General features: G+C 44.0%; 4 protein-coding genes across 4 annotated transcripts; 2 read left to right on the top strand and 2 right to left on the bottom strand.

Moving 5' to 3' along the window:
• Positions 1–26,827: 26,827 nt before the first annotated feature.
• LOC124687001 (protein FERTILITY RESTORER RF2, mitochondrial-like) lies at positions 26,828–30,023 on the bottom strand. The gene is made up of 5 exons (XM_047220857.1): positions 29,888–30,023; positions 29,251–29,348; positions 28,059–28,132; positions 27,594–27,675; positions 26,828–27,493 (listed from the first exon to the last, which is right to left on the bottom strand). Exons 2-5 carry the CDS (start codon positions 29,318–29,320, stop codon positions 27,246–27,248), a joined length of 474 nt encoding a protein of 157 aa, XP_047076813.1. The 5' UTR covers positions 29,321–29,348; positions 29,888–30,023; the 3' UTR covers positions 26,828–27,245.
• A 209-nt stretch (positions 30,024–30,232) lies between these two features.
• On the top strand, positions 30,233–31,777 carry LOC124687002. Its single transcript, XM_047220858.1, has 3 exons — positions 30,233–30,358; positions 30,446–30,564; positions 31,497–31,777. Exons 1-3 carry the CDS (start codon positions 30,243–30,245, stop codon positions 31,514–31,516), a joined length of 255 nt encoding a protein of 84 aa, XP_047076814.1. The 5' UTR covers positions 30,233–30,242; the 3' UTR covers positions 31,517–31,777.
• Positions 31,778–46,833: 15,056 nt separating this feature from the next.
• On the top strand, positions 46,834–51,240 carry LOC124692137 (proteinaceous RNase P 1, chloroplastic/mitochondrial-like). Its single transcript, XM_047225440.1, has 6 exons — positions 46,834–48,453; positions 49,274–49,360; positions 49,437–49,618; positions 50,017–50,137; positions 50,612–50,680; positions 50,802–51,240. Exons 1-6 carry the CDS (start codon positions 46,876–46,878, stop codon positions 50,868–50,870), a joined length of 2,106 nt encoding a protein of 701 aa, XP_047081396.1. The 5' UTR covers positions 46,834–46,875; the 3' UTR covers positions 50,871–51,240.
• Positions 51,241–52,424: 1,184 nt separating this feature from the next.
• Positions 52,425–57,612, bottom strand: LOC124692138 (TOM1-like protein 9). The gene is made up of 10 exons (XM_047225441.1): positions 57,264–57,612; positions 56,609–56,687; positions 56,333–56,431; positions 56,138–56,251; positions 55,754–55,905; positions 55,151–55,232; positions 54,962–55,047; positions 54,333–54,497; positions 53,648–54,132; positions 52,425–53,295 (listed from the first exon to the last, which is right to left on the bottom strand). Exons 1-10 carry the CDS (start codon positions 57,368–57,370, stop codon positions 52,658–52,660), a joined length of 2,007 nt encoding a protein of 668 aa, XP_047081397.1. The 5' UTR covers positions 57,371–57,612; the 3' UTR covers positions 52,425–52,657.
• Positions 57,613–71,807: the final 14,195 nt, after the last annotated feature.

Below are 71,807 nucleotides of genomic sequence, written 5' to 3' on the forward strand. Positions count from 1 at the left end.
CCCATTGCTTTAGATTGTAATGATTTAGATTTTGATGATTGCCACATCTCTGAAGTTATAAAGTTCTTGCAAAAACTTTCTAAGAGTCCCAATGCTAGTGCTATAAATTTGGCTTTCACAAAACATATTACAAATGCTCTCATAAAAGCTAGAGAAGAGAAACTAAAACTTGAAACTTCTATTCCTAGAAAGCTAGAGGATGGTTGGGAGCCCATCATTAAAATGAGAGTCAAAGATTTTGATTGTAATGCTTTATGTGATCTTGGTGCAAGTATTTCGTTATGCCTAAAAAAGTCTATGATATGCTTGACTTGCCACCATTGAAAAATTGTTATTTGGATGTTAATCTCGCTGATAATGCTAAAAAGAAACCTTTGGGGAAAGTTGATAATGTTCATATTATGGTTAACAATAACCTTGTCCCCGTTGATTTTGTTGTCTTGGATATTGAATGCAATGCATCTTGCCCCATTATATTGGGAAGACCTTTTCTTCGAACCGTTGGTGCTACTATTGATATGAAGGAAGGTAATATTAAATATCAATTTCCTCTCAAGAAAGGTATGGAACACTTCCCTAGAAAGAAAATGAAGTTACCTTATGATTCTATTATTAGAACAAATTATGATGTTGATGCTTCGTCTCTCGATGTTACTTGAGTTACACTTTCGCGCCTAGCCGAAAGGCGTTAAAGAAAAGCGCTTATGGGAGACAACCCATGTTTTTACTCCAGTATTTTTGTTTTATATTTGTGTCTTGGAAGTTGTTTACTACTGTAGCAACCTCTCCTTATCTTAGTTTTAAGTTTTGTTGTGCCAAGTAAAGTCTTTGATAGTAAAGTAAGTACTAGATTTGGATTACTGCGCAGTTCCAGATTTCTTTGCTGTCACGAATCTGGGTCTACCACCCTGTAGGTAGCTCAGAAAATTAAGCCAATTTACGTGCATGATCCTCAGATATGTACGCAACTTTCATTCAATTTGAGAATTTTCATTTGAGCAAGTCTGGTGGCCTAATAAAATCCATCTTTACGGATCTGTTCTGTTTTGACAGATTCTGCCTTTTATTTTGCATTGCCTCTTTTGCTATGTTGGATGAATTTCTTTGATCCATTAATGTCCGAGTAGCTTTATGCAATGTCCAGAAGTGTTAAGAATGATTGTGTCACCTCTGAACATGTGAATTTTTATTATGCACTAACCCTCTAATGAGTTGTTTCGAGTTTGGTGTGGAGGAAGTTTTCAAGGATCAAGAGAGGAGTATGATGCAATATGATCAAGGAGAGTGAAAGCTCTAAGCTTGGGGATGCCCCGGTGGTTCACCCCTGCATATTATAAGAAGACTCAAGCGTCTAAGCTTGGGGATGCCCAAGGCATCCCCTTCTTCATCGACAACATTATCAGGTTCCTCCCCTGAAACTATATTTTTATTCCGTCACATCTTATGTACTTTGCTTGGAGCGTCGGTTTGTTTTTGTTTTTTTTGCTTTGTTTGAATAAAATGGATCCTAGCATTCACTTTATGGGAGAGAGACACGCTCCTCTGTAGCATATGGACAAATATGTCCTTAGGCTCTACTCATAGTATTCATGGCGAAGTTTCTTCTTCGTTAAATTGTTATATGGTTGGAATTGGAAAATGCTACATGTAGTAACTCTAAAATGTCTTGGATAATTTGATACTTGGCAATTGTTGTGCTCATGTTTAAGCTCTTGCATCATATACTTTGCACCCATTAATGAAGAAATACTTAGAGCTTGCTAATTTGGTTTGCATATTTGGTTTCTCTAGAGTCTAGATAACATCTAGTATTGAGTTTTGAACAACAAGGAAGACGGTATGGAGTCTTATAATGTTTACAATATGTCTTTTATGTAAGTTTTGTTGTACCGTTCATCCTTGTGTTTGTTTCAAATAACCTTGCTAGCCTAAACCTTGTATCGAGAGGGAATACTTCTCATGCATCCAAAATCCTTGAGCCAACCACTATGCCATTTGTGTCCACCATACCTACCTACTACATGGTATTTATCCGCCATTCCAAAGTAAATTGCTTGAGTGCTACCTTTAAAATTCCATCATTCACCTTTGCAATATATAGCTCATGGGACAAATAGCTTAAAAACTATTGTGGTATTGAATATGTACTTATGCACTTTATCTCTTATTAAGTTGTTTGTTGTGCGATAACCATGTTTCGGGGACGCCATCAACTATTCTTTGTTGAATATCATGTGAGTTGCTATGCATGTCCGTCTTGTCCGAAGTAAGAGAGATCTACCACCTTTATGGTTGGAGCATGCATATTGTTAGAGAAGAGCATTGGGCCGCTAACTAAAGCCATGATTCATGGTGGAAGTTTCAGTTTTGGACATATATCCTCAATCTCATATGAGAATAATAATTGTTGCCACATGCTTTCATTAAAGAGGAGTCCATTATCTGTTGTCCATGTTGTCCCGGTATGGATGTCTAAGTTGAGAATAATCAAAAGCGAGAAATCCAAAATGCGAGCTTTCTCCTTAGACCTTTGTACAGGCGGCATGGAGGTACCCCATTGTGACACTTGGTTAAAACATGTGCATTGCAAAGATCCGGTAGTCCAAGCTAATTAGGACAAGGTGCGGGCACTATTAGTATACTATGCATGAGGCTTGCAACTTGTAAGATATAATTTACATAACTCATATGCTTTATTACTACCGTTGACAAAATTGTTTCATGTTTTCAAAATAAAAGCTCTAGCACAAATATAGCAATCGATGCTGTCCTCTTTGAAGGACCATTCTCTTTACTTTTATGTTGAGTCAGTTCACCTATCTCTCTCCACCTCAAGAAGCAAACACTTGTGTGAACTGTGCATTGATTCCTACATACTTGCATATTGTACTTGTTATATTACTCTATGTTGACAATTATCCATGAGATATACATGTTACAAGTTGAAAGCAACCGCTGAAACTTAATCTTCCTTTGTGTTGCTTCAATACCTTTACTTTGATTTATTGCTTTATGAGTTAACTCTTATGCAAGACTTATTAATACTTGTCTTTAAGTACTATTCATGAAAAGTCTTTGCTTTATGATTCACTTGTTTACTCATGTCATTACCATTGTTTTGATCGCTGCATTCACTACATATGTTTACAAATAGTATGATCAAGGTTATGATGGCATATCACTTCAGAAATTATCTTTGTTATCGTTTTACTGCTCGGGACGAGCGAGAACTAAGCTTGGGGATGCTTGATACGTCTTCGACGTATCGATAATTTCTTATGTTCTATGCCATATTATTGATGATACCTACATGTTTTATGCACACTTTATGTCATATTCGTGCATTTTCCGGAACTAACCTATTAACAAGATGCCGAAGTGCCGGTTCTCGTTTTCTCGCTGTTTTTGGTTTCGAAATCCTAGTAACGAAATATTCTCGGAATTGGACGAAACGAAGACCCAGGGGCCTATTTCGCCACGAACCTTCCGGAAGACCGAAGAGCATACGAAGTGGGGCCACGAGGTGGCGACACCACATGGCGGCGCGGCCAAGGGGGGCCCGCGCCGCCCTATGGTGTGGGCCCCTCGTCGGGCCCCGACTGCTGCCCTTCCGCCTACTTAAAGCCTCCGTCGCGAAACCCCCGAGGCGAAAAACCACGATACGGAAAACCTTCCGGAGACGCCGCCGCCGCCGATCCCATCTCGGGGGATTCCGGAGATCTCCTCCGGCACCCTGCCGGAGAGGGGATTCATCTCCCGGAGGACTCTACACCGCCATGGTCGCCTCCGGAGTGATGAGTGAGTAGTTCACCCCTGGACTATGGGTCCATAGCGGTAGCTAGATGGTTGTCTTCTCCTCATTGTGCTTCATTGTTGGATCTTGTGAGCTGCCTAACATGATCAAGATCATCTATCTCGTAATACTCTATGTTGTGTTTGTCGGGATCCGATGGATAGAGAATACCATGTTATGTTAATTATCAAGTTATTACATATGTGTTGTTTATGATCTTGCATGCTCTCCGTTACTAGTAGAGGCTCGGCCAAGTTTTTGCTTTTAACTCCAAGAGGGAGTATTTATGCTCGATAGTGGGTTCATGCCCGCATTGACACACGGGACAAGTGACGGAAAGTTCTAAGGTTGTGTTGTGCTTGTTGCCACTAGGGATAAAACATTGGCGCTATGTCCGAGGATGTAGTTGTTGATTACATTACGCACCATACTTAATGCAATTGTCTCGTTGCTTAGCAACTTAATACCTGGAAGGGGTTCGGACGATAACCCGAAGGTGGACTTTTTAGGCATAGATGCGATTGGATGGCGGTCTATGTACTTTGTCGTAATGCCCAATTAAATCTCACTATACTTATCATGCCATGTATGTGCATTGTTATGCCCTCTCTATTTGTCAATTGCCCGACTGTAATTTGTTCACCCAACATGCTTTTATCTTATGGGAGAGACACCTCTAGTGAACTGTGGACCCCGGTCCATTATTTTAATACTGAAATACAAATTTGCTCGCAATACTTGTTTTACTGTTTTCTCTGCAAACAATCATCTTCCACACAATACGGTTAACCCTTTGTTACTGAGCAAGCCGGTGAGATTGACAACCTCACCTGTTTCGTTGGGGCAAAGTACTTTGGTTGTGTTGTGCGGGTTCCACGTTGGCGCCGGAATCTCTGGTGTTGCGCCGCACTACATCCCGCCGCCATCAACCTTCAACGTGCTTCTTGACTCCTACTGGTTCGATTAAACCTTGGTTTCTTACTGAGGGAAACTTGCCGCTGTGCGCATCACACCTTCCTCTTGGGGTTCCCAACGGACGTGTCAACTACACGCATCAGGGAGCACGGAGGCGACCGGGGCACGGCGGCGGCCATGGCGGCGACGCCATCGCCACGCGCGTCGCCAGAAGGGTTAGGGTTAGGTCGAGTGAGAGAGAAGAGCGAGTGAGTGAGTGAGGTGGGCCTCGATGGTGCCACCGACCCGTTATGGGACAAGCCTTAGTGGGTTGTCCCAATGGGCCTAGTTTAGTGGGCTGGCCCAATAGGGGCCAGGGGTATTTTAGTCTTTTCATATTTTGGAAAATAGCCAGAATTTCACCAAATTTTAGTAAATAAAATACACCTCTAAAAATCCATTAAAAACTGGATTTGTGAATGAAAAATTATTCTTAACAAGAATAAAATATTAAATAGAATTTAGGGAACAAATTCAAATTTGTGAATTTGATGAATTTAAGATAAAAACTTGGAATTTCAAACTATTATTTCCTTGTATTTAAAAATCAAGGAAAAATCTCAAATAAGTTCAAATACTTATTTTCAAACATTTCAAAATAAAATTCTATTATTCCAAGTCATTTTTATTTAAGAAAGATATTTTCCAAAGGAAAATACTCTATTCTTTTTATTCCAAAAATATAGAGGCAACTCTATTATTTCAAATCATTTTGGAATGAATAATGAATCACCAAGGTAAAGTAGTTTTACTTTGAACCATTTTATTTTATGAGAATTAAAAAGTGTTTTTACACATAAAAACAATTGCAAATTACTGCCAAAGGCATAAATCTTAATTCAACCTTAAATTGTAACAACTCATTGGGGTAAAGGGGATTCCACATAAAATAATACATTCATGACTGCATTATTTGGATTTACATTGTCCTTACCGGACAATGATGCTTCTTACAGAACCCGAGGTCCAGGTTCCATCCACTGCATTGAACTGCACTATCTCGCAGTCCACAGGCAAGTTCACCCTTTCTCATACCAAATTGAGTATTTTCTATTTCTTTAACGCAAAGCTATATACTTATCATTCCTGCATGGCAAATAAAATGTTACTTTTCCAACTATGAATATGACTATGTGGCTGGCAATGGAACCATGGTATGTATTGATATGGTGGAGGTTCCATTGCATGGGTTATATTAACCTAGGAGTAATTACCAATGCCGTCCAGTGTTTCTAGCGCTGTACATACCGTGTTAACCATGAGATCTATAATGGCTCTAGGGAAGCCAGCCGTATCTTTTCCCTCCTGCACGCCAACGGACTGGTAGAGCTGCGGGGTGTTGGAGGCACTGCCGTAGGTTGGGATATCCTTTTAAATCCCCATTCGTGTGCGATGACGGGCTCTACGGTCTATGATGGATTGTCCAAAGTACACCGTGAGTAAAGCCGTATTATCGGAAGATGTCTACTGGGGGTGTGTGGTTGGACAAAAGGGTGGGTTTGCAGGGTCGCGGAGAAGGCGGTGTGGGCTTGGATTTTCATACCTGGCCTCACACCAAAGGAAGTGTGAACGGGGGCAAGTCCCTGCGGATGGCAAAAAGGGTGGGATCTCTTATGGGAAAAGTAACGCACCTCGCAGAGTGTATTAAATTGTGGCTGTCACTCCTTGTTCGGGAAGGAAGCTGCGAACGCGGCGAGGAAAGGAACTCCACGAAGTTCTGGTCAACCTGTGAAGACTGACGGGCATAGTTTTCATAATAAAAGCAACCTTTTGAAGAAATGATTTCAAAACATGCATTGACCTGCGATTTCCTGATCAATGGTCATAGCTAGTGCATCAAACACCTTTTACTCTTTTGGAACTTGCTGAGTACCCCTGTACTCACTTTCTTTCGACACTCTTGCTAGACTGTGATCCGGAAGTGGAGGCTATCGCCGATGGAGCACCAGAAGGAAGCTATCAGCTGGTCTACGAGGAACCTGATCTTACCGGAGGAGTTGAAGGAGTAGACTATGGGATAGTCTACGGACCCGATGACACGGAGGTGTGATTGCGCGTAATTAACACGTCCGTTGGGAACCCCAAGAGGAAGGTATGATGCGCACAGCAGCAAGTTTTCCCTCAGTAAGAAACCAAGGTTATCGAACCAGTAGGAGCCAAGAAGCATGTTGAAGGTTGATGGCGGAGGAGTGTAGTGCGGCGCAACACCAGGGATTCCGGCGCCAACGTGGAACCTGCACAACACAATCACGAGAACTTTGCCCCAACGTAACAACGAGGTTGTCAATCTCACCGGCTTGCTTCGTAAACAAAGGATTAGATGTATAGTGTGGATGATGATGGTTGTTTGCGAAGAACGAGTAAAGAACAATTGCGGCGAGATTGTATTTCGGATGTAAAGAATAGGACCGGGGTCCACGAGTTCACTAGCGGTGTCTCTCCCATAAGATAGCGAGATGTTGGGTGAACAAATTACAGTTGGGCAATTGACAAATAAAGAAGGCATAACAATTCACATACATATATCATGATGTGTACTATGAGATTTAATCAGGGCATTACGATAAAGTACATAGACCGCTATCCAGCATGCATCTATGCCTAAAAAGTCTACCTTCAGGTTATCATCCGAACCCCTTCCATTATTAAGTTGCAAACAACAGACAATGGCATTAAGTATGGTGCGTAATGTAATCAACACAAATATCCTTAGACAAAGCATCGATGTTTTATCCCTAGTGGCAACAACACATCCACAACCTTAGAACTTTCTCGTCATCGTCCCAGATTTAATGGAGGCATGAACCCACTATCGAGCATAAATACTCCCTCTTGGAGTCACAAGTATCAACTTGGCCGGAGCCTCTACTAGCAACGGAGAGCATGCAAGAACATAAATAACATATATGATAGATTGATAATCAACTTGACATAGTATTCAATATTCATCGGATCCCAACAAACACAACATGAAGGATTACAAATAGATGATCTCGATCATGATAGGCAGCTCACAAGATCTGACATGATAGCACAATGAGGAGAAGACAACCATCTAGCTACTGCTATGGACCCATAGTCCAGGGGTGAACTACTCACACATCGATCCGGAGGCGATCATGGCGATGAAGAGACCTCCGGGAGATGATTCCCCTCTCCGGCAGGGTGCCGGAGGCGATCTCCTGAATCCCCCGAGATGGGATTGGCGGCGGCGGCGTCTCGGAAGGTTTTCCGTATCGTGGCTCTCGGTGCGGGGGTTTCGCGACGAAGACTATATGTAGGCGGAAGGGCAGGTCGGGGGCCACACGAGGGCCCCACACAACAGGCCGGCGCGGCCAAGGCTTGGGCCGCGCCGCCTAGTGTGGCTGCGCCTCGTGGCCCCACTTCGTAAGTCCTCCGGTCTTCCGGAAGCTTCGTGGAAAAATAGGCCCCCGGGCGTTGATTTCGTCCAATTCCGAGAATATTTCCTTACTAGGATTTCCGAAACCAAAAACAGCGAGAAAACGACAGAATCGGCTCTTCGGCATCTCGTCAATAGGTTAGTGCCGGAAAATGCATAAATATGACATATAATGTGTATAAAACATGTGAGTATCATCATAAAAGTAGCATGGAACATAAGAAATTATAGATACGTTTGGGACGTATCAAGCATCCCCAAGCTTAGTTCCTACTCGCCCTCGAGTAGGTAAACGATAACAAAAATAATTTACGAAGTGACATGCTATCATAATCTTGATCATACTATTGTAAAGCATATGAGATGAATGCAGCGATTCGAAGCAATGATGAAGATAATGAGTAAACTAATGAATCATATAGCAAAGACTTTTCATGAATAATACTTTCAAGACAAGCATCAATAAGACTTGCATAAGAGTTACTCATAAAGCAATAAATTCAAAGTAAAAGCATTGAAGGAACACAAAGGAGATATAAGTTTCAGCGGTTGCTTTCAACTTCAACATGTATATCTCATGGATAATTGTCAACACAAAGCAATATAACAAGTGCAATAAGTAAACATGTAAGAATCAATGCACACAGTTGATACAAGTGTTTGCTTCTAGATAGAAAGAATAGGCAAACCGACTCAACAATAAAGTAGAAGATAGGCCCTTCGCAGAGGGAAGCATTGATTACTATATTTGTGCTAGAGCTTTTCATTTTGAAAACAAGAAACAATTTTGTCAACGGTAGTAATAAAGCATATGAGTTATGTATAAGACATCTTATAAGTTGCAAGCCTCATGCATAGTATACTAATAGTGCTCGCACCTTGTCCTAATTAGCTTGGGTTAACACGGATTATCATTGCATAGCATATGTTTCAACCAAGTGTCACAAAGGGGTACCTCTATGCCGCCTGTACAAAGGTCTAAGGAGAAAGTTCGCATTGGATTTCTCGCTTTTGATTATTCTCAACTTAGACATCCATACCGGGACAACATAGACAACAGATAATGGACTCCTCTTTAATGCATAAGCATTCAACAACAATTAATATTCTCATAAGAGATTGAGGATTGATTGTCCACACTGAAACTTCCACCATGAATCATGGCTTTAGTTAGCGGCCCAATGTTCTTCTCTAACAGTATGCATACTCAAACCATTTGATTGTGAAAACCGCTCTTACTTTTTTTTTGACACCTTAACCGTAGGGAAAAATCCCTACGGTGTAATTTTCTATATATAAGGGATGATATGTACAGAGGGGATTACATGTTTGCCTTAAAGAAAAGGCTTATTACATCATGGGGGGAAGAGAGATCTAATGAAAAGAAGAAAAATCAAAGAAAAGTAGAGGTGAGCCATTCAACTAGAGGTTGAACCTTGGAGGACTTAACTCGGAATCGATGTAACAAAAGATCACTTTGGAAGCCTATCTTCCACCTAGCCAGCGTAGCCGGAATATGTTTGAATATCATCTCATTTCTAGCCTTCCAAATGTTCCAAGAGGCACAAGCAAACACTTCGAAGAAGCAAGGTCCCTGGAAGGTTGCCTTGGCAGCAGCAAAAGCCTGAGAAAATTGTGCATTGCCATCCCATTGGATGCCCAAGAAGTCCCAGCATTGTGTGGCAAAATCACATATGAAGAAAAGGTGCTGAGAGGTTTCAAGAATTCCATTTGGAAAAAGACTGCACTCATAGCCCGACCCGACATACCAGTGTTTCCTTTGCATGATATCCAAGGTATTCAAACGGTCCATAAAAAGCAGCCAAGTAAAAACTTTGAGCTTAGGAAGAGCCTTGGATTTCCAGATTGCATTTAAGACCTCATCTCTGGGCAGACGAGCAAAGAGGAAATTATAGAACTTTGAAGGAGTGTACTTAGTGCCCCACGGAAAGGATCTTATATCAGTGAGGTGATCAACGATGGGTGTCGCATCTATCAAGAGAGAAACCTCCTGCCATTCTTGGAAGGCTTCTACTGACAATGGGAGAGCAAATACTGAACCCAGGGTATCCATACGGACCATATCTGCCATTGACAGGTCCTCATCAAGGGCATATGAGAAAAGACGGGGGAATTTCTGGCACAGTACATTACCTTGAACCCAGAAGTCCTTCCAGAACAAAACGGAAGTACCACTCTGTATATTGCAATTGGTAATACTTCGGTATTCTCCAACCAGACTGAAGATATCTTTCCACCAGAACGAGCCTCTCTTCGTCATTGCATGTGGAACTCCCTCTCCATATAAAGACCAAACTAAGGAAACCCAAGGGGTATCATCCCTAGAATAAAATTTGTGTAGCTGTTTCATGAGAAGTGCTTTGTTTTGCAACTCAAGATTACGAACCCCTAGACCACCATGCTGCTTGGGTATGCAGACTAACGACCATGCTGCAAGTGCATTGATAGAGGAGGATTCCTCATCCTTAGCCCAAAGGCAGTGTCTCTGTGCACCGTTACATATATTGATGATTGCTTTCTGTAATTTTAGCGAGCTCATATAAAAGGTGGGGAGCGTAGAGAGAACTGAGCGAACAAATTCCAGCCTTCCACCATAGTTTAGAAATCTCGCACTAGCATTGAGACGACGCTCCACCAGCCCCACTAGAGGGGAGAGGTCCTGGATAGTGGGTTTAGTCGTGCCCATTGGAAGCCCTAGGTAAGTAAAGGGAAGGGAGCCAATCTGGCAACCAAAAGAGGCAGCAAGAGAAGTGATAAGCTCATCTGAGATGTTGATGGACATCATAGCGGATTTAGAGTAATTAACTCGCAGTCCCGTAGCTTGGGCAAAATCTTCTAGCACCACTTTGAGAGCCGCTAATTGGACAGGGCAAGCTTGCATGATGAGCAGGGTGTCATCCGCATATTGGATGATCGGAAAATCCGTATTAGGGATATTTAGAGGAGCTTTAAGAATACCTTCCGAGAAAAGCAGGTTTACCATGGATTGTAATAGCTCCGAGACTGCCACAAATAAAAGAGGGGAAAGAGGATCACCCTGACGAACTCCTCTTCTACATGGGAATTTTTTCCCAGGCACTCCATTAAGCAGGATTTCAGATGTACCAGAGGACATCAGCATGTGTAGCCATTTCAACCATCTCGGATCAAAACCCAGGTTTTCAAATATTTTTATGACTTCCTCATGTTCCACAGTGTCAAAGGCCTTAGCAAAGTCAAGCTTAAGAATGATAGATGGGGAACCGGCTTGTTTGCATTGATGAATGTATTCATATGCCCAGCCAACACAGTCTTGGATATTTCTGGATGGTAAAAAACCATATTGATTAACATGAACAATATCCAATATTCTATTCATCAATCTGTTGGCCATCAATTTGGTTAATAACTTCAAGCAGATGTTAAGCAAAGAAATGGGTCGAAAATCACTTGGTCCCAGGGGTGACAGTATCTTGGGAACTAGAGTGATGAAAGAGTCATTAATACTTTGAAAATTAACAGAGCCTTCCCAGAACTCTTGGCAAAGATTATAGAAATCATACTTAATTATTGGCCAACACACTTTGAGAAATAAACCAGAAAAACAGTCTGGACCCGGAGCTTTGTCTGAGGGCATTTGAGCAACCACCTTATCAATTTCCTCATGAGTGAAAGGTGAAGAGAGAGTTTCTAGACCTTCAAGTCGCACAAAGAAACGGGAGAAATCAAATGTCGGAGATATAGGGACAGACACACCCAATCTGCTACGAAAAGAATTCCAAAGGAGCCCTGCTTTTTCCTCATGATAAATAGCTACTGAGCCATCATCACGTGCCAGAGAAGAGATAAGATTTTTCCGATAGCGAATAGTTGCCATGGAGTGGAAGAAGGAGGTATTCTCGTCACCAAGCCGAGCCCAACGAGCCGTGCATCGTTTCTTCCAGTAATCCTGCTTGCACAACAGAAGATACTGTAGCTTATCCTTGACAATATTGCGAAAGTTCCATTCCGAGATATGTAAGACTCTGTGTTCCTCAAAACTGTCCAATCTGAGAATAACCGCATTGCAATTGGCAATGAGAGTATCAATGGCACTGAAATTGCTGCTCCATTGCTTCAGACCTTTGCGTAACCTTTTGAATTTTGCTGAAAGCCTCTTAGCACTATCACCTACACAATCCACCTCCCATAGAGAGTGAAATTTATCGAGAAAACCCGGCAAACGAATCCAAAAACTCTCAAAACGAAACACTTTAGCTTTCGGTATATTGGTTCCAATGGAAACCAAACATGGGATATGATCTGAGGTAGGACGAGCTAAAGGTTTAACCAAGGTATTAGGGAATTTCAAGGTCCATGCCGTAGACGTGAAAAACCAATCGAGTTGGACAAGCAGGGGGTCAATTTTCATGTTACTCCAGGTAAAAGATCGACCTTTAATTGGGAGCTCAATTAGGCCAAGATAGCTAATGATTTCATTGAAAGTCGCCATATCAGAAACACTGGCTCCCACTTTCTTTCTACTTTCAACAAATCTATAGAAGTTGAAGTCCCCTAACAATAACCAAAGTGCATCATCATCAATATCCAGGTGAAAAAGCCAGGCCACAAAATTCTCACGTGCAATCCCTGAGCAAGGTCCATACACGTTAACTAGTGTAAAGATTTCAGCAGATAACAAAGAAGTGAATTCCACAACCAAACCAAAACATTCCTCTAGGATAACTCTCCCAGAAAAGAGGTTGCCAACCCAAAGAATTAAGAGACCACCAGATGCTCCATCGGCAGGCACAAAAGCATACTTATCAAATCTGCGGGGAGCAAAATTCTTAATGAAGCTAGAGTCAAATGATGACTTCTTTGTTTCCTGCACACAAACAATGGATGCATTGCTCTCCTCTAACTTGTTACGAAACGCAGGTCACTTAAGAGGATCATTAATACCACGAATGTTCCAACATAAAATGTTCCACACACGATCACGATTCATAGAAAACACACAAGGTTCACGAAAGGTTCACGACACACAAAAGCGGGTGATAAGACGATACTGAATGGTAGACAGATAAAAAACAGAAGAGAAAGTCACTCCTGTTCTTTGCGTTGCTGCATGAGACGCTCCACCGTCAGTGCAGCAGGGTCAATGTCACACTCTTCAACCCCGATCCTTTGCATTTCTTCAATCTGGAGAACCGCTGGGGAGCTGGCTGCCACCACCTTGGAAGTCTTGCGTCTGGAGGGTTGGTACGACATCATCTCATAATTGTACCCCTGGTTGTTGCTGCGTAGCGATCTCTTGACTTCTGACTCCACCTGGGGAGTTTCCTTCTTGCGAGGACGACCCCTGCGAGTGATCTTAGGCGCAGAAGAAGCTTCCCTGCCATCATCCAGAGAGAGAGTAGAAGAAGCACTGGCAAAAGAGGAGGTATCAGAGAGGGCGCCAGGCCCAAAGCCTTCAGCCCAGTACCACTTCCCTTGATCATCAATCAACAGCCCATCCAGAGCAGGAGCCCAGATTCTCTTGTTCGGAGAAATCAGAGAGCAGAGTTCAAACTTTAGCGCCGGATCTTCAGGTAAACCACCAAACTGTCTCAGAAGGATCTTTGCCAGGAATACAATCTTACTGAACATCAGGCAAAGAGTTGTAGAATCAAGAGCCAGACACTCCTCTATCCCAGCAAATCCAGAGTCCAGATCATACTTCAAAGCAGGGAAATGAGAGTAGATGTTGTTGTCCAGAAACCTGATCATCGCAGAAAAACTTGCAGGTGAGAAATGCATATCCGCCACCTCAATCATCAGCACAGATCTGACCAAGTTCCTCTCAACTGCATCAGCTGTAAAGTCCTGAATCACAGTCGGCTCTACTTCCATAGACACAATATCTCCCGTCGCCCTAGAAAAGGATAACCTGCCAGAAGGAATCCCTGTGATCACACTGTCAGCAGCAGCTTCAATGTCAGTAAGAGTATCAGAGTCCGGGGACCAGGCAGATGGATTATCTGTGACATTGTGAGGAGGAACCACTCCATCCAACATAGAAGGTCCTGCATAACCTGCCAGAGCTCTGAGACTTATCCCCCTATAGTTATCAGGGGAGGGAGGAGGTGCCACAGCAGGCCACTGTCCCCAACCATTCTGATTCAGCTGTTCAGGCTGAACTGCCTCTTGTTCCCAAGCCACATCTGCATGTTGTTGATTCCAGATCTGCACATTAAGATGATGCTGCTGCAAGTCATTTAGGAACGGTAATTCATAAGGGTGCGGGGTGACATTCATGGGTGGCACAGGTTCTTCATTACCAACTGCATTGGGAGCCACATCACGGCCATCCAAAATATAGACAGGGATCGACCAAGAGCCACCTTCAGACCCGAAGAAATTGCCCGCTTGTGCCATCAGAAGGCTAAAAGGAACAAGGCGTAGCTCCTTGATCAGTACCTTAACTAGCACCCTTACTTTGTTGACTCTAGGATTGTGCCAGAACAGAAGTTTACCAAACTGAGAGACCGCCCTTACTTCAGACAAGACGAACATGCATAGCAACTCACATGATATTCAACAAAGGTAAAAGATTCGATGGCGTCCCCAGAAAACATGGTTACCGCTTAACAAGCAACTTACTAAGAAATAAGACACATAAGTACATATTCTTCACGACGATAGTTTTTAAGCTATTTTGTCCCATGAGCTATGTATTGTAAAGGCAAAGAATGGAAATTTTAAAGGTAGCACTCAAGTAATTTACTTTGGAATGGCGGAGAAATACCATGTGGTAGGTAGGTATGGTGGACACAAATGGCATGGTTATTGGCTCAAGGATTTGGATGCACGAGAAGAATTCCTCTCAATACAAGGCTAGGCTAGCAAGGTTGTTTGAAGCAAACTCAAGTATAAAAGGTGCAGCAAATTTCACATATGAACATATTGTAACTATTATAATACTTCACATTGTCTCCTCGTTGTTCAAACACCTCAACCAGAAAATATCTAGATTCTAGAGATCAATCATGCAAACCAAATTTTAACAAGCTCTATGTAGTTATTCATTAATGAGTACAAGGTACATGATGCAAGAGCTTAAACAAGATCTATATGAGCACAACAATTGCCAAGTATCAAATTATTCAAGACATTAAACCATTTACCACATGTGGCATTTTCCGTTTCCGACCATATAACAATGAATGAAATAGTTCAACTTTCGCAATGAACATTAAAGATGAAGCTAAGAACATATGTGTTCATACGAAACAGCGGAGCGTGACTCTCTCCCAAACAAAGAATGCTAGGATCCGAATTATTCAAACAAAACAAAAACAAAAAATAAAAACAAACAGACGCTCCAAGTAAAGCACATAAGATGTGACGGAATAAAAATATAGTTTCACTAGAGGAACCTGATAAGTTGTCGATGAAGAAGGGATGCCTTGGGCATCCCCAAGCTTAGACACTTGAGTCTTCTTAAAATATGCAGGGATGAACCACGGGGGCATCCCCAAGCTTTGACTTTTCACTCTTCTTGATCATATTGTATCATCCTCCTCTCTTGACCCTTGAAAACTTCCTCCACACTAAACTCGAAACAAACTCATTAGAGGGTCAGTGCATAATTCATATATTCAGAGGTGACATAATCATTCTTAACACTTCTGGACATTGCACAAAGCTACTGAAAGTTAATGGAACAAAGAAATCCATCTAACATAGCAAAACAGACAATGCGAAATAAAAGGCAGAATCTGTCAAAACAGAACAGTTCGTAAAGACGAATTTTAAAGTGGCACCAGACTTGCTCAGATGAAAATTCCCAAATTGAATGAAAGTTGCGTACATATCTGAGGATCACACACGTAATTTGGCAGATTTTTCTGAGCTACCTACAGAGAGGCAGGTCGAAATTCGTGACAGCAAGAAATCTATTTCTGCGCAGCAATCCAAATCTAGTATTGGCTTTACTATCAAAGACTTTACTTGGCACAACAATGCAATAAAATAAAGATAAGGAGAGGTTGCTACAGTAGTAAACAACTTCCAAGACTCAAATATAAAATAAAGTGCAGAAGTAAAATAATGGGTTGTCTCCCATAAGCGCTTTTCTTTAACGCCTTTCAGCTAGGCGCAGAAAGTGTGTATCAAGTATTATCGAGAGATGAAGCATTACCTCGGGCATTGCGCCCACCTTTCTTATTCTTTTTCTTACCCTTTGATTTAGGGAACACATGTCTACCTCCCGGTGTAGAGGTGAATTTTAAGGTGCCTTCTCCCACATCTATGATCGCTCCCAATAGTTTCAAGTGGGATCTTCCGAGTGTGATTTGTCCTGTTCCTACACAATCAATAACAAGATAATCAGTGGATATTGTTCTTCCAAGAATGGTTGTATGCACACCCTTGGCTATTCCCTTAGGAGTTATAACAGAGTTATCAATAAGAGTTATTCCTTCTCCCCCTTCAACGAGTCCCCAAAGTGTCAAAGATTCATAAATACTTTTAGGCATAAGACAAAATTCAGACATAATATCACAGTTGGCATGAAAAGTTTTACCACCAATAACAATTTTAATAGTAGGGTCCCATATTGAAGGTTCAGATTTCACCAAAACTTGATCAAGACGGTTACGAACATCACTATAATTTTTTTCCAAGCAAGATGCACTTGTCTCAAGAGTGTTTAATCTATTATAAATGCTAATAAGAGCTGCATCAAAGTTATTAGCTGAACTATGTGATGCAACCAATTTTTTTATGGCATTAAAAGCTTGATCACCATCGCAATGAAGGAAATCTCCTCCCACTACAGCATCCAAGGCATATCTATAGCGAATCATAAGCCCAAAATAAAAGTTACTAAGGAGCAAACTTAGAGTCATTTGAGGTTCGGCTTTACGATAAGAATCAAAAATTCTGGACCAAGCATCTTTAAAACTCTCCTCATCCCCTTGTTTAAAAGTGAAGACTAATTCCTCAGGTGAAGAAGTAACAGGTGCAGAGCTAGACATGATAACAGAAGTAAAAATGCAAGTAATTTTTTTTTTGTGTTTTTGATATGGAGATCAAGACAGTAAATAAAGTAAAACTAGCAACTAATTTTTTTGTGTTTTGATATAATGCAGCAAACAAAATAGTAAATAAAGTAAAGCAAGACAAAAACAAAGTAAAGAGATTGGAAGTGGAGACTCCCCTTGCAGCGTGTCTTGATCTCCCCGGCAACGGCGCCGTGAAAAAGAGCTTGATTGCGCGTAATTAACACGTCCGTTGGGAACCCCAAGAGGAAGGTATGATGCGCACGAGCAGCAAGTTTTCCCTCGCAAGAAACCAAGGTTATCGAACCAGTAGGAGCCAAGAAGCACGTTGAAGGTTGATGGCGGAGGAGTGTAGTGCGGCGCAACACCAGGGATTCCGGCGCCAACGTGGAACCTCCACAACACAATCACAGAACTTTGCCCCAACGTAACAGCGAGGTTGTCAATCTCACCGGCTTGCTGTAAACAAAGGATTAGATGTATAGTGTGGATGATGATGGTTGTTTGCGAAGAACAAGTAAAGAACAATTGCAGCAGATTGTATTTCAGATGTAAAGAATAGGACCGGGGTCCACAGTTCACTAGCGGTGTCTCTCCCATAAGATAGCGGATGTTGGGTGAACAAATTACGGTTGGGCAATTGACAAATAAAGAAGGCATAACAATGCACATACATATATCATGATGAGTACTATGAGATTTAATCGGGGCATTACGACAAAGTACATAGACCGCTATCCCAGCATGCATCTATGCCTAAAAAGTCCACCTTCAGGTTATCATCCGAACCCCTTCTAGTATTAAGTTGAAAACAACAGACAATTGCATTAAGTATGGTGCGTAATGTAATCAACACAAATATCCTTAGACAAAGCATCGATGTTCTATCCCTAGTGGCAACAACACATCCACAACCTTAGAACTTTCTGTCACTGTCCCAGATTTAATGGAGGCATGAACTCACTATCGAACATAAATACTCCCTCTTGGAGTCACAAGTATCAACTTGGCCAGAGCCTCTACTAGCAACGGAGAGCATGCAAGAACATAAATAACATATATGATAGATTGATAATCAACTTGACATAGTATTCAATATTCATCGGATCCCAACAAACACAACATGAAGGATTACAAATAGATGATCTTGATCATGATAGGAAGCTCACAAGATCTGACATGATAGCACAATGAGGAGAAGACAACCATCTAGCTACTGCTATGGACCCATAGTCCAGGGGTGAACTACTCACACATCGATCCGGAGGCGATCATGGCGATAAAGAGACCTCCGGGAGATGATTCCCCTCTCCGACAGGGTGCCGGAGGCGATCTCCTGAATCCCCCGAGATGGGATTGGCGGCGGCGGCGTCTCTGGAAGGTTTTCCATATCGTGGCTCTCGGTACTGGGGGTTTCGCGACGAAGACTAAATGTAGGCGGAAGGGCAGGTCAGGGGGCCACACGAGGGCCCCACACAACAGGCCGGCGCGGCCAAGGCTTGGGCCGCGCCGCCCTAGTGTGGCGGCGCCTCGTGGCCCCACTTCGTAAGTCCTCCGGTCTTCTGGAAGCTTCGTGGAAAAATAGGCCCCTGGGCGTTGATTTCGTCCAATTCCGAGAATATTTCCTTACTAGGATTTCTGAAACCAAAAACAAGCAGAAAACAAAGAATCGGCTCTTCGGCATCTCGTCAATAGGTTAGTGCCGGAAAATGCATAAATATGACATATAATGTGTATAAAACATGTGAGTATCATCATAAAAGTAGCATGGAACATAAGAAATTATAGATACGTTTGGGACATATCAAGGTGGAGGAGTAGTGATATACCCTAGCATCATAGAGCCGAGCAACATAGAACTTACCTAAATAAGTTGTTGAGCTCTCTTTCATCTATAGTTATGAGTTGTAATCGTACTTAAGTAGTATCTTAGGGTGTTCTCATAGGACCTGTGAGAATACCAACTTGTTAAGACAATGTTTGTAATAATATATGGAGTGTTATGACCTGCAATGTTTCTATTGTACCACTCTGAGGGATATGGCAATTGTGAAGAAGTCCCTTCACAAAGATCATATTAACGACTTGTATACTACAACATGCATTGGTATGCTGGGTCACCGCACGGGTCCTCAATCTCCTCCGCCAATGGCTCGAGAAGGCATGCCGGCAACATCGACATCCTTAGCGGGTCCATGTACCGCGTGTACGCGCCGCCCATGTTGTGGGGTGGGGAATGCCCACCCTTCCCACTCCTCCTCCGACGGCATCTGGGGCAGCGCCGCTTGCTCATGCCTCTCATAGTCGACGTTATCGTCACTGAGGCCCTCCATGTGAGCATCTATGGATTGACGACGAGCATCGTTCTCGGCTTCAACCCATCTCACCCAAGGTGGCGGACGCGTACGCGGGCTCCCATCGCAGATCAAGCGGCGGGAAGCCCCTGTGTCGCAAGATTTCACAGTTGCGCACTGGCTAGTGCGCTGAGATTGTCGTAACAAGCACCCTATCCTGGCTCTAATGCCACCTTGGCTGGTGGACATGTGACGAGAGCAGCGGCTGGCCCACCTCGGCGAACGGCCGCGCCACCTCCACTTCGATGTAGGCATGCCGCTCGGAGCATTTCACGGGAGGTGGTCGCGCTGCCCTGGCCGTGGGCATGCAGAAAATGGTGTTCGCCGCCCGCCTCGTGGTTGTTGCGTCCAGGGCGAAACCAGCGGTCTCTCTTTGCCATTGGGACTGGTGAGAAGCTTCCGAGGATGTCGACTGGATACTGGAGAGAGTGACAGATGGTGCCTCGAAAATGACGGGCCCTATTAAGAAGGACGTGGCTGTGGGCAAGACACGTGGACCCGTGTATGTTCCCCTCCTTGGCCGCTTAAGCATTAGCCCGGGAAGATGAAGGTAGGACAAGCGCCCTGTATCCAGCCATCGCAAAGCCAGCCCAAATGGGGTCCAAACGAACAGAATCGACCGCGGGTCGCCGTTGGGCCTCACAATTACGCCCCACATATAGCAATGGACATAATATGTTTTTTTCGGGCCTCCATTGGAGATGGCCTAACGACATCTCCAGCGGCCCTACGCAAACAAACCGAAGCGGTCCGTTTTGGTTTGCATGGACATGCAGAGAGTAAACCCCAGCTCAGGGGCCCAATGCAATTGAATCGCCATAGACACAACGTGAACCACATGTGTGTCCACGTCTTGTCGCATCGGGCCCACCTAGTGCCAGGTCAGCGGACGCTTCTGATCCCCTCCCGCTCGTTGGTCCCTGCGACATCATCAATGACACACTTTGACTTTTGTGGCCTCGCCATGACTAGCGGGCAATGGCTGGTCATCTGCGCCGCCATCTATGGCACTCTCTAGGAGTCTAGCGCCAACATTGAAAGCTGCTGCGCCTTCCGCCCTTTTGAGGGCAGCGGCATCATCCTACCATCGCCCACAACACGTAGCACCCTCCATGACAACCATGGGCAATGGGGTTGTGGCCATGGAGGAAGCCCAAGCACGCCCACAAGGCGGGGTCGTCGACAGACAAGCCTAAGAAGCCACACAACCGCATCCCCATCGATGTGGATGTAGCGCGGGTGCTCTACAACAATAGACCAACTGGGGGGGACTAGCTGGTGGCTCCTCAACTTTTGGAGGGTGTCGATGCCGCCGGAGCCAAGGAGGGGCTGAGAGCAGTGTCAGGAGATCGCTCGCCACAAAGGCCTCCGATGTGCATGGGCCGCCCTGCATGGCCCTGCTATGCCACTACCCATATGCCGGAAGGGCTGTCTGAGGAAGAGGCTGCCAGGCTCGTCACGGAGGCCTCACGTGCACCACCCCCTCCCACGACATGGTCGTCGTGGGATCATTGGCCCATGCATGCCCCAGTCGCTCCTTCTCCGATGGCATAACCTCTGTCGTCATTGGCGTTGAACTGGCCATGGGAGCAGTATTCCACGCCTGCCCCCGGCTGCTCCTCCTCCTCCACCATTGGTATACCCTCTTGTGGTGCCGGCACCCAATTGGCCGTGGGACTTGCCGGTGATCGTGGACCTCACCTAAGAAGACAACAATGAGTAGTAGAGTAGGCTAGGGTTTCGGTCCATTTTAGTTCCGGTGTTTTCTCCCTTTTTAACTATGTAAACTAAGATTTCTATCAACAAAATTTATCATTTTTTTACGTCAGGCCTCAGGGCTGCCCCTGACCCAAATAGACAAAGGCGGGGCACAACCGATTTTATGTCCGCTGCTCGTCTTAAATAGACCGAAACAAACATATTCAGGGTCTAAAATATGCCAGGCAGCTAGAGATACACTAACTTCTTAATTTTGCTGGACCCGATGAACATGTGCAAGTAGGAACAGGCGCAGACGAGGCTCGAGGGTCAAGGCGCGCACTGGCACATATGGGATCTAGGTCAGAGAAAATAAGGCAAGGACCGAGACGAGAACATTGCCCGTAGAAAATGACGAGCCCAACAGACCGGCCAGTCCGCCTGTCCAAGTTCTAGGAATTCAGACGGGAAGTTGTCATGAAACCACAGCGAAGGAGCGGGACTGACCCAGCTCCTTTGTTGGTCATCATTTGTTCAGGTCAAAAGCCTTCACAAAGCACCCTTGGATGTAGTTTTCAGACTCGCTCGTGGACAAACATAATCTTCCATTCCATCGCAGGAGGTCTTTCATCACTCATCTGAGTTAATGATCAGGAACCATTTCCCTTGAATTGTCCCAGGCACATCCCTGTAGCAAATGAGCTGAGCTAGGCAGCCCTTCTGATCGATGTTGCTGTTTTCCCAACAGCAGGCTCTCCGGTTACGCATGGATTGTGACTGTTGCTCGTCAGTCTACCCAGGAATTGTATGACGGCACGCTCGAATCCCCTCTGCCTTCCGACGAAAAGAATCTGCATTTTCCTACAAAACGATGCAGATTTTCCCCGTACAAGACCTATGAAGCACGGATACTTGGATACGTATCCGATACGCGATACGGAGATACCGTGATACGGCAATTCTTCAAAAACACAGATACGGGGAAACGTTCATATATATATGTAAATATTTAAAAACATAAATAAATTAAATATTCATCATAGGATTAACATGGATGTGGATGTTTTCCTCCACATCCAACATAGATATTTTAATAATTAAAGAAGTAAACTTCATCTCTAAAAATCACATGAATCAATAGCTAGTAGTTGGGATCAATTTCCTGTAGTTGTTACCGTTGCACATGCTCTAGCTCGAGCTCCCAACTGAAGATCTGTTTGATGGGATGTACTAGCACTAGTCATTGCTTATCTGAATGGAGATGGAATGAATTCAGGGATCAATATCAATCGTTCGATGGGGATGGGGTGGAGTGGAAGGGTCAGCAGTAGAAGATGAGTGGACGGTGGGCTGGCTTATGTACCCCTCGACTATCGCTCAAGTATCCCTTGGGTATCCCTCATGTGTCCGTATTTTTCTTATTTTTCTTTAATTCAAAAATTAGCAGATACGTACAGGATACGTATCGGGAAGTATCTGGGCAGTATCCCGTATCCGAGCAGTATCCGATACCGGTACGGCAAAAAAAGCAAAGTATCCGCGCTTCATAGTACAAGACTACGAGACCAACAGACTGGTCAGTCAGCCTGTTGTGGTCTGAGTCCGAGCAAATCAGACGGAAAGTTATCAATAGATTGGATAGGCTGATGGGAAATTTAGGAGTTGTGGGAGAGGACTCTTTTCGACGAAGAGGCGGAGTTGACCCACGGTCCTGCTCCTGCCTGCCTGTTCGTCATCATGTTGAGGTCAAGCCTTCACAAACACACTTGGGTGTGGTTTTCAAACACCAATGTTCCCGGCTATCACGAGTACGGGAATATTGCAGTACCTCATCCACTGATTTTGTTGGGCTAGTGCGCGAATATACGCGTCTGGTTTTGTATACAACAGGTTGTGGGACTGTATTTTTAGTCCTGGTAGGAACCTTGCTTGGGTCAAAAAATAAATAAACAAAAAAAGTGTTGTAAGAATGTACATGGATCCTGAGTTGAAACTTACTCATGCAAATATTCGTCAGATAATACAGTCATTTACCATGTTTTCCACAATAACAAGATTCAAACTATGTTTTTTTTTACATTCTAACTATTTGGGTAGGTTTTTGGATCATGGTCCCAGTGTAAGCCAGGGGTGATGCCTGTTCGGGCGCAAGTTTGATGTATATTGGAGCACTCTCCGTCGAACCATGATGGCCGAGATTTTGGGACTGACCGTGGTCGATATGAAAGATCCGCTCTAGCTTTGCCCGGTTCTCCTCAAGTCTGGCAGCACCTATCCTTTCGAGAACCTAATTAAGATGCAACATAAATTTTCAAAGTAAACATAAACAATAATATATGACATAATTGGCATCTTCCCTCTGTTTTTATTTACCTTGCGTACTGCTTTAGTCAAAGTTAAACTTTTTAAAATGTGATCAAATACTTAGCAAAATATTACTAATATATACCATATAAAATCTATGATACTCCAAAATCATTATAAATTATATTTCTATATTGTATGTATTTGATATTGTAAATATTGATAATTTTTCTATATTTTTAGTTAACCTTTACTAGGTTTGGTTTTGACTGAACACAAGATACATTAAAAGTGGAGGGACTACATCGCTAAATATAAAAAAAACTACACCCTCCGATGCATATTATTTGTCGCTAATATGGATGTGTCCAGAATTAAAATGTATCTAAGTACATTCATATTCGGAACAATTAATATAGATCGAAGGGAGTATCATAATTTTACCTTGTGAACTATCTTGCCCACGAGAACAAGACCGACTGCCCCTGCAAGGAGACCCATGTCACCCATCGGAACCTGCCTATGCTCGCCTGGAATCCCCACCATGTGCTGGCCTATGAGTGGCGTTTCCTGCAGCGTGTGCATGGACTCATCGAACGCTTTCTCGAGACAAGCGTGCGTTCCCCCTCTCGCCGCCACCGTCATGCGTCTGGAGCCGACTACCGGCGTGACCGCTGGAGTGTGTACCGCTCGTAAACCAGGGTATGCCGGCGTCGTGGTCCTCTTTGTCGTTTTGATCTTCTTCAAATGAAAATCATTAGGTCTCCTTTCTCTAAGCGAGCTTGTTGCAGGTGGTGACCCAAGCAAGGTTCCTACCAAGACTAAAAATACAGTCCCACAACCTGTTGTATACAAAACCCAGATCAAGACAAATAACATCTGAGAGGCGCTTCCTAGAATTTTTTTTTTACTTCAAACATTTCACAGAATATGTAATGGATGCGTCTAGCGCTTGGAAAGCAAGTTAGGAAAATGGCCACTAGAACTATAAAAAAAGGAAGAAAAAAAATGTAATTACAGGTAACTGAATGTGCTATTGCACCATGGTTCCATATGCTATTGCAAGTGCACACATGAAAGGAAACATTCGTGGCAACTGCACTTACAAGAGGATTAAAAAAATGCAATTGAAAAAATGGGCAACAACACTACCTAAAGGACAAAAGGGGCCTCACCCCAGCACTGGCAGAAAGATCCACAAATCAACCTTTGTGATCAAACACAAACAATTCAGCCCAGAACAAGCCACAACAAACAAAAACCACCAACTCTAGTCAGCAAGGGCGGATCTGAAAATATAAAATCTCTTTTACCTAGTATAGTATTTGAGTTAATCCCACGTGTTAGGTGCAAACAAGTTAGACTGGCATATAATTGTGGTCAAAACTCCAAACTAGTGAAGCAACCCGTCTATTTTAGGAGAATGTGAATACAATAGGGAAACTTTTGAGTTTTGCAACCCCACTGATATTATCCTAGATATGCCACTAGCAGCCAGACTGCCAGAATCTTGACAAACCATCCAAGGGTAGAACAATCGACCGAGCGCTAAGATGAATCTTTATCCAAGAACTAGCGAAAGCGACATATCAAATATCTAACAAAAAATCGTAAAAAAATCTAACAAAACACGGTCAGCACTCCTAACAAACGATAAACTTATTTAATATCCAATTGATTCTCCCACAGACACCTACCCCCTTAACAAAATGTAGCGTTGGACAAGCAACAAGGAGCATCAAAACCTGCTACACCATTTCTTGAAAAACAAAGGAAGAATCCAAACCTGCTAACCCAGGCACATTACACTAAAATTGATTTAGACATAGTCGTTGCTGCGTCCCACGGAAGCTTAATTATCATGATGCAGGTAGGAAGACATAGTCGTTGCACACACAAGGGCTAGCTAGCTAACAACATCCATATATATGGCCATATGGGATCATAAAACAGAAAATAAAAACGATATAATGATATGTTTTTCACGCACCTGCAACCTGTGCTGCGTTTAGGGTAGGGCAGCAGGTGCAGACCTCGGCGCAGACTTGGACGAGCGTCTCCTCCAGCGTCGGTACCCGGCAAAGGACGGCCATGATGGCGGCGAAATTAAACCCGCGTCCCTGCCAAACAAATTATTTTGACGACATGCTTATGCTTGAGCCCGATTCGTCACGGATCGGATGAACATGTTTGCATTAAGGTTTAGCAAGGAACATATAAGAATCCCTACGTATTTTCTTATGTGCAACCCAAAATTCGTGCAGCAGTATTTCAAGCGTTGAAAGGTTTTCTAATTTAACTAAACTATTATGCTGAAATTTACCTGTGAACACCAGATTAGGACGATCGAGTACACGCACGCCGCAAAACCTCACCACTAAACCTAGATCTGATTTACTCCCTTCGTATCTAGAAAAAAGTTACGACAGTTATTTTAGAACGGAGGAAGTAGAACGGATTAATATGCTGTCCTTGCGGCGGCTACTCTCCGTGGCAGGTATAGGGATCGATCGTCGCGGTGGGAGTAAAGTGCTCAGAAGCACGAGGAAGATCGGAATCGGAATAGATATGTAATTGCTTGCAGCTTACGTATAGTACAGTAGTTTCCTTTTTTTTTCACGGTACTAGCGTATAGTATCCGAACTATGCACCCCGGTTTCCTCTTCGTGTACGTATGAGTACATGAACACCGGTACTACATCTTCACGAATCACGACCGTACACGTAGGCTTTTGTCACCACCAAACACACTCATTGTCGTCCACCAAACACACTCCCTCTCAATATACGAGGTCAACAATCACCAGTTCCTTCCCGTTTCCGTGATTATCCTCAAGCAGACACAACCAAATCTCCAGTTCAGACGCGCCTGGTTAATTATTATACACTCATACCTAACCTGGTTTGATTGACTCAGTGTGAGTAAGGCACATGGAAAGACTATACTGTCTATACGGTCAAGAAAAATAGCAATAGAAAGTACAGTACAAGACGAGAGAGCACAGTACTTAACGAAAAAAAAACATGACAGCATGCATGTGCCTAGGCCCGACTGAGACACTGAGTGCGTCGAATTCAGGCGGGAAGTCGTCCTGAAAACTGCAACAACCGCGCGTCTTGTAAGTTGTAACAAGGTCAACGGCCGTGTGTTCTGGCCTTCAGGTCAAAGCGTTCACAAATCATGGCGTCATGGTTGGTTGGCGAGATTGCGATTCAACTGAATCACATCACCACGGAAACCTACAGCTCCAGACAGAATATTCGTGGTAGATATCAGACGAGGACTACCAAAAGAACATCCACACAGTTGTGTCAATCCTTTTCTTTCCTCCAAAATGATTGCCTGGGGTAATTCCATGTTCCATCCCCCGATTCATGCAATGAGAAAGAGATCGCCGTCAAGCATTCCACTCAATCTGGATCACTACTCTTATGTTTCCAGTACAAACATTCTCCAGCTATGAGAAGCAACCAAGCATTACAATCAATCTGGATCTCTTATATTTCTAGTGCAGCAGCCAGATGGCATGAAGTTTCGGCATCTCTCTAGTACAGCAGCCATGTGGCATGAAGTTTCAGCATCTCAGGCACAATCACGTAACTTATCAAGACTGGGATAGCTTAAAAATATAGGGCTGTTATATGATGCGGTTCTAAGGACAGACATGAAAAGATCTTGCAGATCAAACGCTAGAGACTGCTAGTGCGAATAAGACTCATGATGATGGCTCTAGCAGCCCATTGCTCGTGTCGTCTTCATCATATCTGGCCCGATGCTTTCGAGCAAGCAGGTACTTCTCGAACTCCTTCAGGTAATCCAGGAGCAGCACGATGGTGAAGAGAAGGAACCCACCAAAGTAGTTGCCGCCGCCACCGCCCCCTCCACCCCCACCGCCTCCTTTGCCAAAACGGAACGGAGGGAACCCACCGCTTCCATCATCCAGTTTAGGTGCTTGAGTTTTACCTACATCACAGGAGTGAAACCAGTAAGTTCTAGTCGATTGCCCGCTATGATGAGTAGAACAAAATCCATGGGGTGTGAGAACTGCAAGAATAAGAAGCACCTTTGGGATCAGATCGCTTAGCAGTCGCAGTTGAAGATTTGCGCTGAACACTCTGGGTTTGAGCAGCTTTGCATCTTACACTCTGCAGCAAATAGAGTTGTCAACTAAAGAATCTATACTGGAGCAGGTCATAAGCAATTAACCAAGCTAGCCCTTGCCCTTCCAATTTGGGCGCTCACAAGTGAAGAAAAGCATCACAAAGTCACCTGATACACTATATTTATATTTCACAGAGCTATAAAATCAATAGGTACAAAGTGAACCATGAGAGACCTGTGATCTGTTCTACTCCCAACTTCACATTTTGGACATGAAAATATCATAGTAATAGATACTCCTTCTAAATTAAAATCTAACAATCTAATAAGAAATAATGAAATTTGAGTGCTAAGCTCCGAACGTTGTACTCAATTTACGTATAGGCTGATTCAAACAGATATGGTACCATCAAATATTCTGACGTACCCTCACTGTTGCTTTAGTAGAAAATTCCCCTTTAAATGAGATGCAGTTAACTTGAGTTCTCTGAAATTGTGAACCTACATAAGCAGTAAAATAATCATAAGCATCTCAAATGACACAAGCAGGGATAAAAACAAATACCTATATGAAAATGCTAGGCAAGACAGCATTCAAATGCGATATTCTCATGTGATAAGACCTATAACTTCTCAGAGGCGAAATGGTGTGATCTGAAGCTTTCAAATTTCAATACCATAATAGTTGTACCGAGTTTCCTGAACAACATCATCAGGGCTGTACAGCTGTGAATGAGGCAATAAGCTGGTATTGCAAACTAGCAGATAATGAAAAGCTTTTCCAAATGTTGTAACCAAATAACTTTTTCCACGGAGAGGAGCGAAACAGCAAATACGGGCAGTGAGGAAAGGAGAGTGAAATCACTTAACAAAGCAGTGATTTCAGAGTGATAGACTAGTTTAAGGACAAACTTAACATAATTTTACCTCAATACATTAGTAACTGTTTCCCTTACAAACACTACAATTTTTGTCCTACAGTTTAACAACTATTTCCGGTTGTTCTTAGAACCGCGAAAGTACCTGTTTCTATACTCTAGAATAGGAAGAAGCCAACAAGGAATCCAAAGAATAATCGGAGAAAACATATATCGACAAAATTGAGTATGAGAAAACTCATTCGCAGCCCCCGGACCTTTTGCTAAAGTAACTCAAAGGTCAAGGCTACATCAGGAACATTGCAAAGAAAAAGGAAATTGTTAGGGTCCGCTCATAATACAGAAACTTCACAGAAAATAGTTCAATCCTGGCAAGACTCAGGAAGTTCTCCATGGTTGCGAAAACATGTAAAATTACCACTTTCATTTATCTTTATGATTATTAGGTCTCATACTGGATGATGCTGGATCAATTAAAAACTTTCACACTGAGAAGCTTGTCACGACAGACACCAAAATATTAAAATACACCAGCATACAATTGCAATTAGCTAAACAGCCACGGGATGGAAAATAGCAGATAAGTTATGTATCTGTAAGGTGATTCAATTTTTATCAATTATGAACCAGATTTTGTTTTACCCATCCGTCAACATCCAATCACATGGCATGTAAATCTCTCCACAGGTTCAATGATCACAAGAATTGACTTAGAACTTGAACCATTCGTGACTAGGTTACCTTGAATTCTGCTAGTAAAACCATTCGTGACTACGGTTCCTGGCAACAAGCCTGTGGCAAGCGATGACATGGTGTCGACAAGTCAAGACCTGCAATGTCTGAACACATGAAAACATTGTTAGACTTGACAAATGCAACAAGGTGGTGTTCTGGGTCAACAAAACTGCAAGATAAACATGACGGATATCACGTATCAGAGGATCTGGTGGTGTGGTGGTTATCGAATTTGTTTGAAAAAAAAAAGAATTACTTTCAATACAAGGTCCAAAAGAATTGATGATGTTCATAAAATGTTACTGCCCAAGACGTAATAGTCGAAAGTTTCCCATCCTACAGGCTTACTCACTTTGGCACTTAACTCGCTTATTATGCTACTAGGAATCATCACGGCGGGCCAATAGATTGAGCAAAACTTCCCCGCTACCAAAAAAAAAAGTATTGAGCAAAACTGTTTTCGATCTTTGGGGGTGGGTCGATTCGGTACGAATTAACCTACGCGTACTCGCAGCAGGAAGCCGCGTGATGTCTCGACCGCAGACCACGAACTGGCTGAGGCGAGAGGCGAGGCCCCGGCTTGCCGAATCAAACCAGGGAAAAAAAAATTGAAACACGAGAGAGGGGGAGCAGTGGTACGCACGCACGAACGAAGGACGGCCGCCGCGGGAGGGAAGCGGTGATGAATTGATCTCGGCGCTGGAATCGGGAGCGCTCTCTCTCGGCGCCGGCGGAGAGGAGGAGGAGGAGGGCTTCGCGTGCGGACAATCGACGGATCGGCAGACGGCACCGCCTGGACGACCGGCCGTCGCAGGTGGCGGCGCGCGTGAGCAACCGTCTGGGCCGGGCCACGGTTGACTGGATTTTCTGGGCCTTATGGGCCTCAATTTGAGGCCCACTACGCGTGGCCGGCAGCCCAGTAGGTCATCATCTGCGGCTAAACCCCAGACCTCTCCCTAATCCTCTCCTCCCTGGCTGCGCACCTTCGCCTGCAAAAAATGGCGATCTCGGCCGTCGGCGCCCGATCTAGGGTCATAGCGCGCGTTCTCTCCTCCTCCCTCCTCGGCCGCGCCGGAGTCCTCCCCACCGCCCGCCGCGCCTCCTGCATCAACAGGTAAGGTCCCGTAACGCCTCCGCTTCCGTCCAGACTCGCCGCCATTCGAGCCCCCTTCTGAGTTCTGACCCCGTGCTCACGTGGCAGGTTGCCCCTGGTGTCCGGGACGTTGCTCTCCGCGCTCCCTCTCCACAGCGCCATCGCGTCCGCGCGGTTACGATCCGCGATCGCCCCCGAGTCCCAGAGCTGGGGGTTGGTCCCCCAAGGTGCGCCCTCTCTGCTTTGCTTTGCTCTGTGCTTGGATTGGAATGGCTTTGTCGGCGGATTTTAGTACAGTGCTCCCCTCTAGATAGTGATAGAAACTGTAAGGCACACTAGCTGTGGAGGGGTTGAATTTCCAAGGAGCAGCGATGAACTGCATCTGCATTTGTACTACTCCCTGGCTCCCCATTTTTCGGATGGTTATGGTGTACCTTGAAAAGGAGAGATTGGTTATTGTTCACCACCTTCTCGTATAATTCAAGATTGCTACTAGGGTTTAAACTGCTACATGTCGAAACAAGAAATCATCTGTATTCTAGCTCTGTAGGAAATTGTTATGTTCTCATTCCCTGAAAATAAATGCTATGTTCTTTACATGAAGCTCTTTAGTTTTAAGATAATGGTGAAGCAATTAAAATCATCACAGTAAAATGATTGGGATTTTCCAGTCTCTTAGAAATTCCTCCTAGTAAGCTTGGAACCTTTCCTGATTTGTTGGAAGCGTAGGTCTCTTTTGATACCCTTCATGGGAGATGGCTATTGGCTTTTGTTAGGTGTTTTTGGTGATGTGCGAGTAGATAGAGTGAATGAAGAAAATGACTGCAGTGTGCACTTAGTTCGTGGCACGGTTGGAAAATTTTTGGTCGACATAAGATTATAATATGTACTTATCCATCCAAAAGAAAACGTACAGGAATAGACATGAGCACTTCTGTTAATAATATTAACCTTAACGCCAATCCTTTATCCTAATCTTGCTTGAGACATTAGGTGATTCCTGACTAAAATTATATAGTATATGTTTTATTTTGTGCTTTCCTGGTTGGATTAACAAAATACGTGTCTGTTGTTTGGGGCCTTTAGACTTGCTTTGGACAACAAATAAACTGCACTACTAATTTGTACCTGAAGAATATTTTCGTCTTCTGTTTTGCAGGAAACTGCATGCCTTTATGAAAGCACACCATTTCCCCACTTGATGTTGTAACCATCCAAACATTTAGCAACCTTTTGAATTATCGTAATGTTAGTTCTACAATCAAAACCGCGGTTGAGCTTATGAGCAGCTGTCTTCCTATGAATATAGGAATGAGGACGCGTCAAGCTGTCTTGCATTGATGTTAACAGATAAATGGATTAATCTGTGGATTACTTTCTGTGCTATATCGCACTGTTTAATGTCATGCTCACGTGATCCCGTATTGCGGCCAATGCTATCCAGAGTGACATTGAATTATGGCATCTTCCTTGAAATATCTCTTTCGTTATTTTTTAATTGAAAGCATCTTCTTGTGCTCCACTAGTTCAGCAAGTTATTTCATGTAAGCAATAGTTGTTTCCAAAGCAATAAGTGGAACACCCCACACTTGTCTTTTGTTCTCTTTACCATTTGGTTGACTACAGGCTTCTGGCCATAACAGTACCAAAATGGTAGAAAAATAGATGCCCATTGAAACATCCATTTTGTTTAGTGTAAGTCGGGTTGTGCTGAAACTGTCTTTTATTTGTTCAAGGATTCTTGCTCAATCCTTCTGTGTGCCTTTGCTCAATATTCATTGTGCTCAGTCAGACTTTGGAGATGGCAGGCGTGTCTTGTTATACGCATGCTGTATGATATGGTTAGATACTAGGTGTAAAGTGAGCAGCCTCATTGTCTATGCTCAGAAGTTTCATGCAATCATGCTGCATTGGACAAACAGTTTATGGGTCTGCGTTTGTAAATTCTTTGTGCCTCCGCGCTTGCCGTGGAAATTAGTAATATGGACACAATGCATACGAGTTTGTTGTAACTATTTAACGCACATATGCACAACATTAAAAAATATACGAAGAACTTGAATGTACTTTAATCCATGGTGATCTGATCTCATCAATTCAGCAGTGCCGGTTGCGAATCCAACTCATTCAAGCCCTAAAGGTGGTAGAGAAGGTGACCCGAACCCATTCCCACTAGTCCCTTATCTTACTGAGGTGAAGATCTTGATTTCGAGGAATGTGGCCATTAATGGGTGTGAGATTTCTAGAGGGAGAGGAGGGCAGATGAGGATGATGATGACGAAGGACGAAGAGAGGGATGTGGACGAGGTCCGGCGAGAGAAGAAGGTGGAATGAACAAAGATAGGGTAGGAAGAGGGATGTGGATGAGGACCGGCGAGAGAAGAAGGTGGAATGAACGAAGATAGGGTAGGAAGAAAAGACGCAGAGGAGTCATAGTGAACAACCACTAATGACTCTCTTATTTAATCTAAAACAATTTTATTTATTGTAGCATTCTCATTTCTTACTGTCTAAATTAAATTTTATTTGTTGTTGAGAAGATCAGATGAACAACCATTACTAACTCCATTTTAACCAGATGAATTTTGACAAAACACCATCTGTTCCATATTAGTTGGCGCAGATTTGAATGCATCTATACACAAAATGTGTCTACATACATTCAAATCAACGACAACAATAAGTTCAAATACGGAAGGAGTAAAATATAAGTTGTACTCGCCACATGAAGTAATATACACTACCTCAAATAAGGTCAAATTACTCATACTTAATTATTCAAATTTTATGGTCAAAGTTAAATTCGGACAGGAGCTTTACCAATCTGGTTTCTGAAGGGAGAGAACACCAGATACTATTTGGAAACTCATCGGTGGTCTTAGCACCAGTGAGCCCTTTTTTTTAATTTTTAAAACATACATTTTAAGCCTCCAAATTATGTGTAAAAAATATATATAGCTAGATATATACATACATATTTTACGATATAAATTTATTTTAAAAATATGTTGTATTTTGGAAACTAAAAAGGACAAATTTCTGATAATCATACACTCACTGAAGAAATTTGTTTTTCTTTCCATAAACAAAGAAAAACAAATTTCTCAGAGAGTATATGATTATCAGAAATTTGTCCTTTTTAGTTTCCATAAACAAAACCAGTTTTCTACCTCTCGGCTCCCTCCTTCTTCCTGCGAGGGTTAGGCTCCCGCGCCGCCGCCCCCAGGCGCACCCTTCCCTCCACCCTCCCCCTCGCCGCCGCTGGAGGACCCGCCGGGCGAAGCCTTGGTGGCGACGGTGGCGGCGGGGGCCTCTCCCCCGGGCGGCGGCTCCCCTTCCTCGCGGCGGCGGCGTTCTTCGGTGGGGATTCGGCGGCGGCGTGGTGGTGCGGCCCTCCCCGGCGAGTTCTGCGCCTCGGTGGTGACGAGGGGATCAGCCCCCTCCGGCGGGACGGCCCTGCAGCGGCACCGGCAGCCTCGGGTCCGTTGGTGGCTATGGCCATGGGCGGGGCTGCGGGGCTGAGGCGGTTCGTCGCAGCGGCGTGGCGGCGCTAGCTGCTGCTGCCGGGCGCCATGGTGGTGTCGTGGTTGCAGGCTAGTTGGCCGAGGCCCCGGCGTCGGATGCGGGATTGGGTCCCCGATCTGGCCAGCGGTTGTTGCCGGTGGTGGGCACAACCCTTGCCACCGTCTGATACGGGCATGGAGGCCTATGTGGAGCCCAGATTCATGACTCCACCAGCTTAATTATCTTAGTTTATGTAATAGTCATATATGGGCCAATTAGGGATTTTTAATAAATCGAGTTAGTCTTGGTTTGTGCCTGTCCAACCATGTTAGGTAGGCCCATAGAGGGGCGCCCCAGCCCAGCAAGGGCTGGCCGGCCACCTCCCCCTCATATAAGGAGGTGGGGCGGCTAGGGTTAGGGATAGTTCAAGTTTAGGCTAAAGATTAGGGTTTTCCCCGTTGCGTGTGTTCACGTGTATCATCCCTCCGGGGGTACGGCGCTGCCGTTTATCTATATTATCCGCTGCGAAGGTTCTTGTGTTCATCAAGGATTGTCTAGCTCAAGGTTTGAGGCGTATCGTTCATCGATCCGTTGCTTGCTGGATTCGTTCCGTCTTCTCCAGGCTGCGTTCATCACGTAGTTGGGAGGCTTTACTACCCCGTGTTCTCGCTGTGAAAGATCGGGCATCAACCTAGGTGGATTGGGTTGGATCCACCGTATCACCGTCGATGTTCCTCTTCTCTGGGTGGTGGTGGCTAAAGCCGGCGGCTTTCATCCTCATCCCCTATCTGCTCCATCTGCATCGGGGTTGCGGTGTATGGCCGGGCGAAAGTCCTGCTCGACGGTGGCCGATGCTGATCACGGTGACGCCTGCGGGCGCCGTTACCTTGCTGAAGGCGTGGTCATGGCCTTCACCGTGCCTTCCTTTACCTCTGATGCCAGGGGAAACCCTAGGTCTGGTTCACCGGACCAGGCGGCGGTGCCGCCAAGGTGTCGTTGTCTTCTTGAAGACGTCGTCCAGGCCATCGAGGAGGGACCGATGCGGCTTTCGGAGTTTGGGGTTGGTGATGTGCTGCAGGTGGTGGCCGTGGTCCAAGGTTTGCGCTTCCGGGGCGCAATGTACGACATGGCAGATGCTCCGTTCGATGTCTTCCCCAAGTCCGTCAAGACCCTGCCTTCTTCTCGCCGACTCCTCTAGGCGCATGAGGGGAGGTACGTTGGTCTGGGTTGCCTTGGAGCCGATATCGAGTCGGTGTTGTCTTGCTTGGTTCGTGACGCGGTCCTGAAGCCTTGTGCTCCTCTTCTCGCCATTCGTGGCAGAATGTTGGGCAAGAAGAGTCGCTTATCATCGGGTGTGTTTAGAGTGTGTTGTTTGCCGCTTGGCGTTCACTGGTGGAAAAAGGGGCTTTGGTCGCGGTTGGCAACTGCCATTAGTCGCGGTGGCGCAACCGCGACCAAAGTAGCGCGACTAAAGGCCCCCCCTTTAGTCGCGGCTCCTTACGAACCGCGACTAAAGGCCCGTCCACGTGGGCCGCAGGGCGGCGCCAGGGCGGAGGACCTTTAGTCGCGGTTCTTCTGGCCAACCGCGACTAAAGGCCTCCGCAGGGTTTAGGGTTTAGCCCCCCTCCCCTAAATCTGGTTTCTTTTTAATTTGTATTATTTTATTTCTTTTGGGTTTTAATTTTGAAGGAGTTTCACATATTCTACGGTACTTGTATACATACATGCATATGAATGTACAATTTCAAACAAATTTGAAATTAGAACCAAAAAGAATTCAAGAGGAATATACAATATATATTCAATATCGGATGACCATATACAATATATATTCAATATCGGATGACCATATACAATTTTGAACAAGTTAGTTACAAATTCTGGTGCATATAAAGTTCTACGTCATCGTAATAGTGTTCTCCTCTAGGATCGATGACTTCCCTCGCCAACCATCCAGCTAGTTCCTCTTGAAGTGGTCGGAAGCGAGCTTCCGGACTAAGCGTCTTCCGGAGGTTATTCCTCAGGATGTTGTTCTCACACGTACCGGTCCCGCTCATTGCGGTATCTCCGGATCCTCTCACAAACATAGTATCCACATAGATTGGTCCCCGGTGGCTGAGTATCCCCGGTCGTCCGCACTGCCATTTTAAAATGTAGCTCTTTTTTGAATTCACCGACCTTGGTATCTACGAACCGTCTCCAAACCCTACGAGGCAAAGAAAATTAAATAAACAAGAGAGTTATTAATTAGTTACTTGATATTAGGAAATGATGAACGAAATAGGCCGATCGATATAGAGCGCAAATGAATGAAAATAATTACTTTTGCATCATTTTTCTCATGTCGCCCCAAAGCGCCGGATCCATATTCGGAGAGTCGTGGACGAGAGCGAGGAGGTCCGAACTTTAATTACCATAAGAATCCGGTGGAACCTGCGGACACGATACATGCACGATCATGCATAACTCATCGATTAGCCACATACCATGCATGGAGTAAACAAAGAGAATGTGCTCAAGACAGAAACACTCACCCAAAATGGTAAGGAAATAGAATATCACTTTTCTGTTGCTGTTTTCTAATAAACCGCCACGGAGTCTTCCTCCACGTCGGCGGGGTGGTGTTCTAACACATATGAATTAACGATGTGTGGGTCAATGAACCCAACATCAGATGTTCCTTATTCGCATTTCCCGCTTCTTCATTCTGCATAATAGCGTACACAACAAGATAGTTAGGACAATATATATATATATATATATATATATATATATATATATATATATATAGTGCGGGCAATGAACGAGATGGGGTAGAAATTAATAAATCATGCACTTACGAACGTAGCAAGCGATGATAGATTTGTCGAGGTCGCGCAGATTGAGCAAGTTGGAACAATTCACTCGGAGGAATTTGTACCCGAGTAACGTTTGAAGTGATGCTCATATTTAACTTCCGCATAGATATAGTCTTTGGCGTCTTTATGTTTTATGTAACCCTTGTACCAATTTAGCAGACCTTTCATTTGTCGAGGTAGATCCTCTTCTCGCGAGCTCGATGAGAGGGCCATTCTTCACATATGTAAATACTACGTCCTTCATTGGCGCCTCATCAAGGCCTAACGAGTGCACGAAGAGTGATACCTAAGTCGGCCGCTTGTTCTCCGGCACTTTCTACGAGTCAATCCATGTGCTGCCGCAGTGCTGCTATGATATCGGGGGCATCCGGACCGGCGGCTTGCACTATGAGCGGGGCGATCGATTTGTTTACTTTGTTCCCCGAGCTGGGCAACTTCTTTCCCCCTTTCTAATTTTGTCTCGGCCTCGTCCTCCAAGGCTTTCTTCTCCGCCAACTCTTGGTTCCTCTTGAACGCGAGTGCTTGCCTACGAAGTTCACGTAAATAGTCGTCGGGCAGATTCTTCGCGGCTTGGGACGGTGTGTTCAAAAATGACTTAGCCACTTGCTTTTGCTTGTCGAGATATATGCGGCTTGGGCTCGCCCTCTCTTTTCTTCTTGCACTCCTCCTTCCATTTCTCATGTCTGAGCGAGCCACGGCCGCTGCATTTTCCTCGACACTAAGTTCCCAAGGCCTCGGGATGAGAGGCTTCGGTGATGGCTACGGTATCTTTGTGGTTCTAGGTACATAAGGGTCCGGGTTAATAACCCGGGACTCGCTTCGCTTCTTCGCCGGAGGTGGATTGGGGGGCGGTACCGGTGTCCGATCACCCGCCGGACGAGGGACTGGGGCGGCGTCGGGCGACGTGAATGAGGTGTATTAGGTGAAGCACCACCGCCACCGTCACCGCCACCGCCACCGTCACCGCCACCGCCACCGCCACCGTCACCGCCACCGCCACCGCCACCACCGTACGGGGGTGGACTTGTTGGCGCCTCGCTCTGAAACTTGATAAATTTCTTCACGCCATAGAATGAGCCGGCGCTTGACATCTCCAAGTCTTTTCACCCCTTCGGGTGTAGCAATGTCAATGTCCGAGGTCCTCAAACCCTTGGACTATCTCCTCCACCGTGACACGAGCATAGCCATCTTGAATGGGGTTGTTGTGGTGGAGTGCTCCAGGTGGTAAAGCACTGCCGATGGCTACCTTCATGGACATGTTCCCGATAGGATAATACGGATGACATGCTTTCATCTCCTTTATATCGTCCACGGGGTAGCGAGGAGGCTCCGGTGCGGTAATTTCGACCACCAGAGGCTCCGGTGCGGTAATTTCTATCGTCGGTGCACCGGCCGGTGAGGCCTCCGTGGAAGCCACGGCTGCTTCTTCTCCGCTGCTGGCTTCGAGATCCATTGGATGATCTTCATGCTGCGCCCGCGCTGCCTCTCTTTCGGCTACTAGTACACTCACGGTTTTCTTCATCACATCCATTTCCGTTACCAAGCTGCGCCACAACATCTTTTCCCGATCCATCTTTCTCTTACGGCTTCACGTAACCGTACGGGTCATCGTTGCGGGGAACCCTATTTTCCACGGAATGGGCCCCATGCCTCGTACACGTCCTCCGTGTTCGGGATTCCCGAGGGCTTTTGTCGGGCGTCGTTCTCTCGTTGAACTTGATCCTCCCTCTTGAGCATCCCTCATTGCCTCAATAAGCTTTTTGGTGGGTGTAATTATTTTGCCCTGGTAAACACACTCCCCTGTCTCGGGTTCGGCGATCCCCCATGCCCGTACCACCGGCTTTTGGCCCTTGGGTCCCATCCCTCCGTACCTAGACGGATTCCTCGCGCCCTCGGCTCGTTCTCCATCTTCTCCCACCTAGGCTGCCAAAAGCGATACCCTCCTGGCCCCATTTTATGATTGTACTCCTTCTTGGCCGCATTTTCCTTATATTTTTTCGATAGTTCAAGGAGCTGCTCCGATTTCTTTTGCTTCACAAATTCTGGCCAATCATGTTGCGGTTTCTCATATTGTCCTTTGAAATCCGGAGTCTTGCCCTGGTTGACAAAGTCATGGGCTAGATTTTGCTTGTATTTCCGGAATGCGTTGGCCATCCTAGAAAGAGCGAACTGTTTGACTAGCTTGCGCCTCTTCTTGTTTTCCGCAATCTTGTTACCCTCCTCATCGTATTTGCGGTATTCCGGAGGTAGAACGAAATGGTTCCATAAGCTTGTTGAAGCAATCTTTTTTTCTCTCTTATCGACAAAAGTGAAACCAACACGTGCCTTCTTTGGCTCATTCCACTCCTGGCGGGTGATCGAGACGTTGTCTCTAACAACGGCTCCGCATTGGCTGACAAACTTGGTGGCGTTCTTGCTGGACTCCAGCGGCCTGCCGGTTGCTTCGTCGACAACATCGATGGTGCATGTTTCTCCTGCTTTCATCGTCTTGGTTGCGCCACGCTTTGACGACGTACTCGATTTTTTCGACGATCCGGCCGAGGGCTAAAATAAGAAAGAGAGTCGCGCGCGTTAGTACACACACATTTATTCAAATCGGTTAGTTGTATCACCAGACGCTCAATATGTATATATATACCTCGGCGCCGGAGGTGGTTGCTACTTCCAATTGAAGATCGTCGTTTATCGACGTTTCTTCGGCATCATCTTCCTGACGGCGCCCTTCATCTTCACCCTCAAGGTTCAGATAAGAAGAGATATCATCTTCTTCTTCTCCGGTCGGCACAAATGGAATATCGCCTTTTATGATGCCGAACATATGGTCTTCAGCGTCCGGATCATAGTTGTCCGGAATCGGGTCAGCTCTATCGTCCGCCATATGTCGATCCTGAAAACATGTAGTCAAAACAAATTAATTGTGTATATGCCAGCATTATCACATATCTTCTACATATAAAGAGAGAGAGCGACGAGGGAGGCGAGAGGGGGACGCGTGTATTAGATGTGTATATGCGGACGATCGACCGCGTGACGGAGAGACCGGTGTGGCGGTGACCGAGAGGGCGGTGGCGGTGCCGAGGACACATAACCCTCGCCGCCCCTCTCGATACCAAATAAAATGTTAAGTTAAAATTTTGATCATTAAGTCTAATTTTTCTTAAGTTAAAATTTTGATCATTAAGTCTAATTTTTCTTAAGTAAAATTTTGATCATTAAGTCTAAATTTTGACCGAGAGGGCGGTGGCGGTGCCGAGGTGAGAGAGAGAGAGGGCCGGCCGGCGGCGCGCGGGAAGGGGAGAGGAGGAGGGCGGCAAGGAGCACGGACGGTGAGAGAGAGACCGGCACGGTGGCGGTGGCGAAAGGGGGCGGTGGCGGTGGCGCCGCCCCGTCGCTCGCGAAACAAAAAAAAGCCCGCACATATACGGAGGGGCGGCGAGGGGGCGGCGCATCGCCGCCCTCGCCGCCCCTCTCCGTATACGCGCGGGGTGCATGTCAATTAAGTTTTACTTTTTTTAACTTTTAACTTTTTTGTCAAGTTTTACTTTTTTGTCAAGTTTTACTTTTTTGTTAATTATCAAATTTTACCGTTTTCTAAAACTAATTAACTAGTTATAATTAAAAAAAAACTAAAAAACTAAAAAAAAAAGCGGCCGGCGCCCCACACTGCACGATCTCTCTGTCAACAGAGAGAGGGGCGCGTGCGCGCGCGGCAGGCGCGCGCCGGCGCCGGCGGGCGAGCGAGCTAGGCGGCGGCGGCGGCGCCGTGGGCGAGAGGAGGAGTGGGCCGGGGCGGCACGGTCGGGCGGGCGTGGCACAGGCGGCCGGCGGCGGTTTCTTTCGGATCCGGAGCAGCGCGCGACGCGCGCGCGGAAGAAGAGAAGGAGGCGGCGGCCGACGGCGCGGCGACGTACGACGAGTTCGGCGGGGCGGCGGTGTCGGCGGTCGGCGGTCGGCGAGGGCGCGTCTGGGCAGCCTGACGGCGTCTGGGCGCGTCGTCTTCGTCGGTTCGTCTGGGCGTTCTGTTCGGCGGAGGAAGAAGATGAGCGGGCCGTTCGCGCCGCGACCTTTTATAGGGAGGACCCTTTAGTCGCGGTTGGGGACGCGACCCGCGACTAAAGGGTACCCTTTAGTCGCGGTTGGCCAGACCAACCGCGACTAAAGGGTTTTTTCGCCGGGTTTTTCGTTCCCGCGCTGAAGGACCCTTTAGTCGCGGTTGGCGAGGCCAACCGCGACTAAAGGTCTTTTTTCAAATTACTTTTCTTTTTCAATTCGGAAAATAAAACTAATTCATTTCGGAATCATAAAATACAAATAATATATCAAAAAATTCAGAAAAATAAAACTAATTCAATTCAAATTCTTAAAAATACAAATAATATATCAAAAAAAATCAGAAAAATAAAACTAATTCAATTCAAATTCTTAAAAATACAAATAATATATCAAAAAATTCATAAAAATAAAACTAATTCAATTCAAAATGTTTAATATACATATAATATATCAAAAAATTCATAAAAATAAAACTAATTCAATTCAAAATCTTAAAAATACAAATAAAATATCAAAAAATTCATGAAAATAAAACTAATTCAATTCAAAATCTTAAAAATACAAATAATATATCAAAAAATTCAGAAAAATAAAACTAATTCAATTCAAAAATTTAAAAATACAAATTATCAAAAATTCATAAAAATAAAACTAATTCAATTCAAAAGTTCGTTGGCCCCCTCTTCCCGCCTCTTTCCGCCGACCCCTCTTCCCTCCTCGTCTTCCCGCCATTTCTTCCCTGTCTTCCCGCCTCTTTCTTCCCGCCAATTGTTTCCCGCCAATTTCTTCCGGCCTCTTTCTTCCCGCCAATTTTTTCCCGCCAATTTCTTCCCGCCACTTTCTCCCCGCCTCTTTCTTCCCGCCTCCTGTCTTCCCGCTCCCATTTTTCCCGCCATTTGTCACTACATATAGGTAGCCCGGCTTAGCCAGCATCACATCTCTACAATCTCTCATCACTCTCTCATGGCTTCCACCGCACCCACTCTAACCTACCGGCAGGTGGAGGAGCTTTGCGCCTCGAACTACCCTTGCCCTCCGGGCTACCGCGTCCCTGCCGGCTGGAGCCTAAGCGCCGGCGGCGTGCCGGTCCCTCCCGTCCCTCGAGTGCTGCGCGCCGGGCGGCCATCACGAACCACTACTACCTCGACCTCACGCCGGAGCGGCGGATGAATCCCCGCCGGCATCCCGATAACCGAGCATACTTGGGACGCCTTCTTCATCAATCGGCGTGAGAGGGCGCTCGCCGGGTATGAGGAGGACGGTCGCCTCACGGAAACTTCCACGAGGCCGGCCGTCGGCTATGGTGGTACGGCCGGACTCGCGGAGCGTCATGGACTACATCACGACCGGCGATATCCCCCGCCTGCGCTACCCTCGGTTCGAGCCACGAGCGCCGCCCGACGGCGGCCGACGACGACGGCGGCGACGACGCCGGCAACTTAGAAGGCGACGACTACCGGTACAACGGCGGCGGCTATGAAGACTACGAGTATGCATATTATACGCCTAGGCGGGAGTATGACTAAATCACTCCAAATTTCATGTATGCGGGAGTATGACTTAGTCACTCCAAATTTCCTATATGCGGGAGTATGACTTAGTCACTCCAAATTTCATGTATGCGGGAGTATGACTTAGTCACTCCAAATTTCATGTATCATCGGTGCTATCTCGAGTCAATTGAATCATTCGAAAATGGACACCAAACACATCACGGGTAATATAATTCACATGATTCATTCAACAAAGTTTGGTACAATAAATTATTACACATCATTTCTTCCCTTGTGTCCACCGCTTGCTTACGATTGTGCCGTATCCATGGAGCATCCTCATCATTTAACTTAATGCTTGGGTCGGTGTTCACTTTGAAGGGCGGAATTTCAGCAAACATATTATAATCTTCGACATGTCTGTCTTGTCCTCCACTCCCACGATGTTTCTTTTCCCCGAAAGAACAATGTGGCGCTTTGGATCATCGCATGATGTATCGATCGTTTTCTTATCTTTCCGTTTCCTCGGTTTGCTACTCATGTCCTTCACATAGAAAACCTGAGCGACATCTTTCGCTAGGACGAATGGTTCGTCAAGATAACCAAGATTGTTGAAATCCACCATTGTCATTCCGTATTGCTGGTCCACCTTTACCCCACCTCCTGTTAGCTTGAACCATTTGCACCGGAACAAAGGGACCCTAAAGGAGGGTCCATAGTCAAGTTCCCATATCTCCTCTATGTAACCATAATATGTGACCTTTTTCCCATTCTCGGTTGCTGCATCAAAGCGGACACCACTGTTTTGGTTGGTGCTCTTTTTATCTTGGGCGATCGTGTAAAATGTATTCCCATTTATCTCGTACCCTTGGAAAGTCGTTATAGTCGAAGATGGTGTCTTGGCCAACATGTACGAGCTGATCTACAACCTTATTGTCACTCATTAAATGTTTTCTCAACCAAGCTGCCGAAAGTCTCCATGTGGGCCTTCCTAATCCAGGATTCGGGCTTCCCGAGGGTTGTCCGAGCGTAAAATATTCTTGTGTTTCTCAAAGTACGGAGCCACCAAGCTGGAATTGGTCGGAACCTGTGTGGTGTGCTTCGGTCGGAGAATGGCCGTCCATACATATCATTGATTTCCTTCCGATCGTGCCTTTTCCACTTAGTCTCCCCTCGTGCCGCGATTGAGGAAGACCAATCGGCTTAAGGTCGGGAACAAAGTCAACACAAAACTCAATTACCTCCTCATTTCCATAGCCCTTGGCGATGCTTCCTTCCGGCCTAGCACGGTTACGAACATATTTCTTTAATACTCCCATGAACCTCTCGAAGGGGAACATATTGTGTAGAAATACAGGACCGAGAATGGAAATCTCATCGACTAGGTGAACCAGGAGGTGCGTCATAATATTGAAGAAGGATGGCGGGAACACCAACTCGAAACCGACAAGACATTGGATCACATCGTTACGTAACCGTGGTAGAACTTCGGATTGATTACCTTCCGAGAGATTGCATTGAGGAATGCACATAGCTTCACAATGGCTACTCGAACATTTTCCGCAGGAGCCCCTCAAAGCAATCGGAAGCAATTGCGTCATAATCACGTGGCGGTCGTGAGACTTCGGGTTTTGGAACTTTTTCTCCGCCATGTTTATTATTCCCTTTATATTGGACGAGAATCCTGACGGGACCTTCATACTGCTCGGGCATTCAAAAAAGATGACCTTCTCTTCTTTGGTCAGAGCGTAGCTGGCACGACCTTGAAACCGTTCCGGATGCGGGTCATCGGGGTCTTTCAAACTTTGCTGGTCTCGCCGTGCTTCCTTTGTATCATTTGACTTCCCATACACGCCCAAGAAGCTTAGGATGTTCACGCAAATATTCTTCGTAACGTGCATCACGTCGATTGCGGAGCGGACTTCTAGGACTTTCCAATATTCTAGCTCCCGGAATATAGATTTCTTCTTCCACATGGCTACGTGCCCGTCGGCTCCCTTCGGAACCGATTGTCCGCCGGGACCCTTTCCAAAGATGACTTTCAAACCCTTGACCATATCAAATACCTCAGCACCAGGTGTGTTCCGCGAGGCTTCGGCCGGTGATCCGCCTTGCCGTTGTAATGCTTGCCTTTCTTTCTTCTTGGATGACCTTTCGGAAGAAATCGACGATGCCCAAGGTACACGTTCTTCTTACAATTTGGCAAATGTACACTTTCGGTCTCATGTAAGCAGTGCGTGCATGCATTGTATCCCTTATTTGACGAGTCCGAAAGGTTACTAAGAGCGAGGCCAATCGTTGATGGTTACGAAAAGCAACGCTCGTAGGTCAAATTCCTCTTCTTTGTGCTCATCCCACACACGGACACCAGGTCTGCCCCACAGCTGTAAAAGTTCATCAACTAATGGCCTTAGGTACACATCGATGTCGTTGCCGGGTTGCTTCGGACCTTGGATGAGCACCGGCATCATAATGAACTTCCGCTTCATGCACAACCAAGGAGGAAGGTTGTAGATGCATAGAGTCACGGGCCAGGTACTATGGCTGGAGCTCTGCTCGCCAAAAGGATTCATGCCATCCGTACTTAGACCAAATCTTATGTTCCTTGCGTCGATCTGCAAAATCTTTGAACTCTCTCGTCGATCTTTCTCCATTGCGTTCCATCTGCGGGGTGTCTCAACTCCCCGTCCGACTTACGGTCCTCTTTGTGCCATCGCAACAACTTGGCATGCTCTTTGTTCCCGAACAGACGTTTCAACCGTGGTATTATAGGAGCATACCACATCACCTTGGCGGGAACCCTCTTCCTGGGTTTCCGGCCCTCAACATCGTCACCGGGGTCATCGCCTCGATCTTATAACGCAATGCGGTGCATACGGGCATTCATTCAAATTCTCGTATTCACCGCGGTAGAGGATGCGATCGTTGATGCATGCATGTATCTTCGAGAACCTCTAAACCTAGAGGGCGAGACAACCTTCTTTTCTTCGTACGTAGTGGCGGGCAACTCGTTATTCTTTGGAAACATATTCTTCAACATTTTCGGCAAGTTTTCAAATGTCGAGTCGACTACACCTGCCCGTGCCTTCCATCTCGAGCAAATCCGGTGTGCAGCCCAGCTTTTTCGGACCATCATCGCATCCGGGGTACAACGCCTTCCTGTGATCCTCTAACATGCGATCCAAATTCTCCCTCTCTTTTTCGGTTTCGCAGCGTCTCCGTGCATCGGCAATGGTCCGACCAAGATCATCAACGGGATCATCACGTGCCTCTTCTTCACCTTCCCCTTCACCTTCCCCTTCACCTTCGAGCATCCTCCATGAAAGTATCACCGAAATGAGCAAGATAGCTTTCATCATTGAAATCATCCCCTTCTTCATCTTCTTCCATTATAACCCCTCTTTCTCCATGCTTGGTCCAACAATTATAGCTTGGCATGAAACCGTGCCGAAGCAGGTGCATGTGAACATCTCTTGAGGAAGAGTAACCATTCTGATTCTTACATTTAACACATGGACGAGATAACAAAACCCCCCGCTTGTTCGCATTGGCCACTGCGAGGAAATCTTTCAAACCCGTACCGAACTCGCCGGAGAGTCGGTTACCGTACATCCATTGTCGATTCATCTGCATTATTATAATATAAAATATATAATTAACCATCATGCATTTGTTAAACTAACTAGCTACAAACAATATAAATTAAACAATGAACTACACACACATGCACATTTTATCAACGACACATCAAAGGTTCAAGTTGCTAACCGCGATCGAGGAGGAAAAAATAAATGAGAAAGCTCAAGTGTGGCTCCAACACTTCATATCATGTTTGTTTCATGCTCTTGGGGCATTTCATCAAACACCTTATGTGCATAAGAGGAACCAAAAGCAAACCTAACACCCACTTGTGAAGCTTGTGAAGAGAATGACACCAAATGGCTAAGTGTTGGGCTGCCGGGTGGGTATATATAGGGAAGGGCTTTAGTCCGGTTGGCTCAGCCAACCGCGACTAAAGGCCTTCGGCACTTTAGTCGCGGTTGGCTCTGGCCAACCGGGACTAAAGCTCCCCACGTGCACCGGCTGGCCACCGAGCGCCCTGGGCCCAGGCCTTTGGTCGCGGTTCGCCACACGAACCGCGACTAAAGACCCCATTAGTCGCGGTTCCTTTACCTTCGCGACTTATGGGGCTCACCCGAAGCCTGTTTTTCCACCAGTGGTTGTATCGTGGTGCAGCGTTGTATCGTGGAGTGGAGTTGTAGCCTTCTTGGCTTTGTACCGGCTGTCTTGGTCTTTCTTCTATGCGATTGATACACCTTTCAGGGTGTATTCTCGAAAAAAAAAAACCAGTTTTCTACCGAAACTTTCCACGGATATATGAACGAAGAATTTGATGATAACCCACCCTAGTTGGTGCCACTTTTATCATAACCTCCCCTTGTGTCGCTGACACGTGGGGTCCGGCCCCACGTGTCAGCGACACAAGGGGGGTTATGATAAAAGTACCCCCAACAGGGGGGGTTATCATCAATTTTTCCCATTTCAAATTCGTGCCCGATACTGTCACCTTATCGCTGCTCCGCCCTTGTCCACACGCTTCCCCTCCCTCCCGCTCTCATGGCAGCGAGCCATGGCGTCTCTCCTCACACCTCACCCTCTCCCCACCCGCCTCGCCGCAGCCTCCTCGTCCTCTGTCTCCCTCAAGCGAGTCCTTCCTCCACTTGCATGCCATGCCCGCAACCTGTTCGACGTATTGCCCCAAAGCGACGGCAACTCTGACGTCGTTGCAAACGGCAACCCCTCAAGAACCGAGGAAGGTGGAGCAGGCTCGGTCAGCGTCCCACGTACAACGGCTCAGGGTGGAGTGACCCGGGAGGCAAACCTGTCTGCGAGTCAGGGAAGGGACCGTGGGGCAAGGCGCTGGATAAGAGGGGGTGACAGGCTTGTGCTCGGAGAAGGCAAGGAGGGGGAAGTTGTACAGACGGGTTGGAGGGGAGGCCATGGAAGTACCGGGGGATCTGAAGGGCGCGGGCGGGGCAGACGCTGGATGAGAGGGGTAATGCGGGTGCAGGAACCCGTGAAGGCTGCAAATTTGGCAACAAGTGGTGAAGATAGAGGAGTAGGAAATGTGAGTAAGAGGGGGAAGCGGTCGAAGGGCAGTGAGCGCGGAGTCAAGCTGAGAGTTGAGCTGGATATGTGCTCAAAGAGAGGAGATGTTATGGGAGCAATCGACCTGTATGATTCTGCGGTGAGGGAGGGGGTCAGGATGGGGCAGCACCATTACAATGTGCTGCTTTACCTGTGCTCTTCTGCCGCCCTTGGAACTGTGCAACCGGCAAAAAGTGGCACCAATGGTAAATTAAATTCTGCATCGGCTGAAAGCTCGGGGTGTTCAGAGGACAACGATATGCATGAAGACCCTGTTCATGACCAGGAGAGAAATAAGTTCAGTTTGTTCCGTTTGGAGGAAACAGCTAGCGGCATACCGATAAGTGATGAGATCAAAGAGTATGCACGGACTCGAGGGTTTGAGATATTTGAAAAAATGCGCTCGGAGAAAGAGAGGGTTCAGATGAGTGAGGCTGCGTTGACTGCAGTTGCCCGTATGGCGATGTCCATGGGGAACGGTGACATGGCCTTTGAAACTGTCAAACAAATGAAAGAGCTGGGTATAGCACCAAAGTTGCGCTCATATGGCCCTGCGTTAGCAGCATTTTGCAGCAGCGGCGATGTTGATAAGGCATTTGAAGTAGAGGCCCATATGTTGGAGTCTGGGGTCATACCTGAAGAGCCTGAATTGGGGATGCTTCTTAGTGCTTCTGTGGTCGCCAGACAAGGTGATAGGGTCTATTATTTGCTGCATAAGTTCAGGACTACTGTAAGACAGGTATCTCAATCTACAGCCAAATTGTTAGAGGCTTGGTTTAGTAGCTCAACAGCATCCAAAGTGGGGAAGAGAAAGTGGAATATCTCTGTTTTAGCAGAAGCAATTGAAAATAATGGAGGGGGTTGGCATGGTTTGGGTTGGTTAGGGAGGGGAAAATGGATCATAACACGCTCCCACATTGACAAGAATGGTGTCTGCCTTGCTTGTGGAGACAAGTTGGCTATTATAGACCTTGATCCAAAGGAGACAGAGGATTTTGCCACAATGGTGGCAAAACTAGCTCTCAAGAGAGTGAAGAACTCAAACTTTGAGAAATTTCAGGTAATACCTTCGGTTGCCATTTTGTTCGCTTTTTAACTATGTAGATACATATGTGTTGCCACCAATATGATACAGAATTGATAACACCAGATACATGCATGCTAAATAATCATGTGTTGCGAACTTGCGATGGATAAAACAAACTAGACTAAGCAATAGGTCGGACCACCGGTGACACTAATCTGATCCTGCAACAGCCTCATTGTTGCATCTTACATATTATTGGTTTTTTTCAAGTAATTTGATTCCTACTTTGGTGGCAAACAGAACAACAATCTCAAACGCTTGCAGCAGATCCAACTGATCACATAAAGAGGGGAGAAGTAGAGTAGGTGAATGGAATGCCATAAGTTCATGACCGATTGACATCCTTCTAGGGGTACATCGAAATAGTTTTCAATTCAAAGATAAATCTGCATTGCGTGTGAAGTAAATATCCAACAATAACAAAATTCCAGCATGCACAACCTTATTGTAACTTCTATCTTGTAGTTCTCCATCTTGTTTTGCTTTTTACAACGAAATGTGGAAATAGATTTGCAAATATTCTGTAATATCTTAATTCTGCACCGAATGATTTTTTTCTGTAGACCTGCCAAATGCTACATTTAAATAAAAAATCTTAAAATCGAAACTAGTTTGATACTTTTAAAACTAGTGTTAGCACTGTTTGTACCTGATACATTGGAAGTAAGCATGCTTCTTGCTTATCCACCCAAGCTTCCATATAATAGCTGCGCTATAATGGAGCCCAGCATATATGGTGCTGCTTCTCATTAAGTATATATCTTACCGTTTGCACCTTATTTTTCTTATTCAGAAATGGCTGGAAAAGCATGGCCCTTTTGATGCAGTTATGGATGCTGCCAATGTTGGTCTTAGCCAGAGTCATCTTTCCTTGAGTAAGGCGAGTATGTTGCAACACGTCTTCTTCTACTTGGGCTAGTTTAAGAAAAGTAACTCACTCATCAGTTCACTAGCAGGTCAGTGCTGTTGCTGATGCCACACAGAAAAGGTTTCCATCAAGAAAGTGGCCTTTGATAGTTGTGCATAACAGACATCTCGCTGGAAAACACATGAAAAACCCTGCTAATCAGAAGTTGGTTCAAAAGTGGAAGCAAGCAAATGCTGTATATGAAACCCCCACTGGCTCAAATGATGATTGGTAAGCGCTTTTGAGATGCCTCTAGGAACGTCTACAATAACTTCTGATTGTTATTGATGTCTAGTTTTATTATCTGTTTTGAGTTATCAAGAAGCTCAGTTTGTTTTATTGATGTCTAGTTTTATTATCTGTTTTGAGTTATCAATGTTTTGAACATTAATCTAAACGAAAAGAACTTCTTCGTGATAAACCATTAACCGTGCAATGTAGTGCTCTTTGTTCCTTACCGAGTGGTTGTTGTCTTGGTTCTACATGGCCACAGTATTCAAAATTCTCGCTTTGCCGGTTACCTTGGTGCTATCCATAAAATATTTGTTATGGTATATCCTGCTCTCGTGAAGTAAGTAAATTAGTTTTTTGCGAATATGTGTAAGTAATATTGTGGGCATGTAGTTCAGGTACTGGTTGTTTGCTGCAATCAGATGGAAATGCTTGATGATTACAAATGATGAAATGAGAGACCACACATTTCAGCTCCTGGAGAAAGACTTTTTCCCCAAATGGAAGGAAAGGCATCAGGTTTGGACCATGTATTTAATAGAAAAGTGTTTTATTTATGAATAGTCTAGGCTAATTCTACTTTTCCTCTGTCAATTATGATGTTGATACTTTTTAGCATGGATCTAGCAAAACTAACAAGCTACATTATGGGAAAATAAAACACTTCCATCTGAATGTTTGAACATGTTGAAGATAAAGACGAATGCGACTGTAACAACTTGAGGTGACATGTACTCAAACATCTAAAGAAACTAGATGGCCATGGAATTGGTATAACATGTATTTGCATGTACATGCTATATGTTAAAAAAATACATATACAAAGAAATATGTTCCGCACGAGGTTTCAGAGCCAAACTCTGTAGCACATTAGCACTTGATATTTTCATTAACACACACTATATTTTTCCGTAATCATTACTTATCAAAGAACATTAACAGATATGACAAAATAAAGTGCTTGCTCATTCACAGTGTCATCTTTACTAACAGGTACACTTCACTTTTGGGGACAACTGTGTTACATTTCAAATGCCACCTCCTTGCTCGGTTGTGATTCAGGTTTGAATTTAGCTATTTATTTAGCTATCGACTGAAGAATTAAGTGAACCAATTCCTCTACTTGAAGCACCATATTGTAGTTATTTGATTCGTTCATTGATTTATATCATAATTTCTCAAGATGGTTAAGGAGAATCTAGGAAGATCATCATTGCTGTATGATCTCAGATACCGAGATACCATCGTTTAGCATTGATAAAAGGCTCGTATTGAATGGGTCTTTTAGGTAGTACATCTGTAACATCTGTAGTTCTAGCTTCGACCTTTAGCTTGCAATAATTAATCAGGCATACATATGATTGATTTATGGGTTGTTCAGGAATTCGTTAACTGGTAACGGCTCGCTCGGCCACTGAATAGCGATTAATCGGCCAATTCGGTAATCAGCATTTATCGGCTACTCAGTGAGCCACTGAGTAGCGATTAACTGGCCATTTAATCGGTGATTCGGCCGAATTCTTGAACAATTTTATGCACAGACAGGATTTTCTTTTGTTTTCAATGCTTCAATCAGATTCATGTAGCTCATTGTTCTCTATCTGGTCAGACTTTTTAATTGTCTGCCATTACCCCTAAATCCCAGGAATCGGAGAAAGGCCATTGGCATATCCCGGTCACCAAGGAAGGTTCGCCAGATGGAGAACAGACCTGGTTATGCATGACACGCCGTAATCACATGCATAATATAATGAATCAAGAGTTGATTCAAAACTTCTGAATGAAGCATGATGTCCTTTTAAAGCTAAATGTTGACCATTCTTTTCTGAAGTATGAGGTTAGTATCTCATTTGGTCTCTATTTATCTACTATCTGTGCATAGAATTGTACGGCAGTTTTTGGATCCTAAGCTTGAGGGTAACTAGATATGGGACCAACCATAAAATATTTTCAGGATAACAGATGAACCATGTTATCTGGCTAAGTTAGTTATTTTTCCCTATATAAGCAATGTTGTTGATGATTGCCTTCTGCTTGAAACAGGATCTCTTCTCAAAGGCAGCATTTCTTCTACTCTTTTCATTTGGCACCGCTAAACAAGTGACTCTCCCACATGATAGGAAAAGGACTAAAATTTGTTGTTATAATGTAGTTTAAAGTTGTAAGATTAATAGGGTTAGTTTTAATTCCATCTGTAGATATATGGCTTGGTTTGTGTCACCATGTTTGTCCGTTTTCTTGGGAACTGTCATTTCGCTACATTTGTTCCTTAAGATTTTAGCTAATGTAACTATCAATTCCTTCTCTTTTATCAACTCTTTTGGGGAATCTCTCTTATTGACATCAGCATAATAGTATTGTGTTTTCTGTTCAAACATGTTATACTCCCTCCGTACCATGAAACATGTCTTTGATTTGTCTAAATTTAGATGTTTCGTGGGACGGAGGAAGTACATTTCCATTATATATCTGCTTATTTAATCAATGAAGATACCAGGCGTTTTTTTCTCTCGAACATATGCCCAAACGCGTGCCACTTTTATTAGAAGAAGAACACCAAGGTGGTGCAAAGGTTACAAACGAAACTGCTAAGAAGCAAACTAAGCTAGCCTACAAAGCTAAGCATTTATAGTAAGTATTAAATTGCGTCGCATAGTACTAAGAGAAAAACACCCGATGTAGCTTAAAAGATGCAACACGACGAGATAGAAACAGGCGAAGGCACCCTCGTCCTATCAGATTGGCAAGAGGGTGCAGAGAATATCAAGATGAAATATGAACTGCTAATATCCTCTTGCTAGAAAGCTATAGTGAAATGGAACGGGATATACTGGAAACTCTTGGTCACTGCCTGATTTTTGTACAGATAGATGTCGATGACACTAAAACTGATAGCTGCACTACTTTCTAAAAAGGGAAATTATATCAATAATCCATCTGCCATTGTACAAAAAGTGGCGAAAGGAATTATTAACTGTGAGGTGGAGCTTCTGCTGGTAGCAAATGAAGCACAATCAATCATCTCCTCAACCATTCTTCTTACAAGCCACCAACTTTCCCAGCTGCAGGTTTGGTCTGCTTCAGTTTGGCGATACTAAGAAGATCACCAAATAGCGAGTCTTCGGGTCTGCTTGATTTATTCTGCTGCTTCAGAGAAAAGGGCGTCGCTGCTCCATTCGAAGTACCATCTTGAACAGAAAGCCCATTCATTCTCTGGGAAAGTTCATTCGCACTGGTATACGCGTATGCGGCATTCGGGATATAGTAGCCTCCAGATTGCTGCCCATACCCATAACCGGCCATTTGAACAGCATATAACTGTTGATGGTTCATCCCATAAAACTGTCCACCAGCCATCGGTTGAGAATACATGCCCATTCCTTGGTTAATTTGCATTGAATGATACATGCCCCCATGTTGCATGTTTGGCACATACTGTGGTGATTGTAGAGCCCCATGTGGCATGCCTGGCACTGGTTGCGGATGCATTCCTCCTGGTTGTGCCCTCGCGATTTGTTGCGTTGAAATGAATCCTTGGCCAATTTGTGTTGATTGGGGTGGCATGCTGACAGGCTGCAATGACATCGCACCCACTTGGCTGTATTGGGGCTGGTTACCCATGGACTGTTGAATTTCCCAGGGTGGTGGTGGAAGGTCTCCATTTTGATTCTCTATACCTGTTAATAGGAGATTGTCAGATGCTCATGGAGCTATTTGAAATGGAAAGAAGGTGCACATACTTTCTGGACCAAGCTGAAGGGCTAAAAAAAGTTGACAATGCATTAGCCCTAACAGTGTGGTGTCTAGGCACATACTGAATTACATGTACACGAATACAGGACTACATGTTTTGTTCAGCGTGAGATATTTTACACCGACCCTGTGCTATATTTGTAGGCACTATTTTAAACTATATAATCCATCGATTAAGGACGCGGCGAGTGTTTTGCCTACAGTTTCAGATTAACAGACACATAATAATACTATTGTAGGCCTAGCAAAGCACTTGGGATAAGGAAAGCAGTGTACCATAACTTAGTGCCTGCTGTTGGGAATTCATTCCATAAGCAGGCTGGCCATCCCATGAACTTGTGGATTTCGGTTGAGAGTGCTGACCGTATGGCACGATGGCATTGGTCATATCCCCATTTGAGTAAGCAGTGGGCTGCTGAGGCAGCATAGGTTGCACTGCAGCATGATATGCTTGAGATGAAGGGAAAGTAGAATTTGGAGTCGAAGAGTTTGTAAGGTTATGCTTGTTGTTGTTGGAAGCGGTGTTTTGTTGGAACATGTCTGCAAGGGCTAATACATTCTGGTCTGAAGCTGAATATTCACTGACTGGAACGAGCGCCAGTGAATTTGCAGGTTCAGGTTTGATGTACTCGTCTCCGCTAAGGAGGTCGATATTGGGAGCTCGTGTTGCGACAGCTTTTGAAGTGCTGGATGATGGAGGCGCAGGAAGTGCTAGTTGCTCAAAGGGTGCTTGCTTGCTTGCACTTGTAGTTGCCGAGGACCTGAAAACCGAAAGATAAGTTAATGTTTTATGAAGCAACAGCAGCTTTGTCAGGGGAGAACCCAGATGATTACGAAAAAACTTGAGTGCCAAAATAATTTCACACTCAATTCCAACTTGCAGCTGTTCTTGAGAATTTTCTTACTGGTGTATATTTCTAGTATAATTTGTTGAACAAAATGCTTGACATAATTTGCCAACCTTTGAACTGGTTCTTTAGTAGTCTGAGAATGGCCATTCTGGGACTGGAGCGGCCTCGGCTTCTCTACCCGAACTGCTATGCCAGCAGCGATAGCATCGTGTTTTCCTAGAACACGCTGCAAATCATCATTCAGAGAAAGACCCTGGCTGAGCAACTCCTCATCCCTGTATCAATTCAGTATCTGAAATAAGAAGCTTTTTACTGGCACAAAATTAACAGATTACAAAATGCCAGCGATAAAATCAGCTGCAGAAAGGAATCACTTTTCAAGACTCGCTGTTTAGATTTTTTTTTAGCACTGCATAAAACACACAGCCCAGTAACGTACAGGCTCTACTACATACTAGTTTACTATTATAGGCAGCTGGAATTGTCGTCAAGACGTAAATAGACGCTCAGAGGTTACTGCAGACATTTCATAAAACATAGAATATATACATCACAAATGTATTTTTTCCCTTTCAGTTGCATCTCACACTAATAACATGTGGTTCATTCATACCAGAAATAAATAAATCCCCTATTGGCACCATATTGGGTGCATCACTAGATGAATTATCAGCAATATTTATGATAAATGAACACTTAAAACGCCTGCGAACTGGCAAGAGACGATCAATAAACATACGAGGAGCTGTTGACAAGCTGCACCGCCCTCTGCTTGTAAGAACGACACTGATCCACAAGGTCAACGATGACCTCCTGCCGAAGTTCCTGCATATTCAGTGTAACTTTTTTTTACCTGCTCTGCTAGATTGATTACAGTTATTCTTTTGTTGATGTATGACTGGTAAATTCAGGTGCATCAGGAATGTACCTCTTTTTTACTTGGATCTAAAGCATTCAGCATCTCTGAAAGAACGTCCATGATACCTCGTGCATTCTGAATTTCTGTCATGCTAGTGAAATGACAATGGACATTTCCAAAAGAAGCAGAGGTTCAGATTTCAATAAGTTGCAAACAAGGAATAACAAGAAGAAGTTCACAAAACTTTGTACTTCCAAAAACAGGTAACAGAAAGCAATCTCGTACACAACCATATAAAAGCAAACTGAGAAGCAATACGACTATACGATGAAAGTAGAAGGAAATAAAACCCAACCACCAGAAACAGAAGTGTTACATAAATTCTTAAAATCTTCTTGCCGAGTTGGGATGTTAGAAACGATTCATGGGAAAAGTATTATACATGGTCAAAGAATAGTCTGGAACAGTCACCAACTTACAGAAACAACCAAAATAACAGAGATAATAAATACATTATTACAACAGATGTAAGGAGGAAACTGTGTTTGCACAACAAAAATTGATGAATATATTTTGCATTGTTCTTCAAATCTGTTCGTTGCTCTTCAGTTGAGTAGTATGATAGCAGTTTCATACATGTCAATTGTATGATTGAAGTTTAATTTGGCATACCTTATGGCAGGAAAATCCTGCACTGACGATTCAGGGGCATCGTGATGAACATCACGTAAAGCAGGAGGATAGTTTTGTAGAGGCTGAGTCTGTGGAGGAGTAAGTACTGGCACAGAACCCTCTGATCTTAGAGGAAATACTGTTCCAGCACGCTGGAATATAGATGGAGGTTGGCGTTGGATTAGTTCACAAATTTTGATAATTTAGAAACAACATAACTACATTATTGCATAATCAGCAATTGTCAGCTTAAAATCAAAGATAAATGTAGCTTATTTCTGTTACAGCCGTTTTGGAAGATGGCAACCTTTATGGGGAAATTGAGATTGAAAAAAAGATCTGACGTTATTAAAAGATCACAAGATTCGATGCTTGTAATATTACCAAGAGCTCCTGGTATGCTGCATAGTATTGTGGATATCTTGCACGCGCGCCACCGAAAACTTCTTGCCAAGTGTCTATCAGCGTAAGAATCTTGTCTTTTACATGATAATCAGGCTAGAAACAGCACACACATAAAGAAATTAGACTTACTACGGAAAGCCAGTACATGTTGAAGTTTGAACTGCTCATACATACCCTTTTCTTAACTATCTTCACCATGTCATGAAGTATGTCTCTCTCGGCAACTTGCATATGGACAATGTCCCCACAATTTTTAATCATTGTCTCCAGCAACTGAGATAAGCAAACCAGTACACTGATCAGTAGTCGAGTAAAGGATTGCTTAAACATTCCCACAGTATTAGAGCACCTCAAATGCAGAAGTCTGCAACATCTGCACTTATCCTTCTACTGGAATGGCAGTTTAGATGCATATACGAAGAAAATTGGGTTTTAGGATCATATACTTACAGTGAGAGCAAGAAGCTGGACCTTGGAGTTCTTGTGCACAATGCGTTTCTTGAGGGACTTCAGGACATCTTTTGTTTGCCTATGAATATAACAATATAAAGACATTTACAACAAACTGATAACGGCACATCAAAATTACTTGGTAGTCTTTGTCTGATTTGACTAAAGGTATAGCAGTGAAGCCTAACAAAGAAAAACACCTTGAATTGATCAACTGTTGGACACACCCCCAATGCAAATTTTGAGTTAAAAAAAGCAAGGCTAGCTTAAGTCACAGAGTCATAATCTAAAACGAGACCTGTCAAGAAGGTCGATCTGGAATCCGTGGAAGCCGTGGAAATTAATCACGAAAGGCAGTTTTTGTTAGTGCTCAACATAACCCTGGGTGGCCAGATTTATTAGAACAGCAACCTTTTGTTAACTTGTTAATTTTTTTTGTTTCTTTCTTCCTCTCTGTACTTATACAAAACAAAATTTTATAAATATGTGCAGTAGAAATCCTAAGGTTTCCCGTAAGGAGAAAACTTGAAGCCAAAATTGAGTCGCAAAATATGTAAGTTTCTTCAACAGAATTAGCCAATACAAGAACAGAATCAGCACCATGAAAAAATACATAGGAGAGGGAGAGGGAAAATTAATCGTTGTGCGTCCTCACCCGGGGTCGCGGTTGAGCGTGTCGCAGATCTCCAGGTTCATGGCCCAGTCGGGGCCGATGAGCACGTCGCTCGTCGAGCGGACCACCGACGACGACGACGACGGCATCTTCTCTGTTGGCCACGATAATTCCTCCTCCCTTCTCTCCCTCCTGACCAGGTAAAGCCAAGAAATGGAAGACACTTTTGTCCCGCGGGCGGAGGAAGGCAAGTAAGATCGTGGAAAGGAGGATTCGCGCTCCGGGATGGGATGGCTTCGTTCCAGGGCGGGGGCAACGATGATTCGATAATTCTGACGTTGTTCGTCCTCTTCCGTTTGGTTCCTTGTGTCGTTTGCGATCGGGTGGTTGTCCTTCACGCTTCTCGTCCCCTACTAGGTGTTCTTTTCCATTCCCTTTTTTGTATTTTTTCAACTGCCAACAAAAAATATTTTGACCAAATCATGTACTGTACTACACTACTCCTTACGCACTGTGAAGCGGCATTTGTTTGCTCGGTAAGTAGTCCATTTTCACTTATTCAAGTGTGTTGAATTTGGTTTCTTTTATTTTAAAACACAGTCGCTCACATGCAAACATGTACACTCTTTTTTTTACCTGAACATGTGCACTCCTATCTTCAACGAAAGCCACAAGTATAGCCGGAGTTACACATAGCATGTTTTTTTGAAAAATTCTTAAAGTTTGAACAAAAAAGTCCAAAAGTTTCAGATAAACTAGTCGGCCGAGATTTCAAGAGAAGATGAGCCGGAGAGCTGAAATTTTTTTCCTGTTTATATTTAGCTGTATATCTTTTTGATGTTATTGATCATTAAAGTAAACTTAGATGATGTGGTGCGGACTGATGATTAAGTTGTCTAGATATAGTTGTGTCTAGATATGTTTTAATGTGTAGATATATCAATATCTACAAAGAGTTGAGTCACTTGTTAGTCTCTCGGTTCCTCATATACTAGGGTAGAAATTGCACTTGAGACTCAAAAGCATACATCAAAATCACCACCTCTCGCTGCATTCAGCGTGGAATCTCCTGCTCCTCGTTGACCTGTCATGTGTTTGCCGGCCAATGAACCCCATTCCGCCAACTAGGCAACTACAGGTGGTCACGAGATAGCAACAAAAACACGAATACGAAGAGTCAATGACGAATTTCGACCGGCATTTTCAAAGCAGTTGGGTGATTGGATCAACAATGGATGGCGGGTGACGACGACAGGCAAGCGAACCTACTCCACACGGCGGCGGCCTCCTTTTTGTTTAGCGCCGGCCATGACTAGGAATATGTAGTAGCATGGATAATGGGGTCCAGCCTGCCGTTTACTAGTAAAGTTGGTTGCACACAACAGCTCCCGGCCACTGGGCACCGACTGTTTGCTCCTTTTCAGTTCAGATGGTTGCGTTAGGAGCTGTTGCTCCCTCCGAAAATAAGTGTTTAAGTTTTGTTTAGATATAATACCTCCGATCATGTTTAATCAACGCGGAAGCGTACATGCGCAGGCAGTGTCCGGCGTCAATTAATGACAACCAGAGGGAGTACGTATCTATAAAGACACTTATTTTACAATGGAGGGAGTATGATGATGTAACGAGAGGTGCACACACGAATGGGAAATGCAAAGGCAAAAGAAAATCGCAATAACTGATGAGAAAATGCAAGCGCGGAAAAAACAGTAGTTACACGCAATAGTTGATGAGAAAATGCAAGGGCAGACAAATCGGTATTTGTTCGTACGGATAGTGACAAATTACATTGTCCACGAGAAAGTTATCATATTCTCAGGTGGAGTATTGGACATCTTAACGAATTAGGTGATCTTTTTTTTCTTTTTCTGAAACACTCTGACATTTTCATGGATGGTGAAATATATTTAAACATTATGAGGTGACTATCTTTATTCGTCATAGTAATATTGAAGAACGGCTTTGAAAAAATGGAGGATTACATTTCACCGGTGCCATCACATTGAAAATTGACATGAATGTCCTATTTGATATACTCTCTCCGTCCCAATGAAATATGTTTTAGGGATCCTTTAATTTATAAGATAGAAAAGTCATATGAATAGGAAAATCATATGATTGAAATATTATGCCTACTTAAATCCTACGGGAAGATGAAGTGTGTTTAATTGTAGCAAAGGAATTTTTTATGAGGTATGAGCTAATGGGTTTTTTTTTCCTATATGATTTACACTAAAAGGTTTAAATCCTATAGGATTTACACTAAAAGGTTTCTGCTATGGGCTATCTGGAATGTTAGAAATAATTTTATCTTTAACAAAAAAACTTTTCATCTTTTATGCAGTTTATTCCCTTGGTTATCAACTGGATCCATATGTGGTCGTATCTCCAGCCGGAGAATGTGCGCCAGGACATGGATATTGGGTGCAACCGTTTGGCGACGGTAGCACGGGATTTATACAGCCGGTACGGCTGGCGTTCTGAGAGACGTGGCACATGAAGGTCTTGTGGCGTCTAGTCTATTTTATTATTTTCCTCTGGCTTATCTATGTTGAGACTTTGAGTGATCCGTGATTTGTAATACTTTGGTGTTTCACACTTTTAATACAGTAATAAGAGCCGTATGCATCGATTGATGCAGAGGCCGGGGATATCCCCTTATCGAAAAAAAAAACACTAAAAGGTTTCTATAGGATTACTTCCTATAGGATATGTTTCTATGAATCAAATAACCTATGTAGAAACTTTTCTCATAGGATCCAAATCCTACATAATTCCTAAACAAATTATATGAATCAAAGGAACCCCTTAACTTTTTCTAAATTTAGATGTATCTAGATACTATTTAGCATTTAGATACATCTAAATTTAGACAAAATTAAGATATGTTTCGTAGGACGAGGGAGTACATGAATAACCTTTAATTAATATTATAGGAGGCTAGTGTTTCTTTGTCAATTTGGCTAGTCGTACAGATTGGGTTTTTCTTTATACAATATAAAAGAATTACCTCTTGTGTATACGTACCCCTCTGATCCATAATAAGTTTGACTTGTTGTTTATCCTTCTCTTGCGTATAGGCTTTATACAATAAGCCTGAGGCTCGGTATGATCGGCTGGAGCTACTGTTTTGGCTTCCTCTTTTTTTTTCCTTCTCCTTTTCTTTTTGTTTTTGTTTTTTATTTCTTCTTCCTTCTTTCTCCTTTTCTTTCTACATTCCTTTCCCTCTCCTTTGACACAAACATAACAAGCACGAGATGAAGAAAACCAAAAGATGAAACATGGTGGCAACGATGTGGTGGATAAAAGATGCCAATGGGGGAGGAAAAGATTTGAGCCAAGTAGTCAAATAAAAACTTCGATCCCCTCCTAATAGCGTAGGGTCCTATCCTCGGGTGATGTTTCTTCGACAGCAGGTTCCAAAGGCTTCGAGGTGCCAGAATCCTCGACTTCATTCCTTTTCCTCTTGCTCCTGGGAGACACGGCGGAAGGAGGAGAGTGGCCTGATTCAGTAGGCTCTGATTCAGATTTTTCGGAGGAAGTCGCAGATTTGTGAGATCCTGTGACTTCACTCTCAGGACGAGAGGGGTCTTGTGAGTCGTCATTGACAATAGCTCGCACATCCACATCTCCACCTTCGGGAAGAGGGGGAAGGAAAGATAGAATTTGGTGGTTCTGCAAGAAGAAAAGGCAAGGTCAAGATCAAGATAAAACATTAGATGAGAAAGTAGTCGACAAATCAAAATACAACTCGAAAGACAAAGTTACTTACTTTGGGAAGGGCGTGGCTGCCGCTATACGGCTCCACGCGGCAGGAGGTTGGAACATCGTTTTTCTTGCTTAGCGAGGAAAAACATCGGACGAGCTTTTCCAAGTCCTTCACAGAAAGATCCTTCGAGACGCGGTCAACATCTTCTTCGTCAGCATACATCCAAAGTGGATTTTTGCGAGCCTGCAGTGGCTGCACCCTGATCCTAAGGAAGTAGGCAGTAATTTGGACACCCGACAGTTCTTGACCGCGGGTGTTCTGCAGCTCATGTATGCGCTTCATCAGAGCATCGGTAGCTGACTTTTCTTCGACAGTAGCTTCAGCGTCCCAGGATCGGCGCCTGAGGATTTTTGCGGTACCTTCAAAGGGAGCAACGTTGTATTCTTGAGAGTTGTTGTGCTCCTCCTGGATGTACAGCCATCTCCTGCGCCACCCTTGGATGGAGTCGGGGAATTTGATGTCGAAGTAGTCCACGTCGGGATAGACGCAGATGACAACACCGCCCACGTTGTAGGCGATATTGCGGGAGATGTTGCGGTGAAGATAGATGATGCGCTTCCACATGCCCCAATGAGGATGGGTCCCGAGGAAGCACGCACACAAGGTGATGAAGATTGAGATGTGGAGGATGGAGTTAGGGGTTAGCTGATGTAGCTAAATCTCATAGATAGAAAATAGTTCACGAAGGAACTCATGGATGGGGGTGGAAAGGCCGCGAATGAGGTGGTCAATGAACGTTACCCGGTATCCGATGCGCGGCGTCGGGAAACTTTCATCGCTCGGAAAGATCAACGCTTCCTTCTTCTTTAGCAGCCCGAGCTTCTTGAGGGTGCTCACATCTTGATTCGAGATCTTGGATCTCTCCCATCCAGAGATCTCTATCTCCTCTGTCGGTGTGTTGGTCCCTGGAGCGGTGTGCCTAATGAGTTTGGTGCGAGGGGGCATTCAGGCACACGTTGAGGGAGAGTAGAGATGGGTGGAAGCGTGAGGAGCTTGGGGGACAGCAATGGCGATTTTGGAGAGAGAAGAGAGTTGAGCGGCGTAGGACGAAGGAGGAGATTTATACATTGTAATTGATTCGTCGTGCCGTTGGATAAAAAGGAAATGAATCTGGCGCCCTACACGTGTCATCAGGGGTACAATCGTATTTTTACTACGAAGTTACTGGACAGGTGCTACAGCGCGCGTTCCAGAAATTAAGGAGGATGTGTGTCCCCCACTTGCGCAACGTGTCAACGACGCAGAGTTTTTGGACCCACATGTCAGTGAAGTGACAGGACTCGCGCCTTTCCAATGTGAAGGTTGATGGCGTGTAAAGCACACGTCCGTTGGGAACCCAAGAGGAAGGTGTGATGCATACATCAGCAAGTTTTCCCTCAGAAAGAAACCAAGGTTTATCGAACCAGGAGGAGCCAAGAAGCACGTTGAAGGTTGATGGCAGCGGGATGTAGTGCGGCGCAACACCAGGGATTCCGGCGCCAACGTGGAACCTGCACAACACAACCAAAGTACTTTGCCCCAACGAAACAGTGAGGTTGTCAATCTCACCGGCTTGCTGTAACAAAGGATTAGATGTATAGTGTGGATGATGATTGTTTGCGAGAAAACGAGTAGAACAAGTATTGCAAGTAGATTGTATTCAATGTAAAAGAATGGACCAGGGTCCACAGTTCACTAGAGGTGTCTCTCCCATAAGATAAATAGCATGTTGGGTGAACAAATTACAGTCGGGCAATTGACAAATAGAGAGGGCATGACCATGCACACACATGATATGATGAGTATTGTGAGATTTAATTGGGCATTACGACAAAGTACATAGACCGCTATCCAGCATGCATCTATGCCTAAAAAGTCCACCTTCAGAGTTATCATCCAAACCCCTTCCAGTATTAAGTTGCAAACAACGAGACAATTGCATTAAGTATGGTGCGTAATGTAATCAATAACTACATCCTCGGACATAGCATCAATGTTTTATCCCTAGTGGCAACAGAGACATCCACAACCTTAGAACTTTCCGTCACTCGTCCCGCATTTAATGGAGGCATGCACCCACTACCGAGCATAAATACTCCCTCTTGGAGTTAAGAGTAAAAACTTGGCCGCAGCCTCTACTAATAACGGAGAGCATGCAAGATCATAAACAACACATAGGTAATAGATTGATAATCAACATAACATAGTATTCTCTATCCATCGGATCCCGACAAACACAACATATAGCATTACGGATAGATGATCTTGATCATGTTAGGCAGCTCACAAGATCCGACAATGAAGCACATGAGGATAAGACGACCATCTAGCTACCGCTATGGACCCATAGTCCAGGGGTGAACTACTCACTCATCACTCCGGAGGCGACCATGGCGGTGAAGAGTCCTCCGGGAGATGATTCCCTCTCCGGCAGGGTGCCGGAGGCGATCTCCTGAATCCCCCGAGATGGGATTGGCGGCGGCGGCGTCTCTGGAAGGTTTTCCGTATCGTGGCTCTCTGTCCTGGGGGTTTCGCGATGGAGGCTTTAAGTAGGTGGAAGGGCAGGTCAAGAGGCGACGCGAGGGGCCCACACAACATGCTGCGCGCCCAGGAGGTGGGCCGCGCCGCCCTGGCGTGTCTCCGCCTCGTCGCCTCAATTCGTTTCCCTTTCGGTCTTCTGGAAGCTTCGTGGCAAAATAGGCCCCTGGGCATTGATTTCGTCCAATTCCGATAATATTTCCTTACTAGGATTTCTGAAACCAAAAACAGCAGAAAACAACAACTGGCTCTTCGGCATCTCGTTAATAGGTTAGTGCCGGAAAATGCATAAATATGACATAAAGTATGCATAAAACATGTAGATATCATCAATAATGTGGCATGGAACATAAGAAATTATCGATACGTCGGAGACGTATCAGCATCCCCAAGCTTAGTTCTCGCTCGTCCCGAGCAGGTAAACGATAACAAAGATAATTTCTGGAGTGACATGCCATCATAACCTTGATCATACTATTGTAAGCATATGTAATGAATGCAGCGATCAAAACAATGGTAATGACATGAGTAAACAAATGAATCATAAAGCAAATACTTTTCATGAATAGTACTTTCAAGACAAGCATCAATAAGTCTTGCATAAGAGTTAACTCATAAAGCAATAAATCAAAGTAAAGGTATTGACGCAACACAAAGGAAGATTGAAGTTTCAGCGGTTGCTTTCAACTTATAACATGTATATCTCATGGATATTGTCAATGTAAAGTAATATAACAAGTGCAATATGCAAGTATATAGGAATCAATGCACAGTTCACACAAGTGTTTGCTTCTTGAGGTGGAGAGAGATAGGTGAACTGACTAAACATAAAAGTAAAAGAAAGGCCCTTCGCAGAGGCAAGCATTGATTGCTATATTTGTGCTAGAGCTTTGGTTTTGAAAACAAGAAACAATTTTGTCAACGGTAGTAATAAACCATATGTATCATGTAAATTATATCTTACAAGTTGCAAGCCTCATGCATAGTATACTAATAGTGCCCGCACCTTGTCCTAATTAGCTCGGATTACCGGGATTATCGCAATACACATGTTTTAACCAAGTGTCACAAAGGGGTACCTCTATGCCGCCTGTACAAAGGTCTAAGGAGAAAGTTCTCATTTGGATTTCTCGCTTTTGATTATTCTCAACTTAGACATCCATACCGGGACAACATAGACAACGTGATAATGGACTCCTCTTTAATGCATAAGCATGTAGCAACAATTAATGTTCTCATATGAGATTGAGGATATATGTCCAAAACTCGAAACTTCCACCATGATTCATGGCTTTAGTTAGCGGCCCAATGTTCTTCTCTAACAATATGCATGCTCTAACCATTAAATGAGTGGTAAATCTCCCTTACTTCGTACAAGACGGACATGCATAGCAACTCACATGATATTCAACAAAGAGCAGTTGATGGTGTCCCCAGGAACATGGTTATCGCACAACAAGCAACTTAATAAGAGATAAAGTGCATAAGTACATATTCAATACCACAATAGTTTTTAAGCTATTTGTCCCATGAGCTATATATTGCAAAGGTAAAGAATGGAAATTTTAAAGGTAGCACTCAAGCAATTTACTTTGGAATTACGGAGAAATACCATGTAGTAGGTGGGTATGGTGGACACAAATGGCATAGTGGTTGGCTCAAGGATTTTGGATGCATGAGAAGTATTCCCTCTCGATACAAGGTTTAGGCTAGCAAGGTTATTTGAAACAAACACAAGGATGAACCGGTGCAGCAATACTCACATAAAAGACATATTGTAAACATTATAAGACTCTACACCGTCTTCCTTGTTGTTCAAAACTCAATACTAGAAATTATCTAGACTTTAGAGAGACCAAATATGCAAACCAAATTTTAGCAAGCTCTAGGTATTTCTTCATTAATGGGTGCAAAGTATATGATGCAAGAGCTTAAACATGAGCACAACAATTGCCAAGTATCAAATTATTCAAGACATTTTAGAATTACTACATGTAGCATTTCCCAATTCCAACCATATAACAATTTAACGAAGAAGATTCAACCTTCGCCATGAATACTATGAGTAAAGCCTAAGGACATATTTGTCCATATGCAACAACGGAGCGTGTATCTCTCCCACACAATGAATGCTAGGATCCATTTTATTCAAACAAAAATAAAAACAAAAACAAACCGACGCTCCAAGCAAAGCACATAAGATGTGATGGAATAAAAATATAGTTTCGGGGAGGAACCTGATAATGTTGTCGATGAAGAAGGGGATGCCTTGGTCATCCCCAAGCTTAGACGCTTGAGTCTTCTTAAAATATGCAGGGGTAAACCACCGGGGCATCCCCAAGCTTAGAGCTTTCACTCTCCTTGATCATATTGTATCATCCTCCTCTCTTGATCCTTGAAAACTTCCTCCACACCAAACTCAAAACAACTCATTAGAGGGTTAGTGCATAATAAAAATTCACATGTTCAGAGGTGACATAATCATTCTTAACACTTCTGGACATTGCACAAAGCTACTGGATATTAATGAAACAAAGAAAGTCATCCATCATAGCAAAAGAGGCAATGCGAAATAAAAGGCAGAATCTGTCAAAACAGAACAGTCCGTAAAGACGGATTTTATTGAGGCACCAGACTTGCTCAAATGAAAATGCCCAAATTGAATGAAAGTTGCGTACATATCTGAGGATCACGCACTTAAATTGGCATAATTTTCTGAGCTACCTACAGAGAGGAAGGTCGAAATTCGTGACAAAAAAGAAATCTGTTTCTGCGCAGTAATCCAAATCTAGTATGAACCTTACTATCAACGACTTTACTTGGCACAACAATGCACAAAACTAAGATAAGGAGAGGTTGCTACAATAGTAAACAACTTCCAAGACTCAAATATAAAATAAAAGTACTGTAGTAAAAACATGGGTTGTCTCCCATAAGCGCTTTCTTTAACGCCTTTCAGCTAGGCGCAGAAAGTGTATATCAAGTGTTATCAAGAGACGAAGTATCAACATCATAACTTGTTCTAATAATAGAATCAAAAGGTAACTTCATTCTCTTTCTAGGGAAGTGCTCCATACCTTTCTTGAGAGGAAATTGATATTTAATATTACCTTCCTTCATATCAATGATAGCTCCAACTGTTCGAAGAAAAGGTCTTCCCAGTATAATGGGACAAGATGCATTGCATTCAATATCCAAGACAACAAAATAAACGGGGACAAGGTTATTGTTAACGGTAATGCGAACATTATCAATTCTCCCCAAAGGTTTCTTTATAGCATTATCAACAAGATTAACATCCAAATAACAATTTTTCAATGGTGGCAAGTCAAGCATATCATAAATTTTCTTAGGCATAACGGAAATACTTGCACCAAGATCACATAAAGCATTACAATCAAAGTCATTGACCTTCATCTTAATGATGGGCTCCCAACCATCCTCTAGCTTCCTAGGAATAGAAGCTTCACGTTCTAGTTTCTCTTCTCTAGCTTTTATGAGAGCATTTGTAATATGTTTTGTGAAAGCCAAGTTTATAGCACTAGCATTAGGACTCTTAGCAAGTTTTTGTAAGAACTTTATAACTTCAGAGATGTGGCAATCATCAAAATCCAAACCATTATAATCTAAAGCAATGGGATCATCATCCCCAATGTTGGAAAAAATTTGAGCAGTTTTATCACAGGCAGTTTCAGCAGTTTTAGCAGTTTCAGACAATTTTGCACGCTTTGCACTAGGAGTGGAAGCATTGCCAACACCAATTATTTTACCATTATTAGTAGGAGGTGCAGCAACATGTAGAGCATTAACATTACTAGTGGTGGTAATAGTCCAAACTTTAGCTACATTATTCTCTTTAGCTAGTTTTTCATTTTCTTCTCTTTCCCACCTAGCATGCAATTCGGCCATCAATCTTATATTCTCATTAATTCTAACTTGGATGGAATTTGCTGTAGTAACAATTTTATTTTCAATATCCTTATTAGGCATAACTTTCGATTTCAAAAGATCAACATCAGAGGCAAGACTATCAACTTTAGAAGCGAGAATATCAATTTTATTGAGCTTTTCCTCAACAGATTTGTTAAAAGCAGTTTGTGTACTAATAAATTCTTTAAGCATAGCTTCAAGTCCAGGGGGTATGTTCCTATTATTGTTGTAAGAATTCCCATAAGAGTTACCATAACCGTTACCATTATTATAAGGATATGGCCTAGAATTATTGTAATTGTTATTTTTAATGAAATTCACATCAACATGTTCTTTTTGAGCAACCAATGAAGCTAACGGAACATTATTAGGATCAACATTAGTCCTATCATTCACAAGCATAGACATAATAGCATCAATCTTATCACTCAAGGAAGAGGTTTCTTCGACGTAATTTACCTTCTTACCTTGTGGAGCTCTTTCCGTGTGCCATTCGTAGTAATTAATCATCATATTATCAAGGAGCTTTGTTGCTTCACCAAGAGTGATGGACATAAAGGTACCTCCAGCAGCTGAATCCAATAGGTTCCGCGAAGAAAAGTTCAGATCCTCGCATAAAAGGTTTGGATGATCATCCAAGTAGTCGATCCATGGGTTGGGAAATTTTTAACCAAAGATTTCATTCTTTCCCAAGCTTGTGCAACATGCTCATTATCCAATTGTTTAAAATTCATTATGCTACTTCTCAAAGATATAATTTAGCAGGGGGATAATATCTACCAATAAAAGCATCCTTGCATTTAGTCCATGAATCAATACTATTCTTAGGCAGAGATAGCAACCAATCTTTAGCTCTTCCACTTAATGAGAAAGGAAACAATTTTAATTTTATAATGTCACCATCTACATCTTTATACTTTTGCATTTCACACAATTCAACAAAATTATTGAGATGGGCAAGCAGCATCATCAGAACTAACACCGTGAAAATTGCTCTCGCATAACAAGATTCAGTAGAGCAGGTTTAATTTCAAAGAATTCTGCTGTAGTAGCAGGTGGAGCAATAGGCGTGCATAAGAAATCATTATTATTTGTGGTTGTGAAGTCACACAACTTAGTATTTTCAGGGGTAGCCATTTTAGCAGTAGTAAATAAAGCAAACTAGATAAAGTAAATGCAAGTTACTAATTTTTTTGTGTTTTCGATATAGAGAGCAAGACAAGAATAAAGTAAAACTAGCAACTAATTTATTTTGTGTTTTGTTTTAGTGCAGCAAACAAAGTAGTAAATAAAATAAAGCAAGACAAAAACAAAGTAAAGAGATTGGATTGTGGAGACTCCCCTTGCAGCGTGTCTTGATCTCCCCGGCAACGGCGCCAGAAAAAATGCTGGCGTGTAGTTGACGTGGGAGTTAGAAATCTTTGTGGTGTATCTTTTATTCGTTCCCCGGCAACGGCGTCAGAAAAAATGGTTGATGGCGTGTAAAGCACACGTCCGTTGGGAACCCCAAGAGGAAGGTGTGATGCGTACAGCAGCAAGTTTTCCCTCAGAAAGAAACCAAGGTTTATCGAACGAGGAGGAGCCAAGAAGCACATTGAAGGTTGATGGCAGCGGGATGTAGTGCGGCGCAAAACCAGGGATTCCGGCGCCAACGTGGAACCTGCACAACACAACCAAAGTACTTTGCCCCAACGAAACAGTGAGGTTGTCAATCTCACCGGCTTGTTGTAACAAAGGATTAGATGTATAGTGTGGATGATGATTGTTTGCAGAAAACAGTAGAACAAGTATTGCAGTAGATTGTATTCAATGTAAAAGAATGGAGCGGGGTCCACAGTTCACTAGAGGTGTCTCTCCCATAAGATAAATAGCATGTTGGGTGAACAAATTACGATCGGGCAATTGACAAATAGAGAGGGCATGACCATGCACACACATGATATGATGAGTATTGTGAGATTTAATTGGGCATTACGACAAAGTACATAGACCGCTATCCAACATGCATCTATGCCTAAAAAGTCCACCTTCAGGTTATCATCTGAACCCCTTCCAGTATTAAGTTGCAACAAACAACAGACAATTGCATTAAGTATGGTGCGTAATGTAATCAATAACTACATCCTCGGACCTAGCATCAATGTTTTATCCCTAGTGGCAACAACACATCCACAACCTTAGAACTTTCTGTCACCTGTCCTGCATTTAATGGAGGCATGAACCCACTATCGAGCATAAATACTCCCTCTTGGAGTTAAGAGTAAAAACTTGGCCGGAGCCTCTACTAATAACGGAGAGCATGCAAGATCATAAACAACACATAGGTAATAGATTGATAATCAACATAACATAGTATTCTCTATCCATCGGATCCCCACAAACACAACATATAGCATTACAGATAGATGATCTTGATCATGTTAGGCAGCTCACAAGATCCGACAATGAAGCCATGAGGAGAAGACGACCATCTAGCTACTGCTATGGACCCATAGTCCAGGGGTGAACTACTCACTCATCACTCCGGAGGCGACCATGGCGGTGAAGAGTCCTCCGGGAGATGATTCCCCTCTCCGGCAGGGTGCCGGAGGCGATCTCCTGAATCCCCCGAGATGGGATTGGCGGCGGCGGCGTCTCTGGAAGGTTTTCCGTATCGTGGCTCTCTGTCCTGGGGGTTTCGCGACGGAGGCTTTAAGTAGGCGGAAGGGCAGGTCAAGAGGCGACGCGAGGGGCCCACACAACAGGGCCGCGCGGCCAGGAGGTGGGCCGCGCCGCCCTGGCGTGTCGCCGCCTCGTCGCCTCAATTCGTTTCCCTTTCGGTCTTCTGGAAGCTTCGTGGCAAAATAGGCCCCTGGGCGTTGATTTCGTCCAATTCCGAGAATATTTCCTTACTAGGATTTCTGAAACCAAAAACAGCAAAAAACAGCAACCGGCTCTTCGGCATCTCGTTAATAGGTTAGTGCCGGAAAATGCATAAATATGACATAAAGTATGCATAAAACATGTAGATATCATCAATAATGTGGCATGGAACATAAGAAATTATCGATACGTCGGAGACGTATCAAAGGTCGTGGCCCTCGTCAGCATTGACGTCGCCACTAAAAAATTACGACTGGGTTTTCTTTTAAAATAACGACAGGGGAAATGTTGAGGATCCAAATAAGATAATATCGGGAGCCTTTGATCAAATGCAAGTATTTGTCCAAATGCTCGGGGGCTACTTTTATCAGAATTATTTTTACTTTTGATAAGAGGATGATATGAACAGGTCTATAGGCGCTTCTAAGAAGACAAAAGTTGAGCCTACGGCCAAGTATAAATACTCGACTGTAGCCTCGGGGGCTACTCCCATCGGGAGCGCTGGTCGCGCACCCGATAAAAATGGAAAAGATGGAAAGCTGACAATATAGCGACAAGATAGAAAAAAGGTGAGCCTACAACCAAGTACAAGCACTTGGCTGTAGCCTTGGGGGCTACTCCCATCGGGAACGCTGGTCGCGTACCCGATGAATATAAGGAGTCAAATTGAACATATTCGAGTTAAAACATAACTCTTCATATACTCCCATCGGGAAGTCAAGATAGCAAGTCATCGTATGACTCGAGTAAATATGCCATTCCAGCAGCTGAAAAAGGCACTCGACAATATATTCTCAGAGCGCGTCCGTCGCGAATAAATCTCTGAATGCCATAATACTTTACGAAGGTAAGACCCCGGGATCCGTCCTGCGTGGCGTGGTATCGCACATGAATGCGCTCTGCTACTTTTTTCGTATCAACAGATGCGAAGAAAAATCCTAACAGACGCGTTAGGTACCCGATAAAATATGATTGGAGTTCGGCATATGGTAAGACCTTAAGCGGCACATGTCGAATTACGCCAGTATACCGAGGTCGAGTCCAGGGACTTGACCTTGAAGTAGGTTTTTGCGGGATTGCCACGAGAGCAGTTAACTGGTACCTGATCCGTCAGATGAATCAACCCCATTTACCATTATCCCTGTGCAATATATGACTATTTTATGAAAATTGTTCAGTGACTCGAAAAAATTATGTGTAATGATGGAGATTTTACTCGATTCTCCGATTCAAGCAAAATCTCGGGGGCTACTGACATAGGCATCCCCAATGGGCCTGCCGAAAAAGGTACCTGGGATTTACTGAAAGCCCGTGACTCGAAGAATACAAAGCCCAGAAGCCCAATAAGGTGTTGATATGGAAGATAGAGTTGTATTAGGAATAAAAACTTGTAACTATACAGGACGAACTCAAAGAGTCTCCCGCTGTTTGTAACTTGTACATCATGAAACCCTCGGCTCTGCCTCCTATATAAGGGGGAGTTGAGGGAGAAAGAAAGGATCGATTTC

Source organism: Lolium rigidum, chromosome 2, assembly GCF_022539505.1.
Source record: "Lolium rigidum isolate FL_2022 chromosome 2, APGP_CSIRO_Lrig_0.1, whole genome shotgun sequence".
NCBI lineage: Eukaryota > Viridiplantae > Streptophyta > Magnoliopsida > Poales > Poaceae > Lolium > Lolium rigidum.

Bases quoted from the DNA above. Each gene is read 5' to 3' on its own strand.
- LOC124692138 (XM_047225441.1), bottom strand. From the start codon at position 57,370: ATGCCGTCGTCGTCGTCGTCGGTGGTCCGCTCGACGAGCGACGTGCTC. The intron at 56,688-57,263 runs GTGAGGACGCAC...TTATATTCATAG, and splicing joins ACGCTCAACCGCGACCCCGG to GCAAACAAAAGATGTCCTGA. The intron at 53,296-53,647 runs GTACACTGCTTT...TCCTATTAACAG, and splicing joins ACAGCAGGCACTAAGTTATG to GTATAGAGAATCAAAATGGA.
- LOC124687002 (XM_047220858.1), top strand. From the start codon at position 30,243: ATGGCGATCTCGGCCGTCGGCGCCCGATCTAGGGTCATAGCGCGCGTT. The intron at 30,359-30,445 runs GTAAGGTCCCGT...CTCACGTGGCAG, and splicing joins CGCGCCTCCTGCATCAACAG to GTTGCCCCTGGTGTCCGGGA. The intron at 30,565-31,496 runs GTGCGCCCTCTC...TCTGTTTTGCAG, and splicing joins CTGGGGGTTGGTCCCCCAAG to GAAACTGCATGCCTTTATGA.
- LOC124692137 (XM_047225440.1), top strand. From the start codon at position 46,876: ATGGCGTCTCTCCTCACACCTCACCCTCTCCCCACCCGCCTCGCCGCA. The intron at 49,361-49,436 runs GCGAGTATGTTG...GTTCACTAGCAG, and splicing joins GTCATCTTTCCTTGAGTAAG to GTCAGTGCTGTTGCTGATGC. The intron at 50,681-50,801 runs GTTTGAATTTAG...TAATTTCTCAAG, and splicing joins CTTGCTCGGTTGTGATTCAG to ATGGTTAAGGAGAATCTAGG.
- LOC124687001 (XM_047220857.1), bottom strand. From the start codon at position 29,320: ATGTCATCGCTTGCCACAGGCTTGTTGCCAGGAACCGTAGTCACGAAT. The intron at 27,676-28,058 runs GTACGTCAGAAT...TATTTGCTGCAG, and splicing joins CTACTAAAGCAACAGTGAGG to AGTGTAAGATGCAAAGCTGC. The intron at 27,494-27,593 runs GTGCTTCTTATT...CCTGTGATGTAG, and splicing joins TAAGCGATCTGATCCCAAAG to GTAAAACTCAAGCACCTAAA.